General features: G+C 37.4%; 1 protein-coding gene across 1 annotated transcript; it reads right to left on the bottom strand.

The window, feature by feature from the left end:
- Nucleotides 1–20,459: 20,459 nt before the first annotated feature.
- On the bottom strand, nt 20,460–62,162 carry LOC149235376 (Nucleotide-sugar transporter family protein). Its single transcript, XM_089372094.1, is given in 7 exon segments — nt 20,460–20,853; nt 21,002–21,076; nt 43,324–43,467; nt 43,575–43,773; nt 59,774–60,000; nt 60,159–60,202; nt 61,892–62,162. Coding segments are annotated over 7 exon segments (993 nt in total). The 5' UTR covers nt 62,034–62,162; the 3' UTR covers nt 20,460–20,691.
- Between the last annotated feature and the right edge of the window lie 9,927 nt (nt 62,163–72,089).

The following is a 72,089-nucleotide window of genomic DNA, read 5'->3' as shown; positions in this document are numbered from 1 at the left end:
TTCATTGTTGAGTTTTAAGAAGTATACCCAAGTGTGTCTATGGAAATCATTAATGAAAGTTAAGAAATACTTGTAAACATGGAATAAAAAAACTGGAAGTGGACCACATAAATCACTTGCACAAGTTGTAAGGGGGATGAGGCGTGCCAAGAGGCACATTTTTCAAAACTATCTCGATGATGTTTTCTGAGTACATATCCGGAATAAACACCATCTCTGCAAGATAACATAGGAAGACCTGTCACCATATTTTCTTTACATAGATTTTGAAGGGAGCAATAGTTTAAGTGACCAAATTGCTCATGCCAAAGTTTTCTCACTTCATCATTATGAGCAACAAATACCGAGGGACGAGTTGATGACCCAAAGTTGTCAAACTTATACAACATTGTAGAATCATCAGCAATGTCGGTAGCTAAAATTTGTCTAGGATCTCTTAGGTCCTTAATTACATCATAATACATCATTAAATTGACCATTGTCTAGATGAATAGTTTCAGTCCCTAAAACACTAAGAGATCTATCATCACCAACATATATATTTTTGGTGTTACAATCATTTAAAGAAGAAAACATGGCTTTGTTTTTGGCCATGTGATAAGAAGCTCCAGAATCAATGAGCCACTCATGAGAATGAGAAGAAGAAGATACATTTAGTGCATAACGAGACCAAGATGCTTGACAACCACATGCAAAAAGTGTTATTCCTAAAGATAAAATTGAAGTTGAAGAGCGCTTCAAATGGATGTTATGTTTCTTCATTGCTGCTTCTAAGGCTTCCATCTTCTTAAAGCATTTGGATTTTAAGGGGCCATCACGATTACAAAAGTTGCAATGTCTATCAGTCTTCTTCCTTTCTTTTTATTTGTCTTATCATTTTGTTGAGTTGATTTTTCATTTTGAGACTAAAATTGCTTGGGACCCTTGTTTGGTTTAGGACCATTCTTTTTAGGATGTTATTTCTTAGGATTCTTTGAACTTGGTTATTCTTGGGCTATTAAGGCTTTCTTAGAAGAGTTTACAGTATTAAGAAGACCAAGATGTAAGAGTTTTTCTTGTTCTCTTCTTAAATAATCATAAAGGGCATCAAAAGAGGGGGACTTGTAGTCTTGTCCTTGAGAAATAAAGGCTTCTCTAGTAGAAGGAAAGGTGGAAACAAACACATAGTAGGTTGGTCCTAACTTAGTAAGAATGGAATAGATAAGGCTATCATCTTCCTCCTTAACCTTAACACCTTCCAAGAGAATTCTAACGGTCTTGAACTTGGACAAAAAATCTTCAATTGAATAAAAATTATTTGGGTTCAAAGTAAGCAACTCATTTTCAAATTGATAGGCTCTAATTTCATTTTTAATTCCAAAAACAGTATTGAGCTTTTTCATTGTTTCATCGTGGGTATCAATTTTTGCAATATGGAATCTAATGTCTAGAGAAATAGACATCACTATCAACCCATGTGCTTGATCTTTCTTATTTTTCCATTTGGCTTGTTTATCTTCATTTGAAGGTTTAGACTCTTGGTCGGAGGCTATTCTATAAAGACCTTTGCTTCTAAGTAAATCCACCATGTAGAATAGCCATTGGAAGTAGTTGGTGCTATCAAGAATAACTAGGCATGGATTTTCCATTTTAAAAGAAACTGATGTTGTAGATGTTAAAACTAAGTGTTCCAATGGAAATATCTCGAAAAATTAAGCCAATTAAAAAAAACGGCTTCTGAATGAAGAAGTTATGGCTTTTTGAAGAAAGGTTGTTGAAGATGCCATGGAACCATGTGAATGTTTGGAAGTTGATGATAATGTTATATTTAAAAAAAAAACTCTCAATTTCCAAACTTAATCTAATTAGCTCTCTTTTAAAAAAAGATTACTTTATGTGACCCACTTTTATAAATAAGTGAAAGCCACTTTTACAACGGTATTTTATGAACTATCCACTAAATTGTAATTTAAATAAAAGATAAAGTGACTTTAGAATTATAAGTGACTCACTTTTTATAATGAGTAAGAACACTTTTACATAAAATAACTTTAAAACATAAGTTACATGTGTTTTTTGAAAAAGTAACTCCACCAAAAAAAGGCTTCAACCCAAGACCTATATTCTCATAAAGTAACTTTAGACCAAGTGAGCTAGTTAAAAGATTTGGTAATTATTGGAAATGATGAAAGGTTTTTTTTTCCTTTTTTGCTCTATATAGCTTTGCGGTGTGTTCTTACTTGAAACAACCCATTTTTGCCTGCAAAACCAAAAAAAAAACCATACAAACCAAATAAACAAGAAAAAATATGCAAGCCTTATGGCTTCAAGTTAGATTAGGGGTTAGTCCCCCGGAAACTAGATATTTTCCTCAATGTTTATGATTTTCCGAGATCACACTAAGGCACGGCGGAAAAGAGCATACGCATGAGAAAAATTCTTTATTTTTGTTTCTGGTTTGTCCAAATCGCAAAGAGTCGCGGGGCAAAGAGCATACGTAGAAATGAAATGTATAGATCTGGTAATAAAAAAAGTATAGATTACTATAAATTGAAATAAACAGAGAAATAAATAACTATAATTGCAAGTAAAGATTGTATATCTCCATATCTTAACAATGACGTAGCTAGGGCTACTGGAAACCTTTTCGTATAAAATGAAAGGGGTTCTTCACTGGAACAGATGCTCCTAACACAATAGAGCAATCATCTTGGCCTGAAAGTAGTCAAAAACAGTAGATCTAGGAAAAGACAGTCGGATGCAGTTGTACCGGCTTCAGATTTGGATCACCAATGGATGCGGTCCTTGAATGGATCTGATACCATGTAGTAATTTACAGGGTAACTTCCTTAGATTGAACATCAAAGGACATCGCTCAAAAACATATCACAGATCAGTACACTAGTATTCTTGACCTGGTTAAAACCCCCAAAGAGGGAAATAGTCCATGGCTTGAGCCAACACAGCCTCAGGGAATATTATTAATAAAATATATAAAATTTTCATAAGCTTCTCTCATGGTCTCAGACAAATGAACCTCCATGCTCTTTAAATAGAGATCATGGACCAATCGGGTGTTAAGCTGCGGATCAAGTGTCGGTAATACCGAGGAGAGAATGAATTTTCGGATCACTTCATGTTTAGAACATATCGTGATCATTGGATTGTAAGTTACAAAAAGTACATACTAAAGAAACACACTTTACCTAACTATACACTAGACCAAGTTATACTTAATTAATTCCTATGTGTCAGAATATCCTAACATGGCTAACATCTCTATCCACATTATCAGAGAACAATGTTGGTGAGACCAATGATTCATAAACACCATAATCATTCTCTCTCGAGGTATATACTACACCTGGGTGTTCACATAGTATGACCTACTTTAGAATATTGTTATCTTGGATAGCCAAACCTCAAAAAATATGGATCCATGACTACTCTTATCTTGGATTCCCTATCTCATACTCAAAGAGTATCGAATTTTAGATGATTACCCAATCCTCCATTTGTGTTCCCAAGTGAAGATCAAAATGATTTGTCTATCTCTCACTCTCAATTAGGAAGGACATATTAATTCCAATAATGGAAAGTACTCATTCCTACGGAAGGAATGTACCTAAGCTCCCTCTTGGCTTAGGAATTTCCAAGTTTTTTCCAGGTAAGAAACTTGTTTTTAGGCTCCTCTTAATTAGGACCTACAACAACTCCTCAACCAGCTACTTGAAGAGCTCCTTCCTTCGGTGTCATAAATTTCTTTTTCAATGAGTCTTCATCTTTTGTGGCTTCTTCATAGGGCACAGACCATCCACCACTTTCATACATGGGTTAGTCATGTCATTATTCCTTTCATCAGAAAGTGATCCATTAGTCTTCATCTGGCCTTGCTTCATGTCACACTACCTTCTTCATGCCATATTTTCTGGAAGGATCTTACATCCTTCTATATGGTCCTCTTGGAAGTCATCCACGGTTCTTCCCTTTGGTAGTCCTACATAAGCCCATCCAGATATCTATTCAAAAATAAGAAATGAACACTTAAGTCAAAATTACCTTTGTGATGGTCTTTTAACATGACATCATCCTATAGGTATCAGCATCCTGCATACATGTTGACACATCTCCCAAAGATATTCATTGTCAAGGATCTCCATCTTTTCCAGACTTCCATCAGAGTTTTCATATCTTTTTGGGAGATTTCCTAGTCAAATATTTTTTGTCTTCTGGATGTTGATTGTCTTTACCATGGTTGCATATCTCACGATCTCTTCCTTCCTTTCTTCATGTGTTTCATTCCCAGGAGCTTCCAATCAGAGTTCCTCAATTGTAGTCAACCACCTCATACTTCATATGAGGACATATTATGTTGATTTCATCTAGTGTGAACCATGCCTTCCGGCATCCTTTCATAGGAGGAGATTCCTTTCCTTTGATCATGCTTCTCAAGATCGAGCAGTGATCCATGTTACCTGTAACCATATAACATTCCTTTATATTATTGAATACAAGCATACATACCTCATTTACCTTTAGGTCATCTAGGCTTCTTTCGGCAGCTTCTTTGATTGAAAAGAGCTTTAACCCCTTGATTTGCTTCATCTCTTATGTCATCATGTCATCATACCATGAATTCCACAAGTTGGAGTTCCTAATGAAACATTTTCTTCCACTCTAGATCAGTGAACCCTTCGATGAGGATTCCATAAGAGAATCTTGAGGATCTTGCATATCCATATCCAGCAGATGTTTCTGTTTGACTTGATGTATGATGAGACTTGTCCTGGATGACTTCTCCCTTTCTTAGGTTTCCAATGAGGTTCTCAAGAGTTATATCCTTCATATTTGACTATCAGACATCTTTCATGTTGCTATGGTGGTGTCACGAGCTCTTTCTTTTAATTTTTTCCTCTTCCTTTGACTTCTTTCTTTCAGCTTTCTCCACTTCTTCAGTGAAATGGACTTCTTCTCTATCTTTCTTGTTATTCCCTTCTTAAGCTTAAGACAATTTTTCCAGTAATGCTCATAGAATTGAATCTTAGCTGTGTTCTTCTTTTCCTTTCGAAAGATGTCTGAATACTTTTTTCCCTCAATTTGTCTTCTTCTATCTTGCATATAACCCACAATTTGTTGAATGGGAAAGCCTTCTTATCCTCATAGACATTTGTTACCTTGTTCATCATTTAATTCATTTAGAACAATGATGATAGTCTCATTATCATCTCTCTTAGATCTTGCAGTTGAGATCTTATGAAGATATCCCTTCATCCTTTAATACCTGTAAATTTGTGTATATCAGATCTAAGTGATATGACCTTTCTTTATCGCATCTTCAGAGAATAGTTCTACCAGTTTATCATATATCTCTTAGATGTCTCCAATCCTGCTATATAGTGATGAGGGATCTTTGACTGATTTCATAAGAATCCCTCGAGCCCTTTGATCCCTTTCCATATATTCATAGGAGACTTTTCCATTGATATGTTCAATGACTTCACTTTCTTCAAGGACTATGTCATCCTCCTTTTCAATGCAAGGAAGTTCGATGACCCAACCAGCTTATAGATCTCCTTGCAAAACAAATTCATTTTACCAATTTTGGTTATAGAATGAAAGATACTTACTTGACAAGTGAAGATTAAATATTCAACTTGATCACTTTGATGGTGGTTGTAGAAGATGTATTAGTGCCCCTTTTGGATGATCTTCTTCCAAATGAAAATCCCTTATTCAATAAAGGAGATTGCTCATTTTATGATGTCAACGCCTTTAGATCTAGCATCCTTTGTTGATAGTGATTGATGAGAATGCTTTGATGCTTTCTTGGATGATCTTCTTCTAGGATAAGGAGGGAATACTTGTTGCAATGATACGGATCTTGTCTTATAGCTTTTGAAGATGATAATTCCTTCTCGCCTTCAAGATACTTCGACTTCTTTGGTAGTGAATGAGTGCAAATCAGAAATACTTCTAGGATCTCCAAGATGATGTGATCTTAGTCCTAGAAATTCTTCTCTATACTTTGGGTTGCCTTGCTTTGTAGATCTCTTCATCTTGATGAGGGTCTTTTTGGTCTTTTGCTAAAGACTATAGGATCCAACATTGTTGCTGGTGTAGACTTCTAGTTGCCTTGATTTGTAGATCTATTCGCCTTGAGTAGAAATAAGGCTTTGGCCTTGATTATTTGATGATCCCAAGACTTCTTTTGAAGTAGACTTCCTCCTTTGATCTAGGGTTTGATTCTTCAATGTAGATCCTTCACTTTGCTTTGATGCCTTCCTTGAAACTCGATCCTTGAGTGTCTCTTTGATTAGATTCCCTTCCTTAATTGTCACCTTAGCTCTGATACCATGTTGAGAAATCTAGGGCATCAATAGTTAGGTGATTTCTCTTGATTAGTAACTGCTTGTGAATATCTTTTACTTCATTAGATTAGGATCTTTTTCTTGTTATATTATTAGAGTTATTCTTCATCAAACAGTAACCAACACATGAACATAAATATACAAAACATAGAATGTAGGCTATGAGCCAAGGCCAAAACCTCTCACTTTTTGAGAGGAAAAACCGCAAAAATTCTTCTTATAGAGATTCCAATTGATGAATACCAATACCAAGACCCTTGACCTATTATCCACTCCAAGGCCAAGACACTAGTTCTTTGTTCTTCTTCTTGACTCCTCTTCCTCTTTGACCTTCTTCACACTGAGATAATATCTTCAATGAACTGTAGATATACTAGTCATGGCACCGAAATATGTCAAAGTAATGTCATCAAAGTGTTACCTCTGCAGTAGCACTGAAACACAGTGATACAACACTGAACAATGGCTCCTTCACTAGACAAAAATTCGTTGTCCCTTCATCACTCCTATTCGAACTTATCTCTACACTTTGTCACTGAATTCAGATAGATTTTAATTCCTATTAACTATGATCATATTCGCACTTCAAGGAGGTCCGAACTGTAGCCTTCACTCAAACTATGTTTAGGGCACCAAAACAGTCACTCTAATCTCAAAGATAATCCGAACTTCTTGCTACTACTATTCTCCTGAAATCATAAAAAGACATATCTAAACTTCACTGTGCCATCATCCGAACTTCTCTATGTCTTTGTCTACCGAAAAACTCAAAGATATATCGAATTGATTTATGTGCTTATGTGAAAATCATCCACTCCTATTTATAGTGGTTGGTCTTTATAAATAAGCCGACATGAGCCATGTGAACCGATGTGTCTACATAAGGTAAGGCTAACATGAGATATTTACTTCGTTTGTTGGCCAGCTTCAAGAGAGGGACTTGTGCTTGTCATTGGAGGGATTTATAGACATGTATATATTTGACACATGCTAAAGAATAGCTCTCCATACATGACATTGACTCTTTGACTCAAACGATAAATCCTAAGGCTCTCAATGGGATCCACTAACAAATAAAGTATCTTGCTCATGAAACCCATGAAGCAAGCCTTACAATAATAATTTTATTTTCTTGTTTACATCATTTACAAAAGTCACAATTACATGTCATTATGAAAACAAACCTAGTTACACTTTTCAATAAATTCTACCTATTGTTAGTTGGTAAATGGCATCTTACACAAAGAAATTTTCTTAGAGTAATACTAAATGTTTGGAGAAGTAGGATGATGATAAATTCCTTAAGGATTTGTAGGATGGAAATATTGGAGAACATTTTGTTGGCAAGACAATAGCCCACAAAATCATCAAATTTTGGTACTACTAGCTAACATTATTTAGGAGATGTGCACTCATGGTTGGAGATGCAAGACACGAGATGCAAGCTATTACATTGCAGCATGTAACAATCAATGAACCTTTTGAGTGCTAGGGCTTGGAAATTATAAGGGAGATAAATCCAAACTCATCAAATCAACTTGAGTATATATTTACTACCACAAACTACTTCATGAGATGGAAAAAAGTAATGTCACTATTCAAGGTAAATGAAATAGCAATGATATAGTTTATATAGTTGCAATTGATTACCAAGTTTCATGTTCCTTCAATATAGTATTTAATAATGATTCATATTTTTCTTCCTTGAGATTAATTGAGTTGGCTATAGTAAAAGGAATTCACCTTTTTTATTTAACTGACTAATACTCACAACGTGATGGTGCAAATTAACCCACCAATAAAAATCAAATCCAAATTTTGAAATAGATAGTTGTTGACCATCAAATAAATTAGCACAATCCATTACCTAATGCCTCATAGGCTAATAGAAAATTTCCCAAGGCTAATGCTAGAAGCCTCCCCTTACTTCTTATTGTATGGAAAAGAAGCCATTTTTCCCCAAAAAATATTCCTAGCCTCTCTAGTTGTCCCAAATCTTTCGAGAAGAAAATCATCCAGCCTCCAATATCAAATTAATACCCTACTAAAGTGTGAAGAGAAGAGGGAGAAATTTGTTTGAGTCTCTCCAAGGAAAAACCACCCAATTATCCAATGTCAAATTAATACCATGATAAACTGAGAAAAAGAGGGAGAAAAGTAATAAAGTTTAGTGTTCATCAATAGACAATCAAATGGTGGTTTTATAAAGACACCACGGGAAATAGATTTTCAAGTGGAAGACATTGTTTTAAAGTGGGATAAACATAATGAGCCTAAACAAAAACATATGAAATTTCAGCACTTTTGTTGATCCCATTTCAAGTTGTTGAAAGTCTTGGCCTTGGAAGATACAAAAATACAAACCCTAGAAACGGTATTATACTTCCTTGTTAACAACCAAATTTTGGAATGCAACTTCAATTAGTTGCCCTTAAACATGATAGTTATCCTATACATAGTAGATTGTGCTTTCATAATTTTCTTTTAATCTTTTTCTTTTAATGATTTGTTGTAGAATGTTGGTTATGTTGCTTTAGATTTCAATTTTCTTTTCTTTGATTCAATTTTTATTTCAAATTACCGGGAATATCTTATAGATTTGGTTTACTTCCTTTTAGTTACTAAATTTTGTTTTGATATTTTTCCCGAGGAGAGAAATTAGCCTCCCCCTCAGCCTGAGGGATGTTGGAAAATGTAACTATGTTTGATCTTCAATAATGTACTTGGGTCACTATGTAATGTACTTGTCAAAAGAATAAAGAAAAGAATTTTTATTATTATTGTGACTTATTAAAGCATGGATTTCATGCTTGGGTCACCATGTTTTAGGCCAAAGTCCCCATCGAAGACTTCTAGGATTTATTCTTAGTCTATAGAGTTATTGTACATTTAAAGAGACCCTTCTTGGGCTTTTGAATCATGTAAAAATGATTAGTATTAAGTCAAATATGAATTATGGAACCTCCACACCATGTCAACCTAAGGGAATATCAAATTAACCTAAGACCCTATTCGACCCCACAAGAATCCTATAAAAGGAAGGACATCGAACTCATTTGGAGCATCACTTCTCATCAAGTTTGAATTCTCTTTATTAGGCTGAAGTGCGAAAATATCTTGTTGTTTGGCAGAAGTGTGAAGTTCTCTTGTTGTTGGGAAAGTCTGTTCTTGGGAAGCCAAAGTGAATGCGAGTTTGGGTGAGTCTAAGGAGACAAGGAAAATTGAAATTTTGGTGGTGGTTTCTCTTTGTTTCGTGCTCTAGATTGGGAGATTGAAGTCTTCCAAGTTGGATTGTTTTCAGAAGTTGTTAGTTGTTGCAAGTCACTGCATAATCGAAGTTATTTGGAAGAGGTCAAACTTCTGGAGGCTAACTTGGTGTGGAGGGAAGGTCTGGTCTTGGTCTAGGGTGAGGAGTCTCAAAGAATATTGAAAGGAAGAATTACTTTGACTGGGTTTTCCCCACGACGGCAGTTTTTCCCCGACATGTGCCTATATCTTGTGTCCATTGTTTTATGTGTTACTGCTTTTGGTAATTGTTTGATGAACTAAAGAAAGAAGATATAAAGAATCCTAATAATAAGAAAAATCATAAGTATCAACATCAAGAAAATATTTACTGCATTTCTGATTTTCCAACAACATGGTATCTATTATATTCAAGGAAGATGTCTAACTCAATCAAGGGTTAGAACAAACTTGAAGGAGCATCCAACTTCAAATCCTAGAAGAAGAGGATTGACCAAGGAGCATCCAACTTCAAATCCTAGAAGAAGAGGATTGACCAAGGAGCATCCAACTTCAAATCCTTGAGAAGAACAAGGTACTGGATTTAGTAAGAACCCTACTAAAGTTTCCAGTGATGCCGACAAAGTGAAACTCATGGATTTAGAATTGGTGGCTATGACTCTAATGTTAGAAGGGATAAAAGACAATCTTGTCCCATTCATAGCTAACATCGATCATGCTCAGGAGATGTATGAAGCCTTGTCGAAGATGTTCGCTATTAAGAACATTGGTCAAGTAGCAAGTTTGAAGAATGAATTGAGAAATACTAAAATGACTAAAGAAGATATTGTGGCAACCTTATTTGTGAAGATATCTAGACTCAGGGATGATCTTTTGGCCATTGATGACATTGTTCTAGACAAATAATTGGTGATCACTACTATATTAGGATTGCCACCCTCTTGGGTGCGTTTTCTTCAGGTCTCAACAGTTGGAAGGTAGCTCCCACCTTTGAATAATTATGGACCGCATGTAGTCAAGAAAAATTAAGGATCTCAATGGTTACCAATCTTGAAGGAGTGTCAATTTCTTATGTTGCTCATCATAAAGGAAAGGGATCGAAGGGACCAAGGAAGAAAGTTTACATGTCTAAGATAGAGTGCTATCAATGTCATAAGAAAGGTCACTACAAGGTGACTATCCCGAGAATCCAAGGAATAAGAAAAGAGGAAGAGATTAAGCCAACTTTGTTGAATAAGGAGGCTCAAAGAAAGTCAAGCCTGGAGAATCTGGCTTTAGGGACTTACACTATTAAGTCATTTGCTTTACATAACTTGTATTATATGTTTTAGAATTTATAGGTTTTTAACATATCTTTCAAAAAGACATTTTTTGTATTGCTTTAAGTTTGTAGGTTTCCCTCAAGCTTTGGATGGATCTCCCAAAAACTCTCAAAGATAAGTATCTCGTGTCTTTTCAATTTTGGGTTCATGTGCTCATTTAGTTTTGATCATATTAAATACTAATCACATTTCTCCCTCTATTATCTTGACTAGGGAAAACATCTTCAAGAAGGAGTATCTCTCAAGACAAGGTTAGTGAAAACACAAAGGTATGCTTTGAATACATTGATTGAAAGGATTATTCATTTGATGATCTATTACTAACTTTGTTATGACTAGTTGTATCGAATCTTAGTGATTCTTGTTTGGGTGATTCATCTCTTGATAAATCTACCCACCCCACTCATATTCTTGATTGACTATGTAGAACCCTAGACAAGTTCTGGAAAACCCTAACCAAATCGTATGCTAATGTGAATGTCTGAAATCCTACGCTGCTTAGGGTGATTGTGAAATGCTAGTTGAAGTTTTATTGATGATATCTTGTTTGGTGTGATCTAGAAATCCTAACTTGTTAGTGTTGAATGATGAGGTCTAAAATCCTAAACCTTTAAAGTTTTGGTAATGTAGGGTTTGCTATGTTTCTACGTTTGAGCCTAGCTCATTAGGGTTTGGTGGAGTGTGTGAGAAAGAACCTTATATTGTCTTAAAATGTTTTCCTTGGTATGTGTGTGCTTGATCAAACCCTAGTGTAATCAAAATGATTGTGTGTCTAACTCTTATTTGATATTGTTGTGAAGTTGGGTTTGACTAACACATGATATGAAATATATTTGCATGATGATGAAATCTAGGCATATATAGATATGTCCTTTTGGTTGAAATCCTAGGTTGGTCTAGGTCAAGATGTATTAATGTTGTTGGACATATGATATTCTTATGTATGGTTATGAATTCCTAGATATGTGTTGACCTAGTCATTGATGGTCATGAGTTTTAGGATTTAATGGAAGTCCTTGTCTAAGATTCTAGGATGATGATATCTGAAAATCTAGGGTGTTATAGTTAAACCCTAGTGAAGTTAAAATTGTCTAGTATGTGTGATATAACAATCTGAAATCTATTAGTTGATTGTTGAAATTGAAAAATCTAGGGTTTAGAAGTTAAATCCTAGTAGTGACATTATCTAGTGTGAAATGTAACAATCTAAGATCTACGTATGTAATGATTGTTGAGATTGTGAAAATGGAATTATAAGGTTTTGGAATTACACCTTAGTCAAAATAAAATCTCTGGAATATGATGATTTGGGATTTGTATAAAGTAACTTTGATCAATTTTTTAATTCTAGGGTTTTGGAGTTGAGCCTTAGTTGAAGTAGAAATCTCTGATGAATGATAACTTGAGATGTGTGAGAGATTTGTTGAAATTTGAATTTTTGGTTGAGTTTGATGGTTGCTTGGGAATCTAAAGTTTGCAAACTAACCCTAGTGGTAGTTGGTCATGTTATTGATTGTTTGATGGTTGATTCAAAATATAGGAGTTAGAACTAACCCTAATGGAAGTCAGACAAGTTAATGACTAAGTTATGATTGACTTTGATTGATTTATTTGTATGAAATCTAGGATTTGTATGAATCCCTAGTGAGAAGTCTAACTTATGTATTTTGAAATATTGTTAGATACTTTGTAGATCTATATTTGTGAAATTGTTTCTAGGGTTTATTATATGTTGAAGGAAGGTATGTCATACCTTTGAAAGTAACATTGAAATTCTAGATGGAATCAAAGTTGAAGTAGTCTAGGGTGTATGACAAAGTCCCTAACAAGATGTTGAAGATTATATGTCTCTTGTTTATAATTAAGTTTGGGTATCTGATATATATATGAAATGCTTCTGTGATTCTGATATGGCTAACATCATGCTTCTATAGTTTTGGTTGTACTTTCTATTGAAGTTGTGTAGGTACACAATCTTCAACTTGGTGAAGATGTTCATTGATTTGATAAGCATGATGGGGATGATAATGACTATGATGAAATGGTTGGAAGTCACAAAAGATTCTTCGATGTCGAAAAGGAAGAAGTTGATCTCCTGGAGTAAGCATAAATAGAAGAGATCTCCCTAAGATTAAGAGGGAGTCTGGATAAAGAGGTGCTTCCTGATTGAGAGGGAGGGCATAGCTTGGTATTGATTGAAGAATGAATTTCAGATGATATGTTGCTACATGATAAGTAGGAAAAGAAAAGTATATGATTGAGGAATATTATGTCAAAGATTTGCTTGATAGTCCTACTATGAAAAGGTTGTGAAGTAACATCTAGTTGTCTGGAAGACCCCAAAGGTTTGTATTTGATTATGTACATATTATTGATTGGGGTTGTGTTTGTATAGGTAAATCTCTAGAAGAATTTGAAAGCATGTTGGTTACCAATCAGTTTGATTGGGAGAGATTGGACATTCTTGATCTGGTGGCTCTAGAGGTGTTGAGGCTTTACGAGTGAAGCATTGCCTAGGAAGACATCTAGTTAACACTTTGTGTTGATGTCTGAGCCCCGAAGTTGGAAAGGTGGTGATGATTATTGAGCTGTTTTTTGGATACACACCTAGATTTTTGGGTTGATGGTTAGCAAGTAAGCCTGAGGGTACCTAAAGGGGCCGAAAGCTTGATTCCATATTAGTCCCACCTGAATAGATTGTCGTGGTCAGGAATCTAGTCCTTGGCATTGTGGTTCCTAAACTGTTGAGTGATTGTTTGGATAGATTGCCCTGGTCAATAATCTATTCCATGGCATTGCAGTGCCTAAAGTTCTTCATGGTTCATATAGTTTGAGATATTCCATTGTATTTGTACATTATGAATACCTCCCTAGTTAAGAGGGAGAATTGGAAAATGTAACTATGTTCGGCCTTCAATAATGTACTTGAGTCATTATGTAATGTACTTGTCAAAAGAATAAAGAAAAGAATTTTTATTATTATTATTGTGACTTATTAAAGCATGGGTTTCATACTTAGGTCACCATGTTTTAGGCCAAAGTCCCTATTGAGGACTTCTAAGATTTACTCTAAGTTTGTAGAATTATTGTACATTTAAAGAGACCCTTCCTGGGCTTTTGAATCATGTGAAAAGGTTTAGTATTAAGTCAAATATGAATTATGGAACCTCCACACCATGTCGGCCTAAAGGAAGATCAAGTCGACCTAAGACCCTAATCGACCCCACAAGAATCTATGAAAGGAAGGACATCGAATTCATTTGGAGCATCACTTCTCATCAAGTTCGAATTCTCTTTACTAGGCAAAAGTTCGAAAATCTCTTGTTCGTGAGCAGAAGTACGAAGTTCTCTTGTTGCTAGTAAAGTCTGTTGTCGAGAAGCCGAAGTGAATGCGAGTTCGGGTGAGTCTAAGGAGACAAGGAAAATCGAAATTTTGGTGGTGGTCTCTCTTTGTTTCGTGCTCTGGATTGGGAGATCGAAGTCTTTCGAGTTGGACTGTTGTCAGAAGTTGTTAGTCGCTGCAAGTTGTTGCGTAGTTGAAGTCGCCGGGAAGAGTTCAAACTTTTGGAGATTGACTTGGTGTGGAGGGAAGGTATGGTCTTCATCTAGGGTGAAGAGTCTCAAAGAATATTGAAAGGAAGAATTACTTTGAATGGGTTTTCCCCTCGAGGAGGATTTTGCCCTGGCATGTGCCTACATCTTGTGTCCATTGTTTTATGTGTTGTTGCTTTTGGTAATTGCTTGATGAACTAAACAAGAAAGATATAAAGAATCGTAATAATAAGAAACATCACAAGTAAGTATCAATATCAAGAAAATCTTTATTGCCTTTCTAATTTTTCAACAAGGGATAGAGGGAGGTTGTTGGTACTAGGCCAGCCCATAAGTATACTCACTTAAGATTTCACAAGGCACGAAGTCAATACGACAATATTAATAAGCACAAAGTCATTCTACTCAACCACCTTAGATGACCCCAATTGACACTAAATTTCGTTTTGAAGAGTTCTAAGTCACTCATATTGATAATTGAGATTGCATTGATTAGCTATTGGTTGTGTTATTTCTCCTAATGATGCTTCACAAGGATAATGGTTTTACAAGAAGATTGACAAAGATTTGCAAATATGTAATATCTCAATTGGTGATCTAAGTATATTGGCAAGCTTGAAGTATATCACTTGATGATTGTACATCTACTAAGATTCATTTGTTTCATAACCACTTCAAACAATGATTGTATTATGATTATTCCATTAGAAAATATTAAACTCTAATTGGTTTTTAATAAATGAAATTTATTTTGCAATTAATACAAAAAAAAAAACAATATATTTCAAATTTGTGATGTTTAAAGAAAGAAGATACACATCAGGACATAATGTTGCAGAAAATCCAACGAAAGTTTAAAAAATTTAAAATCACTTCAACGTTATGAAATAGGCCATCATTGTTATCTCTAATGTCAACCTCCCAAGATTCAAAGCACTTGTGGAATAAGTCATAATTGCTTTCTCTAACATCAACCTCCCAACATTTAATGCACATGTGGAGACTCCAAGTAAGCAAATATGATTAACTAATGTTTTTACTAGAAAATTAAAAAATATATTGCAAAATTAAAATGGAACCTCATCTCATGTAGGGTTCCAATGGAGCAACGCATATTCCCCTATTCTAATGTTGTTGATTAAAATTTTGGAGCATGGAAACATTACATCAATAGTAATATACAAGGCAAAAATGTAATTATACAAGATCCCAATACTCTAACTAGTTCAAGAAAGTGATGAACTTTTGTAACTAAATCTGTGATGAACTTTTGTAACTAAATCTTGTTTGACAAAGGAAAACAAAATAAGAGGTTGTTGTTAGTTTCATTTTTGTTAAAAAATATTTCTTAACTTTAATTATAAGAAGTCAATGTTTGGAAAGAGGCATTGTATCTCACACTACAATTGTGTGGAATTTCTTTTATTGCATTGTTGAGCATTGAAGTTGTAAATATTATAGTGCGCACTATTTACATGTGTAATAAATGCATTTTTATTTTTGTTTCTTTCTCAAATGTCCACCTAAATTGTGAAGATACAATTGTAATTACCTATTTAATCACATTTTTCGAGACCTACTTATTTGTATTTGTATTTTTATTCATTCAATGACTTCTTGTTGAAGGTAATGGTAGAAGAATATTTAACTCTCTACTCATTCATTTTAGTCACTCACTACTAGCTAAGAAACCTAGAATAGATTTGCGCTTTGCATATAAAATGACATTGCATTTAGTATTTGTAGGATTTAACATAACTTTTAAAATTCATGGACAATTGTTAAGCCAAAATCCGAATGGATTTACCATTACAAATATGGGAGGTCTAATTAAGACTTATGATAGAGAAAACCCCTACTATTGAAAGAGACATTTTTGTCACGTCAATAAAGGTTTGAGATGAACCTTAGAGGCGCAACAAAAGCATTTTATCTTTAAACCACTATGAGAGAAAAAGAATATGATTTTGTGATATTTCAAAGTCCTAGTGCTACATGGTTTGCTTGTTGTGGAGAGAGGAGACATCCTTGTACACTTATGGGATGCCAATGCATGTGCTAAGTGGGACTTCTTGACGTTCACACTAGCTCGTTGAACATATTTGTTGGAGTTATCAAGTTTGGTTATGAGTGATTTTTAACAAAGAGTAGTTGGTGACTTGGGTTTTTTATAATTTCCCTAGCCAAAATTTGGAGATCTTGACTTGTACCACCTCATTTAACACATATTTAAAAGATAAATGTGCATGTTTACCACTGAAATAATTTGTTTTAATAAAGTGTTTTCTGATTTGTTAGTTGCATGGAAGGTACACCCTACGCATTGAACGTTGTATAGTGAAATATAATTGATACGTATTTGTTTTATTAAGTTGCATTGTGAAACAGGATTGAAAAGAAGTAAAATATTGTTGTTGTCAATTATATTTCAAATTCATCCCTAAAGTCAAACGTTCATTAGAAATATATATGATAAATCTCCACTAAAGATTAAGTGAAATATTGTGTTTGTAAATTAATATTTCATAATCATCCATAAGGACAAATGTTTATATGAAACGAGAGATCTTGAGGTGATATTCTAAGTTTGCAATAAAAATCTGGTTTGCAAAATTTATACTGTTGGAAATACACGATGAACACAGAGATTAAAGTGAAAATCCAAACTTGAAGCAAAAACAATTGAATGTTTTCGAACAAAGTTTAATTTATTACAACCCATTGCAACAACACCAATCCTCTGTAAGCACCAATTTACAAAAATTGTAGGCTCCAATCTATCAAGAAGATGAGGACACCAATCCCCATTAAGCACCACCTTACAATTGTTCATTGTTTAAGAGTCAATGTTTAAGCTTAGTAAAAGAAGGTATGCCTTCTTGGCAGCTTGTACCCATAACTACTCCTCTATCCAAGACTTTGAATCCAACCAAGACTCGACCTCCAATAAAATTTGACCCCCAACAAAACATACCAGAGCTCGGCCTCAATAGATTTCGGCCTCCAACAGGGTTTGACCTCCAACAAGAATCAACCTCAACAAAACCAGATCTTAGCCTCCCTCAAACCAGAACCAAAAAAACTGAAGAAAAAATAACCTCCCAAAAAGTGTGCCAAAAACCCTCCTACAGCTCAAGTAGGGAAGCAAATACTTCACAAACAAACTTCTCTTAACTTGGCTTCTCTTCACTTCTTAATTTTTCATGAGGTATGTACCGTATACCTACTTCTCCTGGTTGTTAAAACAAAACCAAATTGGTTTTAGCAATGGCTAAAAAACTCTCCATCTCATACCTATTTATTGTGCTTTTTATTGTGCTTTTGGGGTCTATAGTGGGGCCAACTATTTATTGTGCTTACCAATCCTCGGTGAGCACCAACTTACAGTTGTTCATTATTTAAGAGTCAATATTTAAGCTTAGTAAAAGAAGGTATGCCTTCTTGGCAACTTGTACCCATAACTACTCTATCCCGGACTTTGCTTCCAACCAAGACTCGGGCTCCAATAAAATTCGGCCTCCAACAAAACATTCCAGATCTTGGACTCAATAGATTTCGGTCTCCAGCAGGTTTTGACCTCCAACAAGAATCGGCCTCAATAAAACCAGATCTCAGCCTCCTCCAAACTAGAACCAAAAGACTAAGAAACCTTCCCAAAAAGTGTGCCAAAAACCCTCCTACAGCGCAAGTAGGGAAGCAAATACTTCACAAACAAACTTCTCTTAACTTGGCTTCTATTCACTTCTTAATGTTTCATGAGGTATGAACCATATACCTACTTCCCCTGGTTGTTAAAACAAAACCAAATTGGTTTGAGCCATGGCTAAAAAACTCTCTTTCTCATACCTATTTATGGTGCTTTTGGGGTCTATAGTAGGGCCAACTTGTGCAAATGACGAGATATATATTCAAAAATCCATCTCTTCAGCCATGAAAAGTTAGGATAACCTTTAACATCAATAACAACCATTTTTAAAATATTCATGGGATTAGAGTTTTAAGCGTAGACATGACATTGCCCAACTCCATGATTACTCTCCTCTCAAACAACTTTTATGTAATATATGTTGTCTTTTCATTTTTTTAATTAATTTTTAAACCATTTATTACAAATATTAGTTCTCTCTTTCCTTGTTTAACACATTATGTGTCCTATCTTGAAATTTCTATCTACTTTTTCTTCAATTTTTTCTTCAAAATATTGTATTTTCTTTAAGCGAACATTGGAAGACTTTCCTTCGTATATATGCACAAAATATACACAAAACTATCACTGCAATGACCCTAAAAAAGAGTCAACGAAGCACTTTTAAAGTAATTGCTAAACTTCATGATTATCCTTGGTTTTGCTAACATTCCATGTTTATTCTTCTCAAGTAAGACATTATGGACATCACATTTATCAACTTTATGAGGTTATATATATATATTAGAGTTTTAAGCGTAGACAAGACATTGCCCAACTCCATGATTACTCTCCTCTCAAACAACTTTTATGTAATATATGTTGTCTTTTCATTTTTTTAATTAATTTTTAAACCATTTATTACAAATATTAGTTCTCTCTTTCCTTGTTTAACACATTATGTGTCCTATCTTGAAATTTCTATCTACTTTTTCTTCAATTTTTTCTTCTAAATATTGTATTTTCCTTAAGCGAACATTGGAAGACTTTCCTTCGTATATATGCACAAAAAAACTATCACTGCAATGACCCTAAAAAAGAGTCAACGAAGCACTTCTAAAGTAATTGCTAAACTTCATGATTATCCTTGGTTTTGCTAACATTCCATGTTTATTCTTCTCAAGTAAGACATTATGGACATCACATTTATCAACTTTAAGAGGTATATATATATATATATATATATATATAACCTCTTAAAGTTGATAAATGTGATGTCCATAATGTCTTACTTTGAGAAGAATAAAGATGGGATGTATAAACTTTAAGAGGTGCATAATGTCTTACTTTGAGAAGAATAAAGATGGGATGTATAAACTTTAAGAGGTGCTTTGGATATATAGACAGACCCTCAAGCATGTCTAGTATTTTGAAACAACAAAACTTTAAGAGGTGCTTTGGATATATAGACAGACAGACCCTCAAGCATGTCTAGTATTTTGAAACAACAAAGACATGCCACAAAAAGTAAATGTCTATGTTATATTTCTTTTAGTATGTACCACCATACATATATATATATATATATCAAACCTCTTAAAGTTGATAAAATGTGATGTCCATTGTGTCTTTCTTTGAGAAGAATAAAGATGGGATGTATAAACTTTAAGAGATTTCAGCTTTGGATATAGAGAGACCCTCGAGCATGTCTAGTATTTTGAAACAACAAAGACATGTCACAAAAGTAAATGCCCATGTTATATTACTTTTAGTCTGTATCACCAACAAGAATATTTAGCAAAGCTCTCTAAAATGATTGCCAATGCCACAAGTTTAACTACCTAACTTTTAAGCTACAAATTTGTCTGCCTTATTACTCATGGCTTTTGTTAAACAATCACCTTGTAGCCAGCAATACATCGTTGAAGAGAGCAACTAACTACATTTAGAGTACAAGGGGATCACCATCCATATTTTGAGTGCAACAGGTCCATTTCCATGAGTTGCCTCATTTCCAACTAGCTTACTATCGTTTCTTTCTAGTTCAGTGAGTTTATTAATAAGTTAGTTCTGTGAGTTTATTAATGCAAGAAGTCTATTTTATCTGCAACAACGGTTCACAGTTCTGTACTTTTGAACATACAACCTAGCATAAATTATACTACATGCAAGTTTTTACAGGTTTACATGTTGAATATCTATTTTAAGATTCATAAAAAAAAAAAAGATGAATCTTCAAACAGATGTGCAACAGGGACTCCTGTCATTACATATCCTGAGAATATCTTGCAGCTACGCTCTGCATTCTCTTACCCGCCTTGAAGCCATGCCTTCCAACATAATTTTGTACTGTTTCCCTCCCCAATAGATTCTTGGAATAATTTCCCCAAGTTGGAATTTGCTAACATTAATATGATAATGTTTCATCCACAGGCCAGAGAGAATTTGAAAACTTAGATTTGCCTCAAAACTTGTACATTCAAACAAATAAAATTATTGCAATAGGTTCTGCGATGGTAGTCATGCAGGTTTCCAGGGCCTGCTAGATGACCACCAGCATTTATGTTCCAAATGCATCTAACCTTCCAAATATGATGTCTTACAGTTTCTTTTCTTTCACCTGATAAGGATATCTCTGATAAATGATTATGCTGGTGACCACCAGAGGTAGAGATATCAGAACATATAAAGATGGTGGTATGCCATCAAATATATATTGCAACAAGGCAGTCACTATCAAAGCAGATACAATAACGAAACCCTGCCCAGAAAGAATACAACAAGAAGAGGCATTAGCGTCAACTGTTCCAATATATGGTGCATGTTATAACATGAAGAGCAGATAAAATCAAATTTGTAAATGAAAGTGCAGGACATCATGATGTTCAGAAGCATGAAGCACTAATCACCTTTCGTACACCACCAGCCTGGGTAGTTACAAGTCCTACTAAGATTCCACCTACTGCATTAGTGAAAACTGGGATCTGTAAAACGATTACAAGATAAGTTTCAAAACTGGTGCATCTGGAAGGGACCAATCTGACTTTTTGACAGTTACCTTTAGAACAAATTTAGATAAACTTTAGTTGCAAGTTAAAATTGTGTGCGTTTGTGTGGATAGAGAGAGAGAGAGAGATTTGTGACATTACAATTTTACAATTTCATACCACTCCATTAGAATATCTAAACTGAACAGGTTTGTAATTCCAAGTTCTTCATCAAACCTAAAATAGTCCATAGGATGAAAGCACAAATTCAACAACACATTTTATCGACAACAGATGTAGCAAGCTTGCAATAAAAGTGCAACTGTATATTGACTTGTTTTAATTTATGTAACTTCTTTGTTCACGTAACTTTTGCTACAATGTCCAAGCAAGCACCATTATCCAGGGGAGCTACTAGAGCTTAAAACACGCTGCATTGGCATTATTTCAAAACAGTCCCTAGTCTACGAGATCACATAAATGTACACGATATATTTCGCAGGTTTGTTCTAACAATGAAATAGATCAAGAGTATGCCATTCCATCTCTGATAGGATTAATGTTTATATTTAAGACATTCGGAGTCAATAAAACCTTCATTAGAGAAGACACCATTATGATAAAATAACCTGGGGCTAGGTATGGAACCTCCACAAGATGTCATAATAAACACTCACCCACGGTAAACGTCAATCACATATACCAGATTATACATCAAGTTAATACAATATACCATTTGTCTCTCATTCTTTTTCCCATGCCTAATTCTTAATATGGTATCAGAACAAATACCATATGACAGTTCTAAGTAAGAGTGGATCCAAGACCAGGTCCAAGGAGCGAGAAAGGAAAGAGAAAATCAAGTTGAAATAAAAAGTTTGAAGGCATGTTAAATTTTTCTAAATTTAAAATATTGTGCTCAAATTGAATAAAATATGAAGTTCAGAAAAATAAAGATAATAAGTAAAGTCAATGCATAAGAGAAAAAAGCAAGTAGAAGAGACAAGGCACGCAGATTGCATCCATGCAGAAACAAGTGGGTCCAAGAAGAGAGAAAGGAAAGTGAAAATCAAGTTGAAATAAGAAGTTTGAAGGCATGTTAAATTTTTCTGAGCTTAAAATATTGTGCTCAAATTGAATAAAATATTAAGTTCAGAAAAATAAAGATAATAAGTAAAGTCAATGCATAAAAGAAATAAGTCAAGTCAATGCATAAGAGAAAAAGCAAGTAGAAGAGACAAGGCACACAGATTGCATCCATGCAGAAACAAGCCCATTGTGCAGATGTGAAGAGGAGGCAATTACCAAGACAAACCCAAGAGAGTCGCAACACAAACATGCAAACTAGTTATCTTTTAAATTATGATAGCAAATCTGCACTCAAAGATTCTCTACAGCTAAGACTTTAAACATTAGGAAACACCAAACAAAGCTTTCAAAGCTTATAGCTAGCAAATCTATTTTTTGCAATCTTAAGCAACTGCAACTTGGAGTAAGTGCCATAAAAATAGTTGACCCTTGTATGCCCTGTGATAAATTTAATGACTTTATTTCCTTCCTTGTATGTCGATTAATCCATTCACATTCTATGTTTGACAATATCATGCATCAAAAAGTTAAATATGTGCACCAAGCATCCTGATGCAAAGATGTGTGGATAAGTCTACTTAATGATTTTTTCTGCTCCCTTACAATTTGTTGCAGTATCAGCGATTAATTGAACCAAATTAGTAGGACCAACATCATTAATTGTTACAATAAGAAATTTGCAATGTTTTGAGAAGATATGTTGTAAGAAACATTGCACCACTAGCAGAAACACCAAGAACATTTGTCAAATATTGGTTTCTAACATTTGTCTGGACATCTGATATAATCCATCTACTCATCTGTGAACTGTGTAAAGCCCTGTGAATTTTTGTTTTTTCTCTATATAACAACAAAGTTCTAGCTTTCTCACCGTTGGGGCTCTTGTATCATTTTGGGGCTTCATTGATGGCCTTAACCAAATCATGCCAGTAGGGGGAGCATAGATTGAATGGTAGGCCGCAAGCAGAAAGAAACCAAAACACTTTGCATCCACATCATCCCTCCCACCAATATTAAGGAAATTTGCTATTGTTCTAGATTCATAGGTTCCAAAAATTCCAAGAGGAGATGAAGCTATGTGGCCACCACCACCAAATCTAGAGGTGGTGGTTCCTTAGCACAAATCGATTTCCCTCTGGCACCCTTATTGTCATCAGTCTCCATTACCCCACAAAGATGCATCCTCACATGGGCATATGAACCGCTATAAGGTTTTCCACCATGATAATCATGGGGGCATAGAAGTTTAGAGGTTTTGCCACCTCTTCCCCCTTAAGCTTTGTCATATATCTCCACAAGGGTGTTAATGAAGCTTTTCCCCCTTGCATTTCATTGCCCTCTTCATCGCCTTCCCCTTCAAACCCTTAGTCATCATCATACATTGGATCACTATGAGTGTGACCACTATCGACGATTTCTTCCCTTTGATGTCTACCCCCACCAACACCATGAAAACCAAAAAATAGAATGATAAGCCCAAAGAACACCATCTTCATCAAATATGGACTGCTGCCCAGCATCTGTGGGTGACATCCATAGGAGAATTTTTTCTCCTAGATGGTACTCAGCGGACAACTAGTAGCCACCGGATAGCTCGATGTGCCACCATCTCTGCCACTTTTGCTAGCCATTATGGCCCTCACCCATCTGCCATGATCGTATGTTTGAAGGTGAGCCTTCCAAACCCGAAGGTATGGCTTTTCATTATGTAGTTGGGTACTCTTGTTTACTTATAATGGACACTTTTGGGCATGGATTGGTGGGTGGATTCGGCGGAAAGAATGGGCTTGGTTTGTACTCTTGTCTCCTTTGTCCAACTTGGTGGTTAACCTTGTATCCTAGTCCTGTGGGATGTCCTTTATTGGCTACTAGCTTTAGGAGTTCCACTACATGGGAAATCCTGATTTTGGTTGTGTGGTCCCGCTTCCCGACACCATATACATCACTCCCCTCCGATCATTATAACTCTTTTTTCATATATTTCCCATCCAGATCCACATTTGTCCATTGGGTCCACAAGATGTTAACCTCCCCCTCCCCTTGTCCACACTCTGGGTCGGACCTAGAATGATGCCCGAAGGTTGATGCAACTAAAAAGAAAGTAAAAAGAAAAATTTGGCCACTATCAATAGGAAATGTACCAAAAAAGCAAAAGATGGCTGGAGCCTGGAACATACAAATTTAGCGGCTAGAACATACAAATTTAGCACGTGGGCAAAAGCCAACATGAGCTCTACCCCCTATAATTATGGACATCGCCCTGGTTCCAAGGGCCCCTATATGAGCCCCCTACATCATTAAGGAACCCATGATTGTCCCAACCCCTGGTGGGAAATGAACTGCCCAACCTTAAGGGGGTATTCACTACTATATCATGCACATCATGCTCTCATTCCCTGAAGCCCCAAGCAGTTATAAAAAGAAAACTCAATAAAGGGCAAAAGGCATATGAAGAAGGATGGAAAAACAATGGAAAAACAATGGTCAGGGTAACTCATGTACCATGATTGCTACCTCCTACATCTATACAACCAAGTGCGGGCCTCCCTTATCATAGTTATCCTTGTACTGTGGCATGTGGCTTGGAGCCTTCCCCTGATGCCCCACTTTGTTCCATCATTTATTCACATGACACCTGCCTCTTGATGGATGTACTATGGACTTGTCACTCCCTTAGAGGTTGAAACCACCTAATAGGGTCCTTGGTTAACCTTCTTCTTGAACTTGGAGACACTTGTACACTGTAAAGCCCATTATGGAAGGTCATGCCACTATGAAATGCCCACTTGGTTCCATGATTTGTAAGCTCATTTTCTCAATTGCACTAATGATTTGTTATACTGGAAGGTGAGGAGATGCATTGGATCTTATGCAGGATTGCAGGTGAGTCTTCATTTGAGGTTTGGTCTCCTTATACGGGGTCCAAGCCCTCCAGAGGATCATATTGGCATTTGTAGGGCAAGCGTTGAGAGCCATGGGCCTCCACTATAGCAGAGAGCAGATTGTTACATCATGGGATCCATCAGTACCATCCATCGCTTGCTCATGTTCCACTTATTTGATGATGATGATGCACTTGGACCACCTTGCCCAACCAGTGACACTCATGCACCATACACTTGGCAACTAATCCAGGGCCCAAATGAGGTTGTGTCTCGCCATGGGAGACAAAGGGAGGGCTTGCATCATTCTTCTAGCCATTACAGATGGGATACAGGCTAGTTCGATCCATTTGGAGACCCATGAGGATGTTTTGTGCCCCCATAGCCACTTGGGAGCACCACAGGTCATTTGCTTGGAGATCAAGGGGCCACCCCCTTTATCACTATATTTGGAGCCCTTCCACTCATTTTGGCACATATTGGACTCCACTAGGCCTTTCAATGGCCCTTCGACCTATTGTATCTATCATTTTAGCCCTCTTGAGAGGCTTATTTTCATGTTATGGAGCTATCTTGGTGGGCTTGTCACCAAGTAATGTTATTTTGTACATTATTTAATTAGTTGGGGCATCATTAGACCTAATTAGGCAAATCAAACACTTAGAGGATGATATATATTGATGAGAGGATCATTTGATTCTCATCATCACTTGGATTTGGATCTTTATTTCTTCTAGAATTTCACTATAGCTATTGGAGGATGAATTGTATAATCTTTGTTGACATTTGGAAATCTTATCTTGGTCTTGGAGCTTCGATTTTGTCTCTCTTTGATGGTTGGATATATTCGCTATACTTGTAGGTGCCTTTTCATGGTCTATTTCTCTATTTCATGTCACATGTATAATGTATGGAATTTTCACTCATGGAATCTGTTTTTCTTCCCTAATTGAAAGTGTGAATTTGATTTTGTGAGGGTTTTGCATATGTTACATGTCTAGTATAGTGAATGAATGTTCCTAGGGGTATATTATCTATATAATTGCCTTGATAAGTCATCAAACTACAGCAATAGTCAGTGTAAATTTCCTTGGTAATCTAGTTGTTGCCCTTAGGGCTAGACGAAGTTGTTGGGGAACTCCTTGATTGGGCGAAAGAAACTCCAAAAGTTGAAATCTCATTGACTCCATTCTCCCAATACGCTAGGCACTGATCCTATCCTTGGTGGTCACTTCAACGATTATCTTTTCACCTCCTCTCTCTTTTTCTAAGCCCTAACCCTAGTGTCTCCTAGAGCATCACACGAATTTCATTCCAACCATCCATTTGGTGAGCGAGTTGGTCCATAACAACACTAGGGTGTCCTCTTGGCCTTCACAAATTTTGAGAGAATTCTCGTGGCTAGTGTAACATCCCTAAGGGAAAATTAACAGTGATAAACAAAGCAACAACCATACATGCACAACAGAATTCACACATAACATTAAACACCCAGAAAATCTCCAAAAATTGCGTCAAATTGAGCCATTTTCATTATAAATAGAGGAGGGTACAATATAGTATGGAGTGAATGCACCTAGGCTTGCCACAGGCAAGCTAAACAAGTCCCAAGTGAAGAAAACAAGTGCCCGGAATGTTGGAAAGGTGTCCCTTTCTATGCTTTGTGTTGACCTTGGAAAATTGTATTGTTGGCTAAGAAATCGGATTCGTACAAACCCCCTCTCGTGTCTTGAATCCCACGAATAGGACATGATTCGCTGGGACACGTTTCCCATGAACGTGTTTGATGTGTCCTGAAGCGTGGGATTCGATGGACACACGAATCCCGACGTGTCCAACATGTCCCGATTTCAGGACACGTGTCCCCCAAAAAGGTGTTTCGTGCTGCCAATAAAGCTCGATTTGGGCTCATTTGGCACACATTCTTGAGTGTGTCTTTTGTTGTGAGTGTGTGGCAGCTTCTAGAAAAGGGTTTTGGAGCATTTTGGAGGTGATTCAAGCAACAAGTGCGTGCATTTTGCTTCTACTGTTTTTGCATTTTTATTACAGCAATTTGCATGTGGATTTTTTCTACAAGTTTGTGCATTTTTTCTTTAATTTTTTACAGCATTCATGGCTCAATTAAGAGCAACAAGAAAGGGGAATATAAAGTCATTCAATTTGTGTAGTGTCAAGAAGAGCAGGCTTGAGCAGTGTGGTGCAATGACAATGGTGTATGTGAAGTGGTTGAAGGGAAAGACAAATATATGGGATGTCTTTCCTGATGATATGGGTTTGGACAGCAGTGTTGATTTGGCATTGGCCAACTTGGATCTTAATGACCCATTGTTAGAGCCCGTCACTTTTGATGATGGTGATACTCTTGAGGGGTCATCCAACACACCAGCAGATGTAGAGATGACATTGGATACAGAGGAAGAGGATGCAACAGAGGAGAGCAGTGGTGACCATGACAGTGATGCTAATTTTGATGATGATGATTGATGTCTCATGTGCTACCTATTGCCTTGTACTTGTAGTTGTTTTGTATTTGCTATTTCTATTTGCCATTGGCTTTGCTGCTACATATGTAACACATTTTGATTTGGATGACTTAACGAGAAAACTGTAGTTTCTTGTCTTTCTCCTATTGGATCATTGATGAAGTTGTCACAATTGTACTTGTATGCATAATGTTACTTTGTAAAACTTACAAATTTTAAATTCTACATATATATATATATATATATATATATATATATAATGTGTCCTATGTGTCATGTTACGAGAGGTCAACATGCCTATGTCATACACTCGAATTTCCGTGTCCTGCGCGTCTCGTGTCTTGTGTCAAGTGACTTAGACTGCCGGTTGATAACAATCTATTGTTTGACCCACTTCCAATGCTCAAAAAATTATGGGGTTAAGTGCTCAAAAAATTCTGAGAAATCGGTCTCTCCTCAAATAACCCACCAAAACCCAGAAAGGGTTTGTCCTAGTTCTGACCCCCAAAATTACCCCCAATTTTCACATGCTCCTCTAACTGCTGGGAAATTCGACCCACCTGGAAATGACACTGCTTGAATCCCCCAAAATGTCAACAAAGGCTAGCAAAAATTCCCTCCAAATGCCTCCACAGGTCTCAACTCAGTTCAATCCCCAATTGCCTATCCTCTTCGCTCCCACGTGTGGCATAAAAGGCACCTATGTGCAGGCCTGTGCAGTCCCTGAAGATGAGCTAATGTCACAACAAACTCCCTCAAAATCATGCCCATCTAGCACTCCAAATCTTCATCAAACGGTGGTCCAAATATCTCCCGGAAGCCTCGATGATTATGCTGCTCCACAACTAGCTTTCTCAAGAGATGTGTATTCCCCTTACTGCACCCAGTCTATTGTAATAGTCGCACGAATGGTTGAGAAAACACATGGGATCAATCCCAATTTAATGTAGATCACCTCCTTGGGTTGGCAATCGAAGTCCACCGAAGGTAGGGTGAGAATCTCGCATGAAAACCTCGTGTGCTAAATAGCACTTGCAAACTTGGCTCAACAACTCAAGTGTGCTAAGTGAGTGTAAATGTCAAAGGTTCAAAAGCCCCAAACTAATGTATGCTCCCCCTATTTATAAATTATCCTTGAGCCTTCCTTTTTCCCATATGGGTCCCACACATCAATTGCCATTTGCCTCTTCCCTCTGAGAGTGTGAATTGACTAGGAGTATGTATTCCCTTTTGGGGTGGCCCCCACCATCCACAAAAAAATCAATTTGTCTTTATTCCCCTATGTTGGAGCCTCCCTTAACCAAAATTGCAAGTGGGGCCCTCCAACCCATCTTCTCCTAAGTTAAAGACCCAAAATATCAAAATTGAGCATAATTGTATTCTCACTTAGCAATAGTGCTAAGTAGAAATATCACAGTCGTCCCCGCCAAAATGTTGCTTTCCCTCAAGCAACTGTAGTGATAAGTGTTTAAGTATTTGTTCACCTTCCCAAGTAGAGCCACTGAACACCAAGCACCACATTGGTGTCTGGGACATCAACCACAAAGAAATGGTTTCTCATCGAATAGTTCCCCATCACCACTGTCATCCCAGGGACATATCTAGTACACTACATGGTACGGTCTCCTAACACCAAAACAGAGAAGCCCTCAAAAGACATTGTGTGAATGCCTCTCCTCTCTATCATCTCGGTATCTACAAAGTCGTGGGTTGCCCCACTGTCCACTAACACTGAAACACGATGCCCCTACACAGTGCCCCTCATCCTCAGCGTGAGGTACTTTGACACTCCACAAAGTGACGCAATAACGCCTGTTGCCGGCAAGAAAGGAGCCCCTCCTGGTGGGGGTGGTGGGCCTCCTCGTCCTCCTCCTTGTATGGCCTGTGGCTTATCATCCCTAGTGCCTATCTCCTGCTCTACCACATCCTTTGACTCACTATCAGAAAACACCTCTATGTAGTGGGCCTTGCCCTTGGTAAATCTATGCCTTGGTGCCCACGACTCCTGGCAAATGAAGCACGCCCCTAGAAGTCTCAATATGGTGGAGGGCTAGTGTCACGACCCCTTTGTGGGAAAGGAGGTCGGGGTGGCACTAGTGCCCTAGCCTTGGGGATTACGTCCTGCAAAGCCCTAATACAAGATATCGCCTCCTTCAAAGTGGTGGGCCCACAGGACCTCACTAACCCACGCAGTGGCTCAGTGAAGCCCTCAACAAAGGTGTAGACCCTCCTGTCATCTGACAAACCCCCCTATCATCCGACAGGTCCGACACCATCACTAACACTCTCAAAAACCCTGATATGTAGTGCTCTGGGCTGCCTATCTGTTTGAGCTACATCAGCTCTCGGAAATGTGCCTCTGGATCTCTTTTATCAAAACGTTCCACAATCCTCTGTGTGAAGTCCTCATGTGAAGTCATGCTGGCATGACCTAGCGTGGTCAACCAATGGAACCACCAATCATGTGTTGCTCCCTCCAAATGCAAAGTAGCCATTTTAATGGCTTCTACCTTCATCATCTGGCTGAGCTAAAAGTATGTGTCCAGCTTCTCAACCCATGCCCTAGTCGTGCACTTGGATGACCCATCAAAAGTAAGGAGGTACATCCTCCCAATAGTGTGTTGCAACTGCGAATTCAGCATGCATGAGCCCCTTGCGCCCTTGCCCTTCTCATTATGCTTGAGTTGGCAAAAGTCTCGGAAGGATAGTGCAGCTCTGAAATCATCCCCCATAGACTACCACTCCCAGAAATAGACTCTCATGGGCATCTCATCCTGTCCAACCTGCTCACCTAATCCTAAGGGGAAAAACGTGGGCAACTTGGTTATGGTTGGCCCATTGAAAGCATGTGGGTGAGTGAGTCACAAGTGAACGTTGGTTGTATTGATAAGAAGCCCCCAAGGTTTCCCAAAATAGAAAATCCCAATGAATGCCCTTGTCCCGGTTCTGCTACTTAATCTCCCTTTGACCCTTGGCCAAGTCATTCAGGGCCTTCAAGAGACTGTCAAATGGTGCCTCTTCTTTGCTCTTTGGCTCCCCCATGTCTACCTCCTCCACTACCTATTATGGGGCCTCAATGTCAGTTGTGATTTTGTTAAATTTAGGTATGTTCTATGCTAGAGCAATTTATTTCAATTTTCATAGTTAGCTCAATATCTTTTCCAGATTAGCAATCACATCAGCATTAAAGTAAACTGCAGATAGAACATAAATATAAATCGCAGAAGACAAACCAAGACAAGAGGACACAAGATGTGGCACTAGCCAAGGATAGACCCTAATGTGGGGAAACCCTTGATCAATTCTTCTTATATGTTCTTCAATAGTTCAGCAGAGAGAAAGAGAGAGAGATAGTACATTTACAACAGAAGTCAACACTTTGACTTTCTATATAAGAGAATAGATCATCTCTATCAAGATGATACATGAGATCAGTTGAAGACATGCTACTTCAACTGATTCTCCAAGGTGACTCCTTCACCTATCATTGTGTTGCATCTCGTCATCATGTTGCACCTCATCGTGCAGCACCATGTTGCACATGCTTGCTGTCCCATTGTGCCACTGCTGCACAATGTCATGGTTGTCCCATTGTGCCACTGCTGCACTATTTCATGGCTTTCCCATTGTGCCACTGTTGGTTGTCCTGTGTATCCACCATGAACCATTGCAGCACTATGTACTTGCTTTCCTATGTATCCACCATGAAACACTGCAGCACTAAGTAATAGTTGTCCCATGTTGTACCATTGTACCATTGCTAACCCGTTGTGCACTATATGCCATTGACCATTGTTGTCCCATTGTTGTACCATATTTCACCAAGTTGCCTTTGTTGTCCCATTGCTTATCATTGCAGCACCATGTAGCATTGATGTCCCACTGCTGCACCATACTTCTTGTTGTCCATACTGTTGCATGTCCATCATTACCATGTTGTCCCATTGTTGCACCATACTGCACAATGTTGCCTTCATCATGCTGCCACCGATCACATCATTATGCCGTTGTACTTACTGTGCACTGCTACAATTCTGGGACTGGTTAGGGTACTAACCATAGTCCCTAACAGCCCATCAAAACTAGCCCAGAATTGCACTTAATGACTGATGTTGTCTTCCACAGAGATGCTGCCCTCCATGCTGCCCCTTTGAGGTAGTTTCAGGCCCAACACTTTTACCTATCTCCCTAACACAGTTGTGGCATCCAAATGCCTAACTAATAGCACTTCCCAGCACCCAAACACATTCATTCTTCATGTTGTCACTAGGGCTCTTGTCTTGCTGTGGTTAGAGCTGCCTTGCTGCGTATGGATTAGGGCAGCATATAGGAGTCTTTTTACTACAGCCAAGGCATCACTTTTTGTTGCATCTAAGGGTTGTCTCAAACCCTTCCAAAACAGCGTATGGATTAGGGCTTGACTGCATTTAGCTAGGGCTTGATATGACTTGCGTTTAAGGCATGATAGGACTGCGTTAGTCTATGAATAGACTGCAGCTAGGGCATCCTTCTTTTGCTGCGTATAGGGTCTCCTTCTAGACTTGCATTTTCCCCTTAGAGATTCTTCTTTCCACTAAAACCCAAAACAAGTGGAGAAGAAGAAATCTCAAGAGAGTTGTGTGTTCAAATGACTTGCAAGGCACTTGTATTTATACCAAAACGTGGAGCACAAGTGGGGGCAGTTTAGTTGCTGGCCAACCTTGACGAATTGTCCCATAACACAAATAAAGTCATATCTCCATGAATACTTAACGGAATTGGATGATCTTTAGATCAATCCTACACCTCTCGATGAGAGGGACCCAAGAAAAATATCAGATAGCATAAATAATATGACCCACGTGGAGTTTGGCCCTAGTTGCCAATTTTAATAGATTTCCAACTCTCTCTCTCTGCTCCAGTACCTCTGCCTCTGGTAGGTAACGTTCTGCTTGTCCTCTGAGGTCATAGAAATAATCCCATGGCTGAGCCAAGGCCAAGGCTCTAATACCACTATAACATCCCTAAGGGAAAATCAACAGTGATAAACAAAGCAACAACAGTATATGCACAATAGAATTCACACATAACATTAAACACCCAGAAAATCTCTAAAAATTGCGTCAAATTGAGCCATTTTCATTATAAAGAGATGGGGGTACAATATAGTATGGAGAGAATGCACCTGGGCTTGCCATAGGCAAGCTAAACAAGTCCAAGGTGAAGAAAACAAGTGCCCAAAATGCTGGAAAGTTGTCCCCTTCTATGCTTTGCATTGGCCCTGGATAACTACACTGATGGCTAATAACAATCTACTATTTGACCCACTTCTAGTGCTCAAAAAATTCTGAGAAATTAACCCTGGTCTCTCCTCAAATAACCCACCAAAACCTAGAGAGGGTTTGGCCTACTTCTGACCCCCGAAATTACCCTGAATTTCCACGTGCTACTCCAACTGCTAGGTAATTCGACCCACCTGGAAATGACACTACTTGAATTCCCCAAAATGTCAGCAAAGACTTGCAAAAATTCCCTCCAAATGCTTCAACAATTCTTAGCTTAGTTTAGCCCCCAATTGCCTATCCTCTTGGCTCCCACGTGTGGCATAAAAGGCACCTCTGCGCAGACCTGCGCAATCCCTTAAGATAAGCTAATGTCACAGCAAACTCCCTCAAAATCATGCCCAGCTAGCACTCTAAATCTTCAGCAAATGACGGTCCAAATCTCCCGGAAGACTCAATGATTATGTTGCTCCACAACTAGCTTTCTGAAGAGATGTGTATTCCCCTTACTACGCCTAGTCTGTTGTAATAGTCCCACGAATGGTTGAGCAAACACCTGGGCTCACTCCGAATGTAATGTAGATCACATCCTTGTGCTGGCACTCGAAGTCCACCGAAGGTAGGATGAGATTCTCGCATGAAAATCTCATGTGCTAAATAGCACTTGCAGACTTGGCCCAACAGCTCAAGCGTGCTAGGTGAGTGTAAATGTCAAAGGTTCAAAAGCCCCAAACTGATGTATGATCCCCCTATTTATCCTTGAGCCTTCCTTTTTCCCTTGTGTATCCCATGCATCGATTTCCCTTTGCCTCTTCCCTCCAAGAGTGTGAATTGACTAAGAGTGCATATTCCCTTTTGGGGTGGCCCCCACCATCCACAAAAAAATCGATTTGTCTTTATTCCCCTATGCTAGAGCCTCCCTTAACCAAAATTGCAAGTGGGGCCCTCCAACCCATCTTCTCTTAAGTTAAAGACCCAAAATATCAAAATTGAGCAAAATTGAGAATTATCCCAAGCCCTAGCTCCGACTCCGCTCTTGGCCTTAGGTTTCATTGGTTAGTGGCTTCATCAAGGATCACTGCATTGAAATCTAAGACAAATCTAATCCCTTCAATCCTTTTCTCCTCCATTACTTGGCCAAGGCCTTTTGTTTGAAGTTTCACTCTAAACCCTTGACCTTGTTTGGGTCCACCTGGGCTTATTTGTGGTCCCATACCTGCTATCACTCTAATCTCACAAGGATCATCTTAGAAACCCTATTCGTTTAAGATTCTTAGGTCTAGGACATCTTATCTTAAGAAATATCCCTAATCCCTAGGTCTAGGATTCCCTTCAAGCCTTTCTTGGAGTGCCATTCACCTTGCTACTTGAGAAAGTAAGCCCTATAATCTGAGACTCTCCTATGAATGGGCTCTTGAAATCACTGCTTCTCCATCAAACATATCGTTTTCTAGTGGTTTCCCCTATACCAAAACACTCCCATCGATGAAAGTCCATAAAGAGCAAGTGACATTGACCGAGGTGACAGTGAGTCTTTGTCCCATTGTTGCCACTTGGTCTATGTTGTTGCCCCCTTGCAGCCCCTCCTAGGACCCCTGCTAGATTGAGCAGTAACATGGACTACCTGCAATAAAATGAGGAAGGAGGAGGAAAGGGAAAGAGTAGGAGAAGAGATAAAAAACCACAAACAAAAAATACAAGAAAAGGAGGGAGTTTTGGTTTGCACTTACCTCTTTAGCCCTTGAGAAGTTGTGGTAGATGGCAGCCTTTGTTATCTCCTCCAAGCTCCTGTTTCGTCACTCCTCCAAGCTTTCCTTTGCTCTCTCCTCCAACCTCTCACAAATATGATATCTTCTTTGCTCTTTCTCCTCTCTTCTACAAGCTCAAGCAAATGAGATGAAAGAATGAGGAAAAAGGACGACTAAGAGGCCTTTTAACCTCATCATCACTTCCCTCTCATCCCTAAACCCACCCTAGGTCCCACCCAAACTCAAGAGTTAAAGATAAAATTCAAAAAAGAAATCCAAGTCTACAAGTCATGCAAGCTTTTCCAGAACCACACGGGAAGCACTATGGAACTATCCCGAACCGCGGTCCCACATGCAGCACTGTGTACGAAACGATCACAATACCAAAGTAGCAATCACAATGTGAAATTAAATGAGCCACAGTTCCAAATTTGCAAGTCATGGATTGGTCGATGCTTCAACAATGGACCCATACAAAGAGCGGTTCCAACCTCCAGACCATGAGAAGGAGGGAGGGTGTGATTCTTGCAACACTAATCTAAACATTAGAACTTCTCCTTTGCTAGAGTTTATGTCAAAATATTGGCTTCTTATGAATTTGTATAAATGTAATATAAGAACACTACTCTCAACGGTCAACAATGAACAACAATGGTCTCAAACATCTCATTGGTCAACTCCACTACCAACCAGTGAAAACCAGTGAAGACAAGCATTGCCATATACTCTTCTCTCCCTTAATCAAGTGCAATTGTCCCTTGCTTTCTATCAAACCAAGAAATCATCCCTATGCCCAAACTAAAACAATAGCCTACATCTCTCGTCCAACTTAATCAACAAATCCATGCAATAGTAGCTCACTATTGCTTGCATCCCAAATGTCATAATGAATCATTCCATTCATGTATTTAAGCTTATGCTTACAAATTTTCCAATGACATTATTGAGGTTCAGCCATAAACTGACTCAGTGTATAAACTACACACCATATAACTAGGCCTAAGATTCAGAAAGTACATCAAGGGACCTAATAAACTACCAAAGTAGGATCAACCATATCTAAATCCTCATCATAAGTTAACTTTAGAGTTGGAACCATAGCGTTAGACATGCATTCACTGTCCAACATCTAAAATCTCTTTAACATCCCCACAACATACTTCCCTTGTCCAAAGAAGACGTTCCTTGCAACCTACCAACCCTCTAGTCCCGAAAGACCATGCGGCAAACCAATGTCCTTTGTGTCAAACTCACTAGCCAATTTCTTCTTACACCACAAAATAAGTCAGTGATTCTAGAAACTATAATTTCTACTTGGAAAGGGGCCATGTTAAAACACTAGCTTCTTATGAATTTGTATGAATGTGATACAAGAGAACTACTCTCTTTTGTACTATCTCAAGGTTTTTGAGCAATCATGGAAAATAGGTTTCTCAAAAAACATGATGAACAGCAATGCTCTCCAACATCTCATTGGTCAACTCCACTACCAATTGGCTCTCACCATGTGAGAAGCATTATGGAACCATGCCCAAAACCTCTTCAATGGTATGTGCTTTTGTTGAATCCTCCTCTTCCAAGTCACTCGCAGATGTGTCATGGAGTGTAACATGTTGAACTTGTTCCTTCATTAGGAGTGAGGGTTCACTCTTGAATGATCCTAGCCTTAAGGCTCTCATCATATTCTTGTTCTTCAATTAGTTGTTGATTCCTCAAGGGAAAACAAGGAGTTACCTCCTTATTACTTTCTACCTCATAGTCTTTATCCTCCTCCTATGTGCAAGTATAAGTGTCTTATTTTAATTCCACCACATTACCTTCATTAAAGGGATGGGGCCTCTTTACTATTGTTCTCTTCTTGAAGTGAAATACTCCACTCGATTGTAGGTTTTCTTTTGTCCTAGCATGGTTCCAAATGTGGTTTAGTCATGCTCTCTTCACTAATTTCTTCATTCTAAGGGTGGAGATAAGCACTCTCTTGGTTTCCTTCTTCAACAATGTCTCCATACCACTTGACATATCCATTTCTTGGACCGTTTTCAAATAAGCCATCCATTCATTGTCATTCTCTGCATCATGCAATATTGGTTCAGGGGGGGAGATAGAAGGATGAGCCTCTTCATGGAAATCTTCTTCTTTTTCACATGTGTTGACCACTCTATGTCAATGACCCCATAGTAGTACACCCCTTTTTTTGCAAAAGGGATCTATCATGTTATAGAGTGTTCGCGCCTTCCAGATTTCATCATCAGTCGGCAGTTTTGTAAAGATGTCAACCCATTCTGCATATGTATAATGTAAATAATCCTAGTATAACCACATTTGTATATAACAACCTAGGTAAACCTATTGTTTTGGTGACGATTTTCATTCTAGGAGATTTTTTGTCTCACTGATTCATCTATGTCTCTAGACACAAATGATTGGCAAAGTTTTTCCCTCCACCTTCACCACAAAGCTAGGGTGGATTTTGTCATCAATATCTTAGGCGAGTCGTAGTGTTTTAAATCGAGTTTTTGTAAAAATGACTTGAGAATAGTTTTAGCTAATTGGATAAATTATTTGATTACAAGTCACTTGGTCCACTAGATTATATTTTTTGCGTCGCAGAAATGGGTAAATGTTAAAGATCTATAATGAACGGGTTTTCCCCCTTTTATGTATTAAATTGTAATATCTTGATGTAAAAAAATATTTTAGTGCATGGTCCCTCATATTTAGACACTATGGCTAAAATATTAGAGAGTTGAAAAAATTATTAATCCCCTCATGAGTCAATTAATTAAATTTTCTAGCAAAAATAGATTAAAATCCTAACCCAGAAATTTAATTAATTTTGTGTCCTAGGAAAAATTAGTTCTCCAAAAGGTGAAATTCATGGGTCCGAGAGAAATTAATTTTTGAAAATCCCCAACCAAAGGAATATTGAAAAATTCAAGAGATTTTGGACCCTTCGGCCGTGGTAGTTAAGTCAAATTCAATTTTTTGAGGAAATCAACTCAAAATAATTAATTTTGAGTTGATTAAAAATGAATTAAATGAAAAATTCGAATTTTCTTCAAAAATAAAATAATTTCGACAGAGAAGATTAAATATAATTAAATATTTATCAAAGGTCAAGATTACTTTGACAAGGATCAAGCCAACTAGCCGTTGGAGAATTAATCTATAAATTATAGGTCATTTGTCTGACAAATCATCTGATCATTGAATCGTGTAGTAGCTTGTGAAGCTCTTGTAAACTTTCACTAGAATAATACAACGCAAAGACTTTGTGGTCTTACTTGATGGCAGTGTTCCTCTATGGTATCTTATGGTAACGTGTTTAATTTTTTGTTGATCTTATTCATACGTTGTTGGTTAATAGCTCTTGTAGATCAATTTATTGCACAGGTATCTTGCTTAAATTGTTGGGTTTTAAGATAGCATTAAGATTTTTATTCGACTGGCAAGTATCTCTAATCTTTGAAAATTTAATCGTTATTTTATACCTCTATTAATTTGACGGCTTATATTTCAAGTGTGCAAAACTCATCTTTATTTAGAGATTTCGGGTGTTTGGGGAAGTCTTCGGTTGTACCAGCTGACTCCCAAAACTTAAGATTTGGAGAGCCTTCCAGATTAAAACTCTGAGATTATCTAACGAACTATATTTTGTAGAGATTTTATGGGCTAGTTCTTAAAATTTAAAGTAACCAAAAAAAAAATGTGCTAAATAGTTAGATCTGGCTAGCAGGAGCATGAAATCTTCAGATCTGGGAGCGAAGTCGGAATCATACTCCTCAAATCTGATAGATCTGTAATTTTAATTGTATAATTATTTAGAATTTTTGGATTGGATTTTCTAACTTGGGGTTTTAATTTCAGATTTTATATATTTGTTTGGGATTTCTCAATTTTTGTTTGTTGTTTATGCAGGTATAAATCTGAAGGTTTTTCAAGATCTAAAACAGATCTAGACCCTGGAGGGCAAGATCTTGTCTTAGAAATAATTTGTTTGCAGGAAAGATTACTAGTTATGGGTTTCTTCATAATATTTAAACAACAAAAAAAATCGAAATCAATAAACTTCTGGGCAAAGATTTATGATTCAACTTTTTTTTAAATCCAAGGGACTAACTGTTAGTTTTTGGTAAAGCATCAGAAGTGCTCTAGCCTTGAAATTGGTGGAGAAGCTAAGACACATGAGTTCTAAAAAACCCAGAAACCGCTTGGTGAAATTCCACCCAGATTGTATTTTATTAAAATTTTAATATTTTTAACGGGGTTCCTAAGTCTAAACTTAGGGAACTTAAAAATTTAGTGGGTATTAATCAAAATATGGGTGAGAATGATCTAAAAGGCGGATCAAGTCATGTTTTAATCTTAATCGTTGATTAGAGACTTAATCTCGGTCGTTGAAGACTCAATAGGAAAAGTATAAAATGGAGGTTTGGGGTTCATTTGAAACCACAGAAAGAGAGAGAGAGAATTGATCTGGAGTTCGATTTCTGCGGCTAGGAAGCTGAGAAATCCGAACCAAGTGATCATTCAGCAGCAGAGGGGCAGTGAGATTCTGGAAGGACTTTCCAAAGAATACTGACGAAGAGGCGAAGAGAGCTTGCAGAGAGGCAACGCAGTAACCAGGAGAGTTGACGCTGGGCCCACGCAATCCTGATGCAGAGCCAGGAGGGCTAGCTCAGAGCAGAAAAGTTGCCTGTCACGCAGAATCCAAAAGTATAGGGAATAGTTGGAACTGTCGAGAACTACTAGAACAATCAGGATAGCTAATGTAGAGGGTAGAGAAGCTGACACGGAGCCAGCGCAGAAATTAGCCAGGGTTAGCCAGTCTTGTGTCGGATTAGCCGAAATTCTATCTTGAGAAGCGAGGTAAAACTCACTCATATTTTCCGCCAATATTTTTCTCTGTAAATGATTACTAGATGAGCATCCTAGAGTTGTATTCAGATATTTCTTCTGCATAATAATAAACCCTCATAACTGTTTCACCAGTTTTTCCGCGTTGGGTTTTTCTGAGGATTATTGTGTCCAAAAATAAGTGTGTCCTATGTATCTTGTTCTTCGCTCTGTTCTCTGTTTCATGAGATCAAATATTTAATTAGTGTAGGCTGTAGAAGTAATTTGCTTCAGTATTCAGAGAAATAACTTGGTTAATGTATATTAAAAATCAAGTAGGTGAAGTAGATTCAGATTTGTTGCAATAATGCTTTCTTTGAGTGTAGGAATTTTCAAATGGTGTCAAAGCATTAATTTTGAAATAGGAAGAGCAGATCCAGTACTGAGCAGTGAGGCTGAAAGATGCACTTGGCAGCAATTTGAATCCCCTTGAAGGGATTGCGCAATCATTGTCGGGACGCAGATCCAGGGAAATCTCTCTCTGAGTGAGACGACAAAGAATTTCCAGTTCGTGAGTTTGCAGAGGCAGAGGGAGTGATGCATGGCCTCAGTGCAGTGCTTGAAGGGCGCAGTTTCTGTCAGGGAAAAAATCCGCTAGAAAAGAATGAAGACACATACAAGGGGAATTTTCTCCTCAGAGAACTTTCTGCCAGAAAGTTCGAATTTCTCACTTGCTAAGCAGCTAAGCAGTGACTAGAGGAGTCAATTTGACAGTTGGGTGAGATGGCATCACATGGGCTCAAAGATCATGAGAGGTTGGAAGGTGCTTCCAACTATGTCATATGGAAGACCAGAAGCTCGAGTCCTACGTCAATAGTGTTGTAGTTGTTCCTACTGACAACAATCAAAAGAAGAAGTACAAAGCTGAGCGGGAAAAGGCAAAGAGGCTCATTCTTGATGGAGTTCGAGACCATGTGGTCTCACACTTATAGGGCAAGGATACAGCCCGAGAGATGTGGGAAGCTTTGTCTTCTCTGTATGAAGACTCTTTCGAACAGCAGAAGATATATTTGGAGCAGAAGTTGCAGCGAACCTAAAAACAAAAACGAGAAGGGATGAACCTCTATCTTCAGCGTCTCCAGTGCACTAGGTACTAGCTTGCTGCAGTGGGGTCCACTCCTCAACCAACCGCAAGTTTTCGTCCAAAGCATAATGGGCAGAGAAAAACTACCTTCATGGGAGGAGATGTGGGCGGCTCTTCAACAGGAAGAGTTAAGGAGGGACCTAGTGAAGGCTAACCTCAATGGCAACAGTGGGAGTGGCACAAAGACGAAGGAGGAGGAGGAGAACGCAGCTCTAGCATCGAAAGGACAGCAAAAGCATAAGCGAAAGGACATTTCGAAGGTGGAATGTTTCAGTTGTGGCGAGATGGATCACTATGCATCCCAGTGTCCTTTGAAGAAAAAGGACAAGGATGAGAAACATGATCCTAAGGTTGCTTCAGAAAAAATTGACGAGGATGAGTTTGCCATGAGTGCCCATGCGTCTCCAAGCAGGAGATGGGGCAATATTGAGTTGTAGTCGAGAGGACTACATGTGGGCAGGATCTTTGAGGAGTCCAATTCTTGGATCAATTCCTTGTTAGGGGAGCCCAAGATTCAGTAGTTGCGAGATGGACTTAGTGTTAGATGATGCAGTGGCTTGGGACCCAGGACTGATCAGCACAGAGCAAAGTTGGCAGCAATGCAGTTGGCACAGTGCAGGAGTCAGCAGCAGCACAGAAGATTCAGAGGGTCAGAATCAGCAGCAGTCAGATTCCAACATTCATTGTATTATGTTGAACACAGTTAAGTTCAACTAATTTTGGATGTTTTTTAGTTGCTTCTCTCAGCAACTGAGTTGTAGTACGAATGCAATGTTAGCAGCGGCAGTGCAAGCAGCATAGCAGATGCAACATTTGAGAGGGAGTTGTAGTACAAATGCAGCGATGGCAGTGGCAGTGTCATGGGCAGCAGTACTGTAGCAGCAGTAGCACAGTGTTGGTGGCAACAGCAGTGCAGAAAGGAGGTGCTTTAGAAACAGAGCAGCATACAAGTCATTGTTGCTAGAGAACTTTCCTCGCTAAGAGGTAGTGTTAGTTTTTGGTAGCATCAAAAGTGCTCTAGCCTTGAAAATTGGTGGAGAGGCTAAGGCACATGAGCTCTAAAGGACCCAAAAATCGTTTGGTGAAATTCCACCTGGATTGTATTTTATTAAAATAATTAATATTTTTAATGGGGTTCCAAAGTCTAAACTTAGGGAAATTAAAATATTAATGGGTATTAATCAAAATATGGGTGAGAATGATCTAGAAGGCAGATCAAGCCATCTTTTAATCTTAGTCGCTGATTAGAGACTTAATCTCAGCCGTTGAAAACTCAATAGGAAAAGTATAAAACGAAGGCTTGGGGTTCATTTGAAAACACACACACACACACACACACAGAATTGATCTGGAGTTCAATTTTTGGGGCTAGGAAGTTGAAAAATTCGAACTAAGTGATCATTCAGCAGCAGAGGGGCAATGAGAAAACCCAGAAGGACTTTCCGGAGAAAATTAACAAAGACGCAGAGAGAGCTTGCAAAGAGGCAGCGCAGTAGCCGGGAGAGCTAACGTTGGGCCAATCTAGGCCCACGCAGTCCTAACGCAGAGCCAGGAGGGCCAGCGCGGAGCAAAAAGTTGTCTGTCACGCAAAATCCATAACTGTTGGGAACAACCGGAACAGCCAAGATCGCTGACGCGGAGGGCAGAGAAGCTGAAAACTCACTCAAATTTTCCGCTCGTATTTTTCTCTGTAAAGGATTGCTAGATGAGCATCCTAGAGTTGTATTCAGATATTTCTCCTGCATAATAATAAACCCTCAATATTGTTGCACCGGTTTTCCCGCATTGGGTTTTTCCGGGAACTATTGTGTCCAAAATAAGTGTGTCCTATGTATCTTGTTCTTTGCTCTGTTTTCCATTTCATGAGATCAAATATTTAATTAGTGTACGCTGCAAAAGTAATTTTCTTCAGTATTCAGAAGAATAACTTGGTTAATGTGTATTAAAAATCAAGTAGGTGAAGTAGATTCAGATTTGTTGCAATAGGGGTTCCTTCGAGTGTAGGAATTTTCACACTAACCCCTTGTTGAACCCTCCATCCTCTGCATTCCATATCTTCTCTGCAATTTCGCTGCTTCATTCCTCTGCGTTTTTCTTTATTTTTTCTCCCTCTTCCTGTGGCCCTAGCAGATCCCTTTTCTCCTTGTTAACTGCTATCATCCCTGTGTTTTCCTTCTTCTCCTCTTTTCTGATGCGTGTTTTCCTCATCGCCATTATTCCTCCTCATTTCCTCTGCGTTTTCCCCTCTTCTCTGCAAACCCCCCTTCATCCCTGCGTCTTTTCCTTTACCCTCTAAGTTTTCTTCCTTTGCCGCTGCCACATCACAGCCTTGCTTCTCTCCCTTTTGTGCATCCTTTCGTTCCCCTTACTGGTGACCTTGATCAGTTCGACTTCTATTGATGGGTTTGCAATATTTGGATGAATCGGTTAGAATGGTTATGCTATCCACTGGATTACAATATGACTACCATGGGGCAGTTGCACCATTAAAATGAGGACAAACTTGGAAGTAGATAGCCTTTGACTCTTATGTGTCCATAACTTGAACAAAGATTCTATGCTCCAGAGAATATGCTTCACACCAGGGAATATACTTGTCAAACATTGATTTTCACACATCATATAGCTTTAATTGGAAACATATGTTCAATGCAGCAAGTTTCACAGATGAACGGAATAAATTCTTAATTTTTTAATTTTCCCATGGGTTTTTCTATGATAACAAGTTTTGCATGTCACGTGCATACCTTCCATATAATTTCCAGTTAAAAGTGCGGAAAGTTCAGTCAGATTAGCCATACCAGAGTTAATATAGTCCAACCAGCCAAGAAGCCTTGCTGTTTAATAGCTTTTCCATCAGGTGATTTGAGCGTGCTTGCCAACATACATAGACTTCCAATGGCTGACATTTCTATGGTCATTAAATATGAACTCCTTTTCTTCACCTACAATCACAAAGGAAAGTTTGATTAAATTGGCTTAAACTAAAAAGAAAATGCTTTTCAAAACAATTCCCAAAATATTGATGCAATTGAGACTAAATGATCATCACCTGTGATGCCCATTGGCAGAGTGAGGATGCTAAACCCGATAGCACAGATGCAGCTATTACAGGTATAATGCCAAGAAGAAATGCTTGCTCAGAATCAACTCCTCTGGAACCATGACCAGAGCTTTCACCAATGCTGAGCAGAAAGGCAGCAACGATCAATAAAACTAGGGATCCAACTTGTTGAAGTGACTGCTTCTGCCTGCAAGAGATTGTGCTCAGCTAAATACGTACAAATGATTATCACAGCTACTTCAGTCAATGTCTCTCAAATTACCTGCAAATATAAAACCAATTTAAAGTGAATTTTGGATCACACTATGTTGGGCAGAGGGAACCAGGTTTTGAATTAAGGTAGTAGAAACAGTTATAATGCAATCAGACAACACCAAGCACAAAAACTCTGCCGAACATTCCCTTGACACTATTAATAGCTCCTCATTATCTGATGAAAGTCCATCCATGATACCCACTTCCTAGATGCAAAACTTGGCGATTATCCTCTTGACTGTACCACAACAGGTGGGCAAAGGAAAAGTTCTACCATTGATAGAATATAAACACCAGGGAGAATCCTCATGAGTGTCTACCAGGTGGGCAGAAGAAAAGGTCTATACGATGACAACATAATAGCATCACTGAAAACAGATAAGGTTGAAGTCTTTCTTCAGACCAAGGCCAATTCTCAGAGCTAAATAAACTCCATCAATGTATCCTCTTGACTGTACCACATCAGGTGGGCAAAGGAAAAGTTCTACCATTGATAGAATATAAACACCAGGGAGAATCCTCATGAGTGTCTACCAGGTGGGCAGAAGAAAAGGTCTATACGATGACAACATAATAGCATCACTGAAAACAGATAAGGTTGAAGTCTTTCTTCAGACCAAGGCCAATTCTCAGAGCTAAATAAACTCCATCAATGTGTGTTTAGAAATGTGTTATGATGACAGATGAAATTCATCACATGTGTGTGTGTCCTTAGAAAGAAATTTTGAATGGTGGAAAAATCAATTTGATCTTGGACTAGAGGAAAGAAAAGAAATATCACATGCCAATAGTCCTTAAAGACTTATTTCAACGTTCATATATTTCCACAATGGTCATGACTGCTTTATCCTTAAAAGACATCTTCAAAATGGTAATGTTGTCATATCAACAACTTAGATCTCAAGGATTCCATACGTAGTGACAATGCAAGCACATAATAAGGTGCATCGGTGTATTTGGCCATATCATGTACTACAACAACAAAGTTCTTATTGCCAGAGAAAGATGAACAAACTTTCTTGAAGACAAGCTAAAGGAGTTGAGATGTCATTTCAAAGTTTCATGGTCAGATGAACAAACTTTCTTGAAGACAAGCTAAAGGAGTTGAGATGTCATTTCAAAGTTTCATGGTCAGATGTGTTGATTTATGGTAGCATCGGATGTGCTCTAAGTCTCAAATTTTGCAGGGAGGCTTGGGCACATCTATTCCAAAGAACCCAGAAAGCGTTTTGGGAAATTCCACCCGGAGATAGTTTTATTAAAATAATTAATTATTTTTAATGGGTCTCTAAGTCTAAACTTATAAAATTAAAATAATTAATGGGTATTAATCTAACTGTGGGTGTAACTTCTAGAAGAAGACGAGGATCAAGCAGAAATGATCTTAGCCATTGATTAGCTTCTAATATGGGCTATTGAATGTCAACGAGAAGATTATTTAAGGAGGCTTGAGGGTCATTTGGAAAATACAAAGAGGGGAGATCAGAAGTTTGATTTTCTGAAGCAGAGCAGCTGTCGGAGAGATTTTCGATAGTGATCTTTTGCAATGAGGGGCAAGGATAGTATCCGAAGGGGAACCTTTCCCGGTCAGAGAATACTCAGGGAGATCCAGTAGTGGTAGTGTTGTGCCAGAGGGGTTGACACAGAGCCATGTAGAGGCAGCGCAAAAGCCAAGAGGGAGTCTGAAATTTGCAGAGGGAATTCGAGTTTCAAAAGTCAGGATCCGGGGTGTGAGACCAGGAGGCAGAAATCGAGTCATTTAGGCAGCAAATCAACCAGCCAGAGGATTGAGTGAGCTTGACGATGGGCTGACGCAGACACTTCGCAGAGCAGCCAGAGAAGCCAGGGGCAATCTTTCTGGGGCTGGATCAGCCAGGATTCCCAGTGATAGTGTGAGGTAATCTCACAAATCTCTCTTTCAGGATTATTCTCTGTAACTGGATTGTCGGGAGGACATCCAGTAACTGTATTTAGATTTTACTACTACATAATGATAAAACCCTCAGAGTTGTTGCACCGGTTTTCCTGCATTAGATTTTTTTGGGGACATTTGTCCAAATACAACTGTGTCACTTATGTATATTTTTCTCTATTGTTCAATTTCTTGTTTCGGCGTATTATATAAATGGTGTAGGCTGCAGGGTATGTATTTCGATGTTTGTTGTAGGAAAATGCAAATAACTTGTTCATGTAAATCTAACTAGTAGAAGAAATATCATCAGTGTTGCAGTAGGAATTCCCAGATTTAAGGAATGTTCACAAGATGTGGACTCTGGCTTCCCAGGGTCAACATAAGGTGTTGTAACAAACTTCAAGGGCAGGTTAGAGACATTCCTCACTTGAGTCAAAGGTAGATTGAGCATCGACCAAAATCACCATGTCACTAAGCAATATTTTGAGCCTGTTTAGGGTACCCAAACTTTCGTAAAAGAACAAATTTCTTATAAGCTAACAAAGGGGGTAATCCATCGGCAATCTTTAGTATGGTCCAAATCTAAGTTAAAATGATACAAATACAAACAAGGATGCAATATAGCTGCCAGTGTTTTCAAAAATATGGTAAATGATATGTCTGAATATGGATTGCATATAAGTTTAATAATACTAATGTTATTATTACAATTTAAGAAAAACACATACCCTAATTTTGTTTATGATAATCGTAACCCTCCCATTGACATTAAGAAAACAATCGGGGACTTACTCTACAAGCACAAGTTAATTAACAAGTAGAATAAGACCCCAACCCCCCCACCCACCCCCCAAATGCAGTTCTAGGGAAGAGAATAGTAGCAGTTAGATAAGTCACCATTTTTGGTGAATTTCTTCTTTCAAATTCAAAATCTGTCGAACCTCAAACCATTTCAAACATATTAGTTTTGTTTCATTGAACTTATAGGCGAACCTCGGACAAACTTGACTACAAAAAAGTCACCATTAAAACCACTGCACCCACCCCCCAAATGCAGTTCTAGGGAAGAGAATAGTAGCAGTTAGATAAGTCACCATTTTTGGTGAATTTCTTCTTTCAAATTCAAAATCTGTCGAACCTCAAACCATTTCAAACATATTAGTTTTGTTTCATTGAACTTATAGGCGAACCTCGGGACAAACTTGACTACAAAAAAGTCACCATTAAAACCACTGTAAATTCAGATATATTCATTGAGAATAGATCAAGTTCAATTATTAGGGACCATGGTCAAAAAAATAAAATAAAAATAAAAAGCATCTAAATCATCCATTGCGTTCCTTTCTCCCTCATGCCACACAGCATTCCTTGCCCCCAACACCACATAGCATTCATTCCTCCAAGCACACATATGCAACCCTCAACTCCTTCCATTTTTTCCACATCAGCTATAGCACACAGACATGAACCTTCTCTTATGTGTTCCATTCGATGACAGATACGACACCAAGGTGATTCTCGTCACAAACCCCACGATATATCTCCCATTCGATTTTCGATTATTTAATGTGCACATATGTCTGAGCCACTAGGGGTGGTGTTTTCAAAGCATGATAAATGGTATTAACTTTAATATAATTAAAGTTAGACATTGATAAAGATGATTAATAAACCATACATCATTTTACAAACTACCTTAATGTTTTTAATTATTTTGGACATAAATCCACAGGGTTGGGTACTTCATGGTTCTAAGTAATTTGCAGCAAAAAATAACAACAATAGACAAACATTTATGAACACAGTGATGGTGAGGCAATGCCTAGGGGAAAACCTAGAGAAAGAGATTTCTTTTATTTCTTGAGCAAATAGGAATAAATTGCAACAGTACAACTTAGTCATAAATACAACAACTTATCTCATTAATTTATGTTGTCCTTTCCTCGAGAAATGTGCCAAATTTGCCCCTCAATTTCTATGCCCAACTAAATTTGTACTATTGTACGATACTATACAACCTATATTACAGCTTGTCTCTTCCTCGATTTGCATGCAAAAATTATCCTTCTTGTTGTCTAAACAATCAATAATTTCCAGCCTATTTTGCCTTGGAAACCATGCCTCAAACTACCCTTCTTACCATCGTAGATCACTATGCCAACAATTAATGCCTAGTTTTTTGCTTGGTTTTTTCGTGCCCTTCTCTCTCTCCTTTGGTTTGCACTCATTCTTTGCTTCAATAAACCCTTCTTCTCAGCTTTGTTCTCTCACATTCAATGCTCATGAATTCCCTCTCTCTTTCTCACATGTGAATCTCTCACACTCATCAATGCCCTCTCTCTAATTCTCTTTATGTACTTTTCTCATTAATGACTTAACCTAACTTCTTTTGATCTTATGGTTGAATGTCACTCTCAAGATCAAAGATCATCACTTAATCTCTCATTAAATACACTTTAAGTTATTAATTTCACTTGAAGTCATTAAATACAAAAGCATAGTCACTTGTACTTTATAATATAAAGTACATTTTTTTCTAGAGGGACTTTTTAATGTCCCTTCATGTTAGGCATCATCACATGAAGAAGACCTCCCAAGCTACAAAAACTCAACAAAAAGTACTCTTCCATCATGAAGAATGATATATGGGACGTTATTCCACGGCTTGAAGGGAAATCAGTGGTAAGATCTAGGTGGATCTATAAACATGTTATTGATGACAGTGTTGAGAAATTCAGAGCCCAGTTTGTATCTAAGAGTTCTCTCAGAGAGAGGGAATTAACTATGACGAGACATTTGCCCCTATAGCCAGGTATTCCTCTATCAGGGTTGTGATTTTTGTTGCTACATAGATGGGTTAGAAAATCCATCAAATGGACATCAAGGCAACGTTTCTTAATGGTGTGATCGAGGAAGAAGTCTATATAGAGCACTGTTTTAAGAATCGATCGGCTCGAAACTGACTCAGCTGAGTTGGTACGAGTCATGCCCTCACCGGGTCGACTCAGCCTTCGAACCGGTTCAGCGGACCGGGTTATTACCGAGTCGGCCGAGTTGTCTAACAACTCGGCCGGCTCGGTGACAAGGGCTCGAAAATGCTAAAAACATTGAATTTTTTTTTAACTTGCTTTTTGGGGACCCCAAACCCATTTCTATTTTAGGTTATTTGGGGTCCATTCCCCTCCCCTAAACCCTATAAAACCCACCAAATCCCTCTCATTTCCTCATAGCCATCTCATTGCATTTGAGTGAGAATTTGAGTGAGAGTTTGAGGAGTTGTGAAGTTTGTTTTTGGAGCAACAGTGAGGAGTCTTGGGCAAGCATTGTAGTAGGAGTGAGGAGCTTCTTGAGCAGCCATTTGGAGCAACATTGAGGAGTTGGTTTGTTGGAACAACCTTGAGGAGGCAGTTTGTGCCAAGAGGTATTTTTTTTCACTTGTAAAAATTTGCTTTTGCTTATTAATTTTTATGTGCAAATCTGGATATTGAAAAGAGTGTTTTTTGTGAAAGAAATGAACATTGAAGCAAGACAACTCGGTCGGCTCGGTAATAACCCGACCGGCCGAATTGGTTCGAAGGCCGAGTCAACCCGGTGAGGGCATGACTCGAACCAACTCGGCCGAGTCAGTTTCGAGTCGGCTGATTCTTAAAACAGTGGTATGGACTCAAGTAGGCACCATGTGTGTGGTATTCCAGGATAGACAGCTATCTACTGGGTTTGGGCTTCACTAAGAGTGACGTTGACTCAAACCTGTACTACATCATAATCAAGGGGGAGCCACTCAATCTTGTGTTGTATGTAGATGACTTGTTTCTTACAGGTTCACAGAAGCTCCTGTAGATTGTAAGAGGGATCTTGCTTCAAAGTTCGATATGAAGGAGTTGGGGCTAATGCACTACTTTCTTGGGTTGGAAGTATGGCAGAGAGATGGGCAAAACTTCCTTAGATAAGGGAAGTACTCAAAGAAGATCCTAAACAGATTCAAGTTGCAGGACTGCAAACCTATGGCTATGCCAATGGTGACCAATTGGAAGAAAATTGATACTTCCAAAGAGGCAATAGACCCCACATTATACAAGCAATTAATCGGCTCTCTTATGTCTCTAGTAAATACTAGACCAAATATGTGTTTTGTTGTCAATGCACTAAGTCAATTTATGGTTGAGTCAAAGTGAGTGCACTGGGTAGCAGCAAAACATGTCCTAAGAAATGTGCATGGAATAGTTGAGTAAGGATTGAGCTATATCCAGAGAGATGGAGTGAAGCTAGTGCGTTATACATTTGTTGATTAGGCCAACAACCTAATTGACAGGAAGAGTACTTTAGGTTGTTGTTTCATCTTGGGATTTGGAGTTGCTTTTCAGTTCAACAGAAAAAGGAAGTCAATTGCACTAAGTTCTACAAAGGTTGAGTACATGGCAGCCAGCTTGGCATCATGCGAGGCCATTTGACGTCAGAAGTTACTCTTGGGGTTGTTTGATCAGGAGTTGGAGCCGACCATGATAAATTGTGAAAATCAAAGCTGCATCAAGCTCTCGGAAAATATAGTGTTTCATGATAAGTCGAAACACATAGAGATTAGGCATCACTTCATCCAAGACTGAGTTCAAAAGGGGACAGTGAAGCTACAATATGTACTTACAGATGAGTAGGTGGCAAGCATCTTCACAAAGGCCTCACTGAAAGGCAAGTTCATCTTCATCAGAGATAAGCTAGTGGTGATGCAGAACACTTTCCTCACTAAGAGGGAGTGTTAAATTTTGGTAGCTCGGACAGGTGATCCTGCATAGTGTTAAAATTGGCAACTAGGGCCAAACTCCATGTGGGTCATCTTATTAATGGAAGTTGTTATTTTTCTTGGATCCCTCTCATCGAGAGGGGTAAGATTGATCTAAAGATCATCCAATTCCGATAAGTATTCATGGAGATATGAATTTATTTGTGTTATGGGACAATTCGTCAAGGCCGACCAGCAACCAAATAAACCCCACTTGTGCTCAACGTTTTAGTATAAATAGAGGTGGCCTTCAAGTCATTTTCAACACACTTGGGATCTCTTCCTCTCTACTTGTCTTTGAGTTTTAGTAGGAGGAGAGATCCTAAGGGATAACGCTGCCCTAATCTAGAGGGCAAAAACCGGAACTGTCGGAACTGCCGGAACAGCGAAAACAGCTAGGAACTGTCAGGAACTGCCGGGACAACTGGGAACTGCCGAGACAGCGGGGAAATGTCGGGACTGTCAGGAACTGCCGGGAACTGTCGGGACTGTCAGGAACTGCCGGGAACTGCCGAGAACAGCCGGGAACAGCGAGGAACAGCCGGGAACTACCAGGAATAGCCAGAACAGCCGAAACTGTCAAAACTATCGGGAATTGCCGAAACTATCGGGAACTGCCAAAACTACCAGAACTGTCAGGAACTATCAAGAACTGTCAAGAACATCCGGAACTGCAGAGAACTGTCGGGAACTGTTGGAACTGCCAGAACTTCCGGGAACAGCCGGGAACTACCAGAACTATCGGGAACAGCCGAAACTGCCAGGAATAGCAAGAACTATCGGGAACTGTCGAAGCATCTGTCTCTGAAGGAGCGCAGCATGCAAGGGACAAATAACTAACATTGGGACAATTGTATGGTACTTAGCAGCAAATACACCAAGCATGCAATGTTACAGCTAGCATGCAAGGGACAACTAGCATGCTAAGGACAACCAGCATGCTAGGGACAACAAGCAGGCAAGGTGCCGCCAACACATAGGTCAATATGGCAACATGGTGCAACAATGCCACATAATGCAGTACAGTGATGGGTAAAGTCATGATTAATGAAGCATGATGAGATGCAGCGTAGTAATTATGGGTGCAGCATGGTGCAGCGCAGTGAGGTGCAGCATGATGACAAAATGCAGCACAACGATAGGTGAAGGAATCACCTTGGAGAATCAATTGAAGCAGCATGTCTTCAACTGATCTCATGTATCATCTTCTTAGAGATGATCTATGCTCTTATCTAGATAAGTCAAAGCGTTGACTTCTGTTGTAAACTTACTATCTCTCTCTCTCTCTACTGAACTATTGAAGAACATATAAGAAGAATTGATCAAGGGTTTCCTCACATTGGGGTTTGTCCCTGGCTAGTGCCACATCTTGTGTGCCCTTGTGTGGCTTGTCTTCTGCGATTTATGTTTATGTTCTATCTGCAGTTTACTTTAATGCTGATGTGATTGCTAATCTAGAAAAGATATTGAGCTAACTGTGAAAATTGAAATAAATTGCTCTAAGCATAGAACATACCTAAAATTAGCATGGTATCAAAGTTGAGGTGAAGACAATGCCCAAGCAAGAGTGAAAGAGCAATCACCGAAGACAGTTGGGAAAGGACAAAATGATCAGTGGATTCATCATCCCTCTTCAAATTCACCGAGGGTGAAGTTGAAGCAAAGAATATTATCAGAATGGCGCAGCGGAAGTTCCTAATGGCCTACCTAAAGATCACTTCATTGGGAAGTCCTGATCTAAGGGTGGAAGGAAAGGCAAATGCCTTGGTTGCAATAAGTTTGGCCATTATGCGAAGGACTGTCCGAATGGCAGAGACACATCTCTTGATGAAGATAACAATCATTCTAGGGACATCGTCAATGATCAAAGGAATGACAAGTAATGCAGGTCATCAAGGAAACAACCGACTCTTCAGAGAAAGCAAGAAACCCCAGGTATGAAGAATCAAATGTTGTTTCTGATAAGATAAAGAAGCGTTATCTTGTATTGGCCCTCTCCTTCAGATTCTTTGGGAATATGGCTTATTGATTGTAGTGCTTCAAGGCACTTCATCGGATAGTAGGGTGCACTCTCTAATTTGGTAGAGATAGAGACAATCGTGGGGTTATACTTGGAGCTGATGCCACCTATCCCAGAAAGGGTGTAGGGAATGTTACCCCTCAATTGAATGAGGGTAACTCGATTCATTTACAGAATCTCTTTTATGTACCTGATCGCAAGAAGAACCTGGTGTCCATTTCGGCAAATGGAAGTCAAAGGTTACAAGGTGGCACTCATCGATGGAAAGGTACGTGTTTGAAAATAGAATTTTCAAAGATATTTTTGAGTTCAGGGTTGTATCAAGTTGCAGGAAGTCCACTAGGGATCATGTCCATTGACACATAGCACCAGAGGTCTGTGAATCAAATGGTGACAGGGATGCCTAAATTCAAAAAGAGCATGAAAGTACATGTTTGAGATGTACCAAAGGAAAATCTTACAAGGGCACCATTCCCCTCATGTAGCAAGTCCACAGGTTTGGAACAACCCGAAGGGTTTGAGATTCATGATTAGGAATCTCATATATGCAGGTGGAAGAAAGCCCTCTATGGCTTGAAGCAAAATTCCTCGAGCGTAGTATGAGAGGATTGATAGTTGTCAGATGAAGCTGAGATTCACTAAGAGTACAGCCGATCCAAACCATTGTTTGAAGGTTGTGGATGATAAACCTCTCATACCAGCACCTTCTGAGGACAACCTATTTCAAACAGGTGCAGACCCTCTCACTTGTAGAAGTAAGAGGGAGTTGGATTCCGGATGTGGAATGGTAAACTACAAGCCCGTGATTACCTCGAGGATCTTAACTTTCAGAAGTTATATGGTGATGACGCCGGACCAGATTTGGGAAATGCCTCTGGTGAACTTCCGTCCAGACATATGTTTTGCAATTAGCATGGTGAGCTCATATTTGGTTGAGCCTCACTGGATTGGTGCTAAGAATCTTCTGAGATATCTTCAGGGTACAATCTCTCATGGATTGAGATACACTGTTGGAAATGTGAAGCTGCATGATTATTCGAATGCTGACTGGGCAGGCAATGTGGAGGATCACTAGAGCACTTCTCAGCGCTGCTTCTCTTTGGGTTCTGCTTCGATATCATGGATGAGCAGGAAGCAAAAGTCGCTTGCTATAAGCACCGCTGAGACCGAATACATAGCTACGAGTATGATCTCGTATGAAGCTGCCTAGTTGTGGAAGCTCTTCAGTGAGCTATTTGTACACATGATGAATACCACTGTGATTCTCTGTGACAACCAGAGGGGGGATTCGATTATTGAGGAATCCCGTATTCGATGATTGCTCCAACAGATAGACATCAGATACTACCTTATCTGGGATATGGTAAGTCGATGAGTGAGGAGGCTCCATCGCATTGAGATTGATGTACAGGTCGTAGACATTTTGTCAAAGCCTCGGGAAAGGTCAAATATGTGACTTTCCCGAACGACTTGGAGTCGTTGAGAGACCTTCTTATAAGGGTCCTGCATGTTGCATGCATTGAGCTCTGGGAGCTCTGGGGGGCTTGGGGTACTTACTAGAGCAACATACGACCACAGGGTGACTCACCCTCCCCTGGTGGTGCGCTATGTATAGGATGATAGGTTCAACCTTCCCCTGTGATACCCCGTGGCGACTGTGGAACAAGATGATTAGTTCTCCTGTGGGCCGGGATGATTAGTTCTCCCATGGCAACTGTGGAACAGGATGACTACTTCTCCTGTGGGCCGGGATGATTAGTTCTCCCGTGGCAACTGTGAAACAGGATGATTAGTTGTCCTGTGGGCCAGGATGATTAGTTCTCCCATGGCAACTGTGGGGCAGGATGATTCGTTCTCCTATGGACAGGATGATTAGTTCTCCTGTCGAGGCATCCTACCCATGCAGTCTAGGACTCACGGGAAGTACCTCTCATCTGATCAATGAGCAAGGAAATGGGGTTAGGGACCATAGTAGTACTATCGATGGACGCATCGTTGTATCTACCGTACTCCATATGCTAGGATGACCTCCATTGATCTGGGATCAATGAAACTGATATGGGATCAGTATGAGTGGTTTGAGACACTCTCTTGTGATATTGATCTGGGATCAATAAAACTGACTTCGGGTCAGTAAGAGTGATGTGACACACTCTCTTCAGATGAAATTGACTTTGATTCAGTAGAGAATGGTATGAGACATTCTCGATCAATTCTCCTTCTTCATGGTTCAACATAGCAGAGCAAAGCAAAGCAAAGTAGAGCTCAGCAGAGCAGAGCAGTGCAAGGCACTGATGGCAGAGATAGTACAGTCTGACATATGGATCAGTGGATGGAATTCTCTCTAGTTGAGAGGGAGTGTTAAAATTGGCAACTAGGGCCAAACTCCATGTGGGTCATCTTATTAATGGAAGCTAATATTTTTCTTGGATCCCTCTCATCGAGAGGTGTAGGATTGGTATAAAGATCATCCGATTCCGATAAGCATTCATGGAGATATGAATTTATTTGTGTTATGGGACAATTTGTCAAGGTCGGCCAGCAACCAAATAAACCCCACTTGTGCTCAACGTTTTAATATAAATGGAGGTGGCCTTCAAGTCATTTTCAACACACTTGAGATCTCTTCCTCTCTACTTGTCTTTGGGTTTTAGTAGGAGGAGAGATCCTAAGGGATAACATTGCCCTAATCTAGAGGACAAAAGCCAAAACTGTCGGAACTGTCGGGAACTGCTGGAACTGTTGGAACTGCTGGAACTGCCGGGAACTGTCGGAATTGTCGAAACTACGAGAACGGCCAGGACTGCCGGAACTACCAAGAACAGCCAGAACTGTCGAGAACTGTCAGAACTGCCAAAACTGCTGGGAACTGTCGGAACCGCCGGGAACCGCCGAAACTGTCGGGAACTGCCGAAAACAGCCAGGAACAGCCGGAACTGCGTGAACTGCCGGGAACTGTCACAGCGTCTGTCTCTGAAGGAGAGCAGCATGCAAGGGAAAGCTAACTAACATTGGGACAGTTGTATGGTACTTAGCAGCAAATACACCAAGCATGCAATGTTACAGCTAGCATGCAAGGGACATCTAGCATGCTAAGGACAACAAGCATGCTAGGGACAACAAGCAAGCAAGGTGCGACCAACACATAGGTCAGTATGGCAACATGGTGCAACAATGGCACACAATGCAGTACAGTGATGGGTACAGTCATGATTAATGAAGCGTGATGAGATGCAACATAGTGATGATGGGTGCAGCATGGTGCAGCGCGGTGAGGTGCAGCATGATGACGAAATGCAGCACAACGATAGGTGAAGGAGTCACCTTGGAGAATCAGTTGAAGCAACATGTCTTCAACTGATCTCATGTATCATCTTCATAGAGATGATCTATGCTCTTATCTAGATAAGTCAAAGTATTGACTTTTGTTGTAAACGTATTATCTCTCTCTCTCTACTGAACTATTGAAGAACATATAAGAAGAATTGATCAAGGGTTTCCCCACATTGGGGTTTGTCCCTGGCTAACGCCATATCTTGTGTCCTCTTGTCTTGGCTTGTCTTCTGCGATTTATGTTTATGTTCTATCTGCAATTTACTTTAATGCTGATGTGATTGCTAATTTGGAAAAGATATTGAGCTAACTGTGAAAATTGAAATAAATTGCTCTAAGCATAGAACATACCTAAAATTAACACATAGGCTTAGTGTCGAGCATGCAAAAGATGTCCGACAAACTTCTCCAACAAAGTGACTTTTTATCTTTCCTATGTAAAAGCATATTAATTAAGTTAATTAATTAATGTTGGCTAAAGTAATGATTTATTATAAAGAACCTTTAAGTGATTTTATGATTAAATCGCGACTATCAGATCTAAGGAGTTGATGACATTTAATCTCATCCATAGATCTCGTTGTGAATTACAAGGTCATGAAGAATGAGGATGATTTCATTAATTACGAGGTTGGGAAAAATTATAAATGTAATTGCTTAGAGAGACCATGACATGCATTCCAAAAGCAACGTGCACTTCAAGTAAGTTGGCACGCATGCCTAGGAGCACCGAGTGTGGAAAAGGATAGGAAAAAGGCAACACACAAATCAAGGCAGCCAAGCACACAAACCGAGACAAGCCACACATGTGAGAAGGTTTCACAGGGATCTATGCACATAAATCAAGGAGCATACAATAGCATGCAAATCGAGACATTGTTAGCATGCAAATTGAGTTAGAAAATTGTTGCTTGGCATGCAAATCTAGATAGATTTATTTGGCTCAATTTCCAAGGCGCTAAGACAAGCTTTGTTTTTGTAATAAATTTTTTAATCTCCTCTACAAGCTAAAATAAAAACAAACACGAATGTTGGTTTTCCCAAGTTGGGTTTCCAGGCTAAAAGTTTTGTCAAAACCTAATGTGCTTGATTTTTGTTTCCACTGTGTAGATTTGTTAGAAGCTCAGCAGTATTTCCTATCCATGAATTCAAATTTGAGTTCTCTGCAAAAATTAAATTCTAGGTATAAAAATTTATTGGCACATTAAAGCATTTTGTTGGGTTTAAGAAAAATTAACATAACATTACCAGTAATTGACTCGGTATGTTTGAGAGTGGCTCTAACCACATTGGATTACATATGTAGAAAGTAGAATTTTAGATCCCACTTAAAATCTAGCAGACTCAACAGTTTTCAAGATGTCAAGATTAGGGGGATTGCAATGTTTCCATTGGATTCTATCATGTATGAGGATTTGGAACTAGCATTTAATCAAGAGCACCAAACTCTTTATGTACCTCAATATTGGTCGCATTAATTATTGAATTCCTCCATCATGACCCTAGCAAAATTGTACCATCACTCAAAGAAAGTCTTGACTTGACATGTTAAGCTTTTTTATCTTATTTTAATGCTTAGAGGGTGATATTGATGTGAGGTTTCCAATATATGCAATGATTTTGATGATATGTAGGTATTTGTTGTAGGATGAATTTTTTGGAATATAGAGGTCACCTAGAGCCTTATTGTTGATGTATTTTTTGTTCGAATATGGATTGCACTTGGTACTATTTTGGTTATATGCACCTTTGCTATATATATGATAAACTTTGCATATTTGTGTATAATGGTTTGGTTTCATATGGATGCACATGGATATTTATGTTTTTTTCAAAATTTGAATATTTATGTATTTTTTAGTCAATTGATTTTTTGGTCCAATTCTTTTTCCAGATCATAATTCAAGGGTCAATCAGTTCGATCACTGGTATAGTTCTAATAACATCAGTTCATTGTCCATTGTTTATTTTTAGCTTTAACATTTGAATCATGACTCTAGACACTGATGACCTTAGACAAAGTCTTTGATTCGTCACTTTTTACTATTTTTTAGTTTGAATAATTTCAATTTACTATTCCAGTCTTCCATTTTTGTCTTAAGACACCCAAGTTTTGGGAATTTTTGATGTAAAAAGATTGGACACGATATATATATATATATATATATATATATTGGTGATTTAAAAGGTGTATGTGTTTTGTGATTTTTGTAAAGTTTTAACTATGAAAAATTTATACTCATGCATGTAACTATAAAGAATGTAACAAATTCCAATCCAATACATAATTTGCCAATGAATCAGCTAATGCATTAGATTCTCTAGGAATGTGTTCGTAAGTAAGAAACTTGAATTGAGCAAACTTTAGTATCTACTATATTGCTTAGTACTAATAAGATTCTAGAATAATGGATGATGAATTCAAATCAATATATGCAATATTTTACTCTCTCTCTCTCTCTCTCTCTCTCTCTCTCTATATATATATATATATATATATATATATATATACATACATTGACATCTCCCCATCCCCCGTAAATTCCCTAAAATTAAAAATTGGGGGTGCTCCCACACATCGCCCTTCTGCATCTCCCTCTTCCCGTGTCCCATCGTCCCAAAACTTAGTGGAACCTTGGCTTTGTCGGTACCCTTCCTTCAATCTTTAGACCTTATATCACTGTCGAGCCCACTTTAGTTGAATACCTTTCTAGTGATCTTTATAGGGAAGCCTCCCTTGTGGGACTGAAACAGCTATAGAGAAGCCAGTGAGGTGACGATGGTGACTGATCTCTTGTTACCACAAGACCTAGGTTGCCTAGTGAGGCTTTGCACTAAGCCTGCTAGATTTTGTGGTAACATACTAACAATAACATTTGATTCAACATCATGCAGAGGCCAAGACCATTCCACTGGTACATTGTTCAAACAAGTGAGCAAATTGCGGTTCACCAAAGTGCTTGGAAGAAAAAAGTCTGAAAATTCAGAAAGATGCTTGGAATAACGAACAGCCTTCAAATTGGGGGGAGAGTGTCAAATATCTAATCCTTGAGATTAAGGTATTGTAAATAGTTAATCTAGGAGAAATGAAGAGTCATCTAGGTGAATTGTTACTGATCTAAGTAATGCACCAACAATTTCCCTTGGAGTCTCAGTACAATGCATTACATGCTAAATTATCATCCTTAGTATATATGAAGTTATTGCAAGGTTAACGGCGACTGAACCACTACGGAAAATAAGTTTTGTCTACAATACCCTGCAAAACATGCCATATGTCTCCAGGCTGAGATTTGCATGCCATCAAATGAAACACAACATTTCTGACATTATTGCTACTCTGTCTGCAGTAAGACCAGGACTTTTATTATCCTTTGTGCACGTGATTTTTTTCCTATGTAATATAAGATGTAGTATTTCCAAAGAGAGAGAGAAGAAGAAGACGACATTACACAATTTGTCCGAGAATTCCTGTCTATGTGAGATATATTCGAGAATGTAGAGGTGACTGAATCATTTGTGATGCAAAAGAATTATATCATAATGTGGAGAAACTGGCCAGACAGATATTAATTATGTCAGCAAGAAGAGACCAACCAAGGTTAAAACCCAGCTTCAAGCCTTCAAGCCACTTTTATCACCCTAGTGCCATAACAGAGGATGGCAAAACCATCAAGAATCTCTAGTTAGGAAATGAGACATAGAAAGTTTGCAATTAATCTCCACTGAATTATTTGCACAATGCTCTTCCCTGAAGGTCAACACTACCCAAACACAAAAGGAAAACTCTATAGCCTAAATTTTTTATTTATAGATTATAATATGCATTCGAAATTGTAAAAAATAAAGATAGAAACACTTTCAATTCAAAGCCAGGGTTAGACAGCTACCCCAAAATAAGGTACATGAAAAGTGCAGTGAAAAATAGCTTCGTCTGATTAAGCATTGTAAAGGTAAGGGAGTCCAGATTTCGATACGAAAGCTGCAACAAACTATTCTGCAGAGCATAAATAGCTGCTGGAAGGCCTGAAGCTGTTAATGAACCTATAAAGTTCCACTCTTTGCTAAGTCTGCCCAAGCTGCCTTCTTTTACCATAAGTATCAAAGCACATAGAACCTACAAATTACCAGAAGGCACAAAGAATCATGGACAGAGCTTACATTATTAGTTCACAGATGTAACAAAACAGATACAGTAGAGATCATAAGTCAATAAAAATAAAACATCACAGAAGATAAAAACAGAATCATCAAAGAAGCAGACACTTATAATACCTTTGCACACTCGCAAATCAGTACAGAAGAAGTCACAGTTACTCCTTTCTTGTAAATCAAATTCATATAAAAATGATCAATAAACAAATATTAGAATAAGGGATGTAAGATTAACACAAGTATCTAAAATATTTTGGTCCAAAACAAAGGAGATATCTGTTTTTTCATTGATGGAATTAGATTCTATTAGATTGTTCCATTACTTTTCATCTATATATAGATCACCAAAGATAAAGCACAGAGGGATAAGTCCAGACACCTCAATAGAGGTTGTCAATTTGTGCAGTTGTTATGCACCCAAAGCAATTTCAATCTTGGGATAATAGAATAGTGCTCATAAGAGAAAAATAATATTCCATTAGGAGAACCTACGACACTTAGAGCAGCATGCACATAGCACACAAAATCGGAAATGCTTCAAAATGACAACCTAACATCAAGATTTGGTAACCAAGGCACCCTAAGTTCGTGGAACTGAGGGGACCTATTACAAAATTGGTGCCAAGACCAAACATCTCGAAGAATAACTCACAACAGGCAGTATGCAACAATAAAATAACCATCCGATTTTGCCCAGAATATGCCCAAAAATCACTTATGAGGTCCAAAGAGAAGTAAGACTTGACATGATGGAAACTTGTAACAGCACTGTGGCAGAGCAGAAGGCATGCACTATCAGAGGGGGATCCAGCTACTTCCAAAGGACATCCAGGACCTCTCAATGTCACAAACATCAAGGTTGAAGAAAACTTCAGGACTGGGGCACTTAATTATTGTAGAAAACCATTATTTAATGCGTGGTATTGGAAAACTCGAACTGGTAACACGCCAAACCACCATAGACTGCACGTGCATAGTAGATGAGGAAGAAAGAAAATTTCACTCAAGCACGAACAAATATACATATTTTTAGGTATTAGTGGCAACGGGACAATACACTGGGGAGCTTACAGATGAGCTGATGCCTATACGGGTAGGACCTGTCTTTTCTCTAAAGGAATCCAAAAGGTACGGCCATTCAACCTCCCTTTAGCGGTAGATGATTTTTGAGAGTACCCCATCACCGGGGCCGCTGTAAGCGAAATCATGAGGGTTCAGAGTGGGTGAACCGCAATAAAAGAAATTTTCGTAAGGCTTGGAACCCCAATGCCAAGGTGAAAATACATAATGAATGCGGAGTTACATTTGAGACCTGGGCAATTCGTAAGGCTTGGAACCCCAATGCCAAGGATAGAATACATCATGAATGCGGAGTTACATTTGAGACCTGGGCCTTGCCAGCTCAAAATAAAAATGGTATTGGCTTCTAACGAAAGCCTGACAAGCTTCTGTGTGGGTTGGCTTTATCTCAACACATTTGCAATTAGATATTTGATGACGATAAACTTAATGACGCCTTCTAATCTGAAATGTTCGAAAGAATATAGGGTTTCTTTGTTTGGGAAGCTTAGTGAACCCTAATCTTAAATTAGCTCCACACGAATTCGGGTAATGTCTCCGTTTTGGAAAAAACTTGCCACTCATTTGACTGAATTGAGCAGATTCTTAAAATTCAGCTTATTCTTGTCGAAAATAACTTACGAAATTAATCACTTTTAACCGCAAGTGCAGATCGGCCCTAAATTTAATTTTATGTTTCACAAGTCCGTGGATGATTTCTTGATTGACTTGTTTCTAAAAATAACAATTGCTCCCTAGTTCGAACGTCGTTAAAGATAAAAAGAGTCGAGCACTTTACCCGGTAAAGCGTTTAGAGAGTAACGGCTGTGCACCATATTGCAGAGTAAGCATTGTGAGATACGGCCATATTTTACTCTTGTGGCTTTGATGATTCTCGCTGTTCTGTTTTCCGCGTGCCCTGGATTTGACCGCCATTGCTGGACCTTCACAGCTCCGGAAATCATAGAATTAGAGAGTCAAGAGACTCTGCTGCGGCGATTTAAGCTTTCATAGTCAGCAAAGTACCGCTGCCATCTAAGCTTTCAACGTCAGGAAAATACAGTGTACGTGAAAGTCAAAAACATCGTGCTATTTATATTATTATTATCAATTATTAGTACTATTAATATTTGAGAAAGATTTGTCGATGTCTCACCTTTATTCCCCTGACACGTAAAGATGAGCTCGCATTTTGAGAAAGATTTGTCGATGTCTCACCTTTATTCCCCCGACACGTAAAGATGAGCTCGCGGTTTGAGAAATAATGATTGTTAAATATCCTTTATAAGTTCGAGACGGATTCGTTGATGGGTTAGTAGTTTTTTGGAAATTTTTTATTTGCTAAACAATGCCGTAGGAGTGTAAAAATTTTAATTTATTATTATTATTATTATTATTTATTTTTTTTATTTTAATTTTAATTTTAATGTAATATAATTAAGTCAAAATGTTAAACAATATTTTATTACATTTCCACCATATTAGGTTAGAGAACGTCTCACTACAATAAATTTGTATACTCTTTTATCCCATTTGTATGTGATATTTTATTAATACAAATCATAAATGTTCTTAGTTTAAAACTAGCTTAGATTTAATTTAACTATGGATCTACTAAGTTGAGTGGAATCAAATCTCTTTTCACTCTAAAAGAGAGGTTTGCACCTCAAGAGATTTGATCTCTCCATATATAGTAGATCCAAAGTTAAGATGGATTTAAGTTGATTTAATAATTAATTTTAATTAAATTAATTACAATTATAATTATTTATTTTATTTTTGTGTAAATTGAGCTAGTCAAAATATAGTTTTAATGATCTCTTGAATTTATTTTATTTTAAGCGAAATATTATTTTGATGGAAAAAAAAAATAGAATTTATAATTTAATTTTTAATTTAAAAAGTTTTCCAAATCTCAATAAAATAATAATGGAGAAAATACAATATTTCACTTCCAAATAGCACAAATTTTTCCACATTTGGAAAACAAAGAAAGCAAACCAGAAAAATAAGTTTTGGTTCCTTTAGGGCAACTTATCAATAAATAACTCAACATAAAAACCTAATATAAAAATACCCTTTTATAGCCATACAATAACAAAATGACATAATAAATCTATTTAACTTATTATATTCTTCACTTATATGTTAAATCAAAGACTCTTTTATAGGAGTACAATAACAATATGACATTGTAAATCAACTTATTCAACATATTCTTAAATTAGATGCCAAATATAATTACTCTTTTATACTAGTACAATAAAAGTATGACATTAGTAAAGCAACCTATGATATTCTCCAATTAAATGTCAAATCATTTAACAATGATCATTTTATTCATGTCAAACCGCAAATGCATATATGGTTGTAAATAACGATGCATAAAGAACATATAAAGCTAATAATCAAATCTAAAAATTACATAAGTTTTGGACAGTTGGAAACATCGGTAATATGTTAAATATGATGTACATGTAGATACCATAGGCTTCTCTTACAGCTAATACAAATCATCTCATCTCTCCAAATCAAAGACTCTTTTATAGGAGTACAATAACAATATGACATTGTAAATCAACTTATTCAACATATTCTTAACTTAGATGCCAAATAGAATTACTCTTTTATACTAGTACAATAAAAGTATGACATTAGTAAAGCAACCTATGATATTCTCCAATTAAATGTCAAATCATTTAACAATGATCATTTTATTCATGTCAAACCGCAAATGCATATATGGTTGTAAATAACGATGCATAAAGAACATATAAAGCTAATAATCAAATCTAAAAATTACATAAGTTTTGGACAGTTGGAAACATCGGTAATATGCTAAATATGATGTACATGTAGATACCATAGGCTTCTCTTACAGGTAATACAAATCATCTCATCTCTCCAAATCCTAACTAGGGAAATCAACAAAACCTTAGTAACCAAGGAAATCCAATATGCAAAAATCAGTCCAACAAATCCTCTAAGGCAAGACATCCTCTCCTCTTCTTCTTCAGAATTCCACACTAGAGTTTTATCACAAAACCATAATCTCCAATCCCTAAGGGATAAACCCTAAGCCTAAACCTCCAAGATACTTAAAATAAGCTAAGAAACCCTATCTACTTGAGAGAGATAGGCTAGTGCACGCTCTCCTCTATGTTACATGGCATCACAAGAATGAAGAGTGAATACAAGTGCATGAATTAACATATGAATGGAGAGTATCTATCCTTCTCTCTATTTATATGAGAGGTAAGGGAGGCCAACATTACAATGTGGGCCTTAGCTCTTTCGGGCAACCTACAATGGTCAACACAAGTGAGAGGCCACATTCTAAAGTGCATGTATCATCCGTTAAGGTGATGTCTTGCACAATAATGGTTCCAAGATGGTGTGGTTATGCAAGGCAAGTCCACATCCCTCCGTCTCAAGCCTTCATGAACTCCATCAATCCCCCTGAGCAATGTACTCTATTGTGTCAATTTCCCTTGCAATAATACTATCGAAGCCCTAGGTGTTCTCAAGCCATCTCAAATCCTCTAAATAAGAATATAAGTTGCCACATGCCAACTAGGGCGTGATGCACTCTTCTAAGATGCACTATACTCCTCCTCCAATGTAGGGTGCTCTCTGAGCAAACGGATTCTCCATGGGACCCCAATGAAAGGCATCCACCAAACTGTCAAGAGAACTCCAACACCTAATGGAAGAACACTAAGCCAACAACCATCTAAGATTAAATATCCAATTAGCAAAGTATCTCAACTTTGTTAATCCATCAAGGATTATCTTTCGTATGCCAAGCCATCAAGGACCATCTCTCATGTCCCGATCCATCTCAAACCATCCAGGGGCTGAACATACACCATATAGCCTAAATCACATGAATTATCTCAAGCATGGTCTAAACACATTCAAAGTAACCTTAAAAATTAACAATTATAGGTTATGTGATGCATATTTTGTTTGGACCCTTGCATGTGATATCATGAGACTATGAGAGTTATTTATCGATTGTCTTTTCACTTCTCACAACCTCCATGAATTTATTTAAAGCACCATAGGGAATTAAAAGGGTCATCCCCTATCTCTAGCCGTATTTAAGATTTACATTGATGAGCTTGAGTCTTTCCTCATAGACCACATCTAGATGGGAGATATATGCCTTCTATACCACGTCTTGATTGTCATCCTCTTATCTATCGATGGTGTGATCCTTCTTTCCTCATCCCTTAAGAAGTTTTAGAGATAGATTGATGCCTTTGTGAATGTATGTGACCTTATATAAAGGGTGATGAACCTAAGGAAAACTAAATATTTCTATTTATTCAACATGTCGACATCTTTACGAATGACCTCCCCCTTTCAACTACTCCTCATGTGCCCATGGTCAGCTTCCACCCACTATTGTCCCTCGGATGTCCCCTTAGCAAAAGGGAGAACAAGTTTTGGGGCACCCACTAAAGGTTCCAAACCTCCAATCCAAGTGAGGAGAGTCCTCTAAAGAAAGGGGATAATTCCCTAGTGTTTAGAAATCCCATTTCCCACAATCACCTCAATAATAACAACGCCTATTTTTATGGTTGGTGTTTTTCTAGTGCAACGAGATTTTTCGTAATTCTTCTTAAGATATATCTTTCCAGCATAATTGTAATGAAATTTTAAACATAAATGTGCTAGATAGAATAAATAATTATTCATGACACAAGTTAACAAAAAAAACACACATAGCCTTTCCATTGGGGACATTTATGTATTAATATTTTATGCATAATTTAAGATGGAAGTGCATAATAATTTAAGAAATAATGTAAAAAGGTCCATAAAATTACAAGACAACTGACATTAAATCTTCATTCATTAAAAAAATATATATATATATATATATATATAAACTCTTGGAAATGGTGAAGTCTCATCACTTTGAATTTGAAAGTAGAAAACATATTGAGGGTTTATTTCCAATAAATACATTAGTTCAACCATATTAAGGAAGAATAAAAAACTATTGGTGAACAAAATGTAAGTAGGAAATTTCCATTAAACTATCAATCAAATTTCAATGACTAACATTTTTTTATAAACATAATATAGACGTAAAATATAAATTTTATCATTCACAAATCTTATTAAACCTTTTTTCAAAAATAAAATTGCAAAAAAAACATAAAATCTTCACTAAACAATGTTGCTAAATACTATCTAACATTTCATAATCTCTCCCATACAAAATTATGAAAAATAAAATTAAAAACATAATCAAAATAAAACATCATTAAAAAAACTCATATATAAAAATATAATCAAATTTAAACTTCATTAAAGAAAAACAAACTCACATATAAACCTGGCCAGTCCTATCTTATTATCCTGAATAGAAGCTTTCTTACATCCTCTTTGATGATGATGTCCTTTTTTATTTTTAGGTCTCCCAAATTTAAAAAAAATAAAAATCTAAATGCATCCATAACTCTCCATGTCACTGCAAGGTGGTCATAATCTTCTCTAAGAAACTAATAATATTAAATCTTTCTACCAATCCTCCTAGTATAATTACAGGTCATCTATTAGTTAGAAGCTTCCAACACCATTCACTCTTTTTATTGGTTGGGTTGCATCTCTTTATTTTTAGTGGTTATTTTCATTGGTTGATTGCAACATTCTTTTGGCAGTGAGGAGTTATGATTTGACCACATCAAAGTCACTTCATAGATCTAAAGCAACACCATACACTCACTTTGTCTACCATTATTAAAAGAATTCTTCATAAATGAAAAACCATTACAAGTCATTATAAATCACTTTTTAAGGTAGTAAAGGCCCCCACCATATTATGCCACCAATAATAAAATAAAACAAAATAAAATGTCATGTGTTGCTTTCTATGGTTGTGGAAGTGGATAACCCATGTCATAGATACTGAGGGAACTAGTGACTTACGCACTTCTCAAAGAAGACGTTTTAAGAGAGTGAGCCGTTTTTGCCAAATTGGGGTGGTGGGCCCTAAAATAATAAGCGTGGCCGCTTAATTTTATTTTTACTTTAATAAAATTCTTTGATACTTACGTCCCTTCCTATCCTATGTCCCGTCTCGAATCCTATGTTCCACAAGTGGGCGAAAGGGATCTCGATCCCTTTTACTCTTGATAGAGCAATTGAACTTTTTAATTTTATATTGAGAATAACGTGGTGTAACCATAAGGTATATTATATCTTTAACTTTTAAAACTTAAATCAATTTTTATTTGACTATTTCTTCCTTATAAATCATGTATGGGAATACGTTGTATTATGTATAATTTATTACAACATTGAGGAGGTATGTGAATGTGAGTTTGATATTTTTATTAAAAAATTGTTGTATAATGTTGTTTTATTTTATTGGTATTTTTATATAATAATAATAATAATATAAAATTTTTTTTCTCTTAAATTATTAAAAAGGGTTTTGATCCCGGTACCTAGTCAAAACTAGTTGTTGGTTTTTTTAGCCGTTGGAGGCTCTGCTCTGTCTATTTAACTTGCTAAGCTGGATCTGTTTCTTCAACTTGTCCTGACGATGAACCACACTGGTTGGTTCGAAACGCGTCGACAAATGATGTTTCATGTGATCTTCGCCGAAAAATCTTTTGTAAAGAATAATATCTATTTTTGAGGTTTCAGCCAAGCCAGACACTAAATTGGTGTATGAGACCCCCTTGTTTGTGGGATAAGGGACCCACCTTCGCGCAACAATTTGACTACTAATTCTACGAAGGCATACTTACTCTACCCCCCTCTAGTTTTGAGCCTGTGACCTCTTAAGAGGAAACACATGCTCTTAACCATTAGGAGCTATATATAAAGTTGGGGATTAACGGATTTTAGGTTGAATAAAGGGTTAAGTACTTATAATTTATTTTTTGCGATTCAATTCTTAGAGTTAACAATTATAAGTGGTATCAAACTTTTTCTTAGGCCGGGATTTTTTTTTCTCTTTTGTGGATTTTATGAAGAAAGATAGGACCATGATATTTAGGTTTATTTCTAAAGTTTTATGTGCAAAAAAAAAAAAAGACAGATTATAGATCTAAGTTTTTTTGGAAAAAATACTCAATTAAGAGAAAATGCAGTTTATGAACTAAGGATATTACTCATTTAAATCAACTTTTTTGGGGTTTCTTAGCAATAGTCGTGACTATTGCAAAGCATATATCTTTTGATAGAGTGCTCAGATTGTGACCAAACCAATTTTGCTAGAAATAGAGTGATTGAGGCCTTTGAAAATTCAGGTTAATGGAAGTAACAAATAGAAGATAAAACCATTCTAGATTGAAATTCATGTAATGTAATTATCTCTTGTTTAGAACCTGATTGCAACAAGAGTGACTCCATTAGGAAAAGAGTAGTGATGCCATCTCTAGATTGTGGTCATGATAGTAGTTCTAATAAATATTAAGGAAGTTACAGTCATTTAAATCTTGCAATCTCAAGACCCTGCCAAAACCAAAGAATGACAATGTTAAGGGGTATGTAATGGGAGGCTTCCATGACACTGTTCTGGAACCTATAAAACAAGCTTGATCAATGTTAGGTAATTATTAAGGAAGGATCTTAACAAATTAGGGAGGACCTCCACCAAGCTAAGGAGCTCCATACATTACCAATACATATCATAGAAATCCCATTTCCCACAATCACGGCAATAATAACGATGCCTCTTTTTATGGTTGGTGTTTTTCTAGTGCAACGAGGTTTTTTGTAATTCTTCTTAAGATATATCTTTCCAGCATAATTGTAATGAAATTTTAAACATAAATGTGCAAGATAGAATAAATAATCATAAACGACACAAGTTAAAAAAAACACACACATAGACTTTCCATTGGGTACATTTATGTATTAATATTTTATGCATAATTGAAGATGGAAGTGCATAATAGTTTAAGAAATAATGTAAAGAGGTCCATAAAATTACAAGGCAACTGACATTAATCTTCATTCATTAAAAAACCAATGAATATATATATATGGAAATGGTGAAGTCTCGTCACTCATGAATTTGAAAGTAGAAAACATATGGAAGGTTTATTTCCAATAAATACATTAGTTCAACCCTATTAAAGAAGAAGAAAAACCATTGGTGAACAAAATGTAAGTATGAAATTTCCATTAAACTATCAATTAAATTTCAATGATTAACATTTTTCCATAAACATAATGTAAACGTAAAATATAAATTTTATCATTCACAAATTTTAGCAAACCTCTTTTCAAAGATAAAACCACAAAAAAAACATAAAATCTTCGCTTACTAATTACTATCAAACATTTCATAATCTCTCCAACACAAAATTATGAAAAAAAAAAAACATAATCATAATAAAACATCATTAAAAAAATGTGTATATAAAAATATAATCGAATTTAAACTTCATTAAAGAAAAACAAACTCACATATAAACATGGCAAGTCCTATCTTATTACCCTGAAATATAAGCTTTCTTACCTCCTCTTTGATGATGATGTCCAAAAGTTTCCCAAATGTACAAAAATTAAAAATCTAAAAAAGGAAATCCACTTTTGAATGGATCCATAACTCCACGTCACTATAAAGTGGTGGTCATAATCTCCTCTAACCAACTAATAATATTATATCTAAAGCAACTCCATACACTCACTTTGTCTACCATTATTAAAGGAATTCTTCATACCTGAATAAAAAACCATTTATGTCAATCATATAATATATAATAACTCATTATAAGTCACTTTTTAAGGTAGTAAAGACCCCACGATATTGCAGGAGATTGTTGTCACGTTCTTGAAAGGGAGGAGAAGAAAATATTATAAAATTACATTAAAGATGTCATTTGTTTCTTGGTGATGGTTGTGAGAGTGCATAACCCATGTCATAGATACGGGGGATCTAGTGACTTACGCAATACTCAAAGAAGAGAGCCTTTTTTCCAAGTGGGGGAGGTGGGCCCTAAAATAATAAGCGTGGTCATTTAATTTTATTTTTACTTTAATAAAAATATTTGGTACTTAAGTCCCTTCCTTATGATGGCCCAAGCACTTTGATCCCTGTCTCCAACCCTGTTTCTCGTGATACAACAATTAAACTTTTTAATTTTATATGAGAATAACGTGGTGTAACTATAAGGTATATCATATCATTAACTTTTAAAACTTAAATCACAAACTTGATTTTTAAGGAAGGATAGAAATACTTTTTTATTGGACTATATCTTCCTTACAAATCATGTATTGGAGTATGTTGTATTATGTATAATTATAATTGGAGTATGTTGTATTATGTATAATTTATTATAACATTGAAGAGGTATGTGAACATGAGTTGATATTTTTATTAAAAAATTGGTAGAATGTTGTTTTATAGTATGTGTATTTTTATATATATAGTAGGGAAATAATCTATATAAATTAAGGGTTTTAGGTTGAATAAAGTATTGAGTATTTATAGTTTGTAGTTTGTGATTTAATTTAAAAGTTGGGTGTTCTCAACATACTGGTAATTGAGGTTTTAAGGGTTTTTTTATGAAGACTATTTTGTGGATGAGAAAATCCATCTCCTTAGTGTTTTTAAGAATAATGGTTATAATAGGTTCCATGGTATCAGGGCTTTTTTAAAAGCTAGTCAGGGTCCTCGGACTAAGAAAGAGTCGATTGAAGTGGCCTCTAGTGTCCAACTTCCCTTTATCCAAGGGACTACTGACAAGATTTCCAAGGTTCTTAGTAGGCATAAGGTCGTTTCCACCTTTAGACCCTTAAAAACCATTCATGGCTCTTTAAGATCGGTCAAAGACCTTGTGGATCCTAAAAACATGAAGGGTGTTTATTTGATTCCATGTTCCTATGGAACCCCCTACATTGGAGAGATGGGTCATTCCATATGTCAGAGGATTCAAGAGCACGTGACTGACCTTAGACATTGTAGGACTCGCTCCTCTGCTTTAGCGGAACATGCTGAAAAGACTAAACACCATATATGTTTAGAGGATTCCAAGGTCCTCGCTAGGGTTGATCATTTCCATCACCGTAAATTAAGGGAAGCCATTGAAATTGAGAAGAGAAGTAATACTCTTAATAGGGATGATGGATGGAAGATTAGTGGTTCTTGGGTCTTTTCCCTTTGTTCCTAATCCCTTTTGTTTTTCCCCTCCTTGGTTTCCTTCTCTTATCCTGGTTATTCTTTTTCTAGTAATTTATTTTCCGTGTTCTCCATGTTAATATCTATTTAGATTTAAAATTTAAAATAAAAATAAAAATAAATAAATAAATAAAAACTAAACAAATAAATAAACAAATATATTTTATTTTAATTTATTTATATATTTTATTTTGATTACAAATATATTTTATTTTATTTTATTTTGATTTGGATTTTAATTTCTGATTTTATCATTTCATTATATATTTGTTTCATCTCTCATCCCTTTTATTTATTAGTTAATTTTGATTATTGTTGAATTTTCTTATTATATTAAAATTTGAGTTATGAATAGGTATTATTTTTATTAAATAATAATAGTAATTAATATTAGATAATTAAAAATAGAAATAATTTAATAAATAAGATTAGGAATGGTTAGAAATTAGATTATTAAATTATAAATTATTTATTTTAATTAATTTTAGAATCTTATAACGTTCCATTTTTTAATATTAAAATATTTGACTCACTGACTATTAATATTTTTTTACCATTGCATCTCTACTATAAACATTTGTTATGTTGGATCTTGCTCTCCATCTTTGTCTTGATGATGAATCTCAGTAGAGGTTTGAAATGCGTCAACACTAAGTTGTCAATGTGATTTTTCAGAAGATTTTTCTTAAATCATGAATCACATAAGCCTCCATTCTGAGATCACAAGTGGTATCGAAACTTTTTCTTGGGCTAAAAAGAAGAAGAAGAATAGAATTATCTTTTGTGGATTTCATGAAGAAATACAGGACCATGACACTTAGGTCCATTTCTAAAGC

Source organism: Pinus tabuliformis, chromosome 8 (assembly GCF_031772625.1).
Source record: "Pinus tabuliformis cultivar Carrire ecotype Pingquan chromosome 8, CPIR1, whole genome shotgun sequence".
Lineage (NCBI taxonomy): Eukaryota > Viridiplantae > Streptophyta > Pinopsida > Pinales > Pinaceae > Pinus > Pinus tabuliformis.
Note: the sequence above shows the minus strand (reverse complement) of the source record. Positions and strands in the feature narration are given on the sequence as shown.